This window comes from Nycticebus coucang, chromosome X, assembly GCF_027406575.1.
Source record: "Nycticebus coucang isolate mNycCou1 chromosome X, mNycCou1.pri, whole genome shotgun sequence".
NCBI lineage: Eukaryota > Metazoa > Chordata > Mammalia > Primates > Lorisidae > Nycticebus > Nycticebus coucang.
This window is the reverse complement of record NC_069804.1, coordinates 84,180,085-84,242,037: the sequence shown is the minus strand read 5'-3', so window position 1 is coordinate 84,242,037 and position 61,953 is coordinate 84,180,085. Positions and strand designations below refer to the sequence as shown.

Below are 61,953 nucleotides of genomic sequence, written 5' to 3'. Positions count from 1 at the left end.
CACTCCCTATTAAAGTTCCACTGTCATATTTTAAAGATCTTGAAAAAACATTACTTCGTTTTATATGGAATCAGAAAAAACCTCGAATAGCCAAGACATTACTCAGAAATAAAAACAAAACAGGAGGAATCACACTACCAGACCTCAGACTTTACTACAAATCGATAGTGATCAAAACAGCATAGTATTGGCAGAAAAACAGAGAAGTAGATATCTGGAACAGAATAGAGAACCAAGAGATGAATCCAGCTACTTACTGCTATTTGATTTTTGACAAGCCAATTAAAAACATTCAGTAGGGAAAAGATTCCCTATTTAACAAATGGTGCTGGGTGAACTGGCTGGCAACCTGCAGAAGACTGAAATTGGACCCACACCTTTCACCATTAACTAAGATAGACTCTCATTGGATTAAAGATTTAAACTTAAGACATGAAACTATAAAAATACTAGAGGAGAATGTAGGGAAAACCCTTGAAGAAATTGGTCTGGGTGAGTATTTCATGAGGAGAACCCCCCGGGGAATTGAAGCAGCTTCAAAAATACACTACTGGGACTTGATCAAACTAAAAAGCTTCTGCACAGCTAAGAACACTGTAAGTAAAGCTAACAAACAGCCCTCAGAATGGGAGAAGATATTTGCAGAGTATATCTCTGACAAAGGTTTAATAACCAGAATCCACAGAGAACTCAAACGCATCAGCAAGAAAAAAACAAGGGATCCCATCACAGGCTGGGCAAGGGATTTGAAGAGAAACTTCTCTGAAGAAGACAGGCGCACGGCCTTCAGACATATGAAAAAATGCTCATCATCTTTAATCATCAGAGAAATGCAAATCAAAACTACTTTGAGATATCATCTAACTCCACTGAGACTAGCCTATATCAGAAAATCTCAAGACCAGAGATGTTGGCGTGGATGTGGAGAAAAGGGAACACTTCTGCACTGCTGGTGGGAATGCAAATTAATACATTCCTTTTGGAAAGATATATGGAGAACACTCAGAGATCTAAAAATAGATCTGCCATTCAATCCTGTAATTCCTCTGCTGGGCATATACCCAGAAGACCAAAAATCACACCATAACAAAGATATTTGTACCAGAATGTTTATTGCAGCCCAATTCATAATTGCTAAGTCATGGAAAAAGCCCAAGTGCCCATCGGTCGACGAATGGATTAATAAATTGTGGTATATGTACACCATGGAATACTATGCAGCCTTAAAGAAAGATGGAGACTTTACCTCTTTCATGTTTACATGGATGGAGCTGGAACATATTCTTCTTAGTAAAGTATCTCAAGAATGGAAGAAAAAGTACCCAATGTACTCAGCCCTACTATGAAACTAATTTGGGGCTCTCACATGAAAGCTATAACCCAGTTACAACCTAAAAATAGGGGGAAGTGGGAAAGGGAGGGGTGGTGGGTAGAGGGAGGGCGATCGGTGTGATCACACCTGTGGTGCATCTTACAGGGGTATTTGCGAAACTTGGTAAATGTAGAATGTAAATGTTTTGGCACAGTAACTGAGATAACGCCGGAAAGGCTATGTTAACCATTGTGATAAAAATGTGTCAAATGGTCTATGAAGCGAGTGTATGATGCCCCATGATCATATCAATGTATACAGTTATGATTTAATAAAAAAAAAGAAGCTTTTGGGGATATAATTCTACATTCTCCTCTTAACCACCCATGCCAATAAAGTCATCCAGCATTGTGTGACATGCAACCAACACAATGCTAAATAGGGACCATCCCTGCCACCTGAAATTCAGGCCTACAGAGAAGCCCCTTTTGAAGATGTGCAAATGGACTATACTGAGTTGTCCAGATATGGAGGAAACCGGTACTTATTTTGGTCTCACGTACTCAGGATAGGTGGAAGCCTTCCCCACCAGGATAAAGGGGGCTCATGAAGTAATAAGAGTGTTGCCCAGAGAAATCATTCCATGGTTTAGGTTGCCACTCTGGATTGGATCTGACTATAGACTGGCTTTGTTTTATTTTTTATTTTTTATTGTTGGGGATTCATTGAGGGTACAAGGAACCAGGTTATACTGATTGCATTTATTAGGTAAAGTTCCTCTTATAATTGTGTCTTGCCCCCAAAAGGTGTGTTACACACAGAGACACATCCCATAACAGAGATAGTGCAAATGACAGCCAAAGCCTTGAATATCATCTGGAAACTACCTTGCCTCAAAACTCAGGCAAGGTAGAATGTATGAACAGACCATAATAGCAGGAATCAGTAAACTCTGCCAGGAAGCAAAGCTTAATTGTGTATAGGCCTTGCCCCTGTTCATTTTCAATGTTAGATGTACCCCCTTTAAGGGGTCAGGGTACTCCCCTTATGAGATAATGTACAACAGTCCTTCCCAATTTACCAGAGACTTCTGAAAGAACTGGGAGAGACTGAACAGAACAAATAATTAGAAGCCCTAAGAACAGTAGCAAGGTAAATCTCCACGTGAGCAATTAACTGGGTCCTGTGTAGTCTTTTGTGTTTGTACACCCTTTCTCTCCAGGGGCTAACGTCTAAGTCAAAGATCAGAACCTGGTCCCCCTCAAACCAAGGTAGAAGGAACCCTACACCATCATCTTGACCACACCCACAGCAGCTAAGGTGGGAGGGATCCTCTCCTGAATTCATCACAGCAGGCTAAAGGGAACTTCACTGCCACCTTGGGAAGAAAAACAGATCTGGCCAGCCCCTGCAAGTTAACTCTTGGGGCAGTCAACATGCCCTGCTCCAGCCACATACGGGGAGCTGACTGGTCAATGCATGGCTAAAGCCTGAGTAAATTCCTTACCAGACTTGTCTTAATTGGCCTTTGGCCTTTGGGGAATGGGGAGGAGGAATGTTATCTGTGCACCCACACCACTAAGATACAAAAAAAGGTGACTCCTTTATAGCTTTTGTGAATGTGAAGGCACCCAGAAGGGAGCTTGCAGTCATAATTGAATATAGTACTCAATATGTGACACAAGGAAAGGTGAAACCCCATACGTATATTACAACCCCAGGGAATCCCCCATCACAGTAAAAACTAAGGCCTGGGTAGAGGACATAAGGATTCACAGTCACTAAAATCTGAATGCTGGTCCAGAGCAGGGAAATAGGAAAGCCTAGCCAGGTGATTCTGAAGTTTGATACCTGCAGTGCTGGGAAATAGCTGGGAAAGAAGCTATAGAACAGATTAGAAATACCTCTGTGTCTTAGATTTTATAGAAAAGTGGTGTGAGGTTGAATATGAAAGTTGAAAATATATGATAGAAGGCACCTGAGACAGTAAGGACTGCAGCAAAAGTAATATGGTGCTCAAAAAATAAAAAGATAGTGGAGACAGATTGCTCCATAGGCTCAGTGTTACCCCTAAAACTAGTCTTGCAAATTAATAACTAGGTAAGTCATAGATTACATAGCAAAGAAAAACCCAGACATCAGCCCATTTCCTGGTGCATACTTAGAATGGGTAAAGCCCTCAAAACCTGTGGAGAGATTGTTTTTCAATGCTTAGAGAATTTAAAACCTTACTGGAAGGAGTACTACCCATCACCAGAGTAAGCATAATTATTCCCTGTCTCCTCCCATTAGTAGTCAGGGCTTACACTGAAATTGGAACAGATGTCAATTGGAAAAAAAAAAAAGCATCACACGTGTTCTATATGAAACACCACTAGCTCCCACGGGAGCAAGCTGATAGTGAGACCCCAAATTAAAATATATAGAGAGAGTCTCAAAGAGGAGAATGAAAGAGGATATACAGAAAAAGTAAAGTCTAAGAGAACAGAGGTCTTCTCAAGGAGCGCCTAAGGACACAGCTGCAAGGTCCTCCCTGTGGTGACTCAGCTCTTAGGAATTTGTAGAAACTTAACTTCCTAGGACCTGGAAACTAATGCTTGCTTCCTCTTCTGTAAAATCCCACTGTTCTGTGAAAGCCTAAGCTGCTTCTCCAGCTTGATTCAAACTGACCAGTGAGAAAGGTACTTGTGGGCCGGAACTTTTTGACTGGAGATAAAAAGGAGAAGACTGAGCTAGTCAGGTAGTACAGCCATTTTAGACTCTGGTCTGCTGCCCCTCTGCCAGTTGGAATAAAGCCCTTCCTCTTTTAAACATGGTGTTTGGGTGTTCTTTCTCTCCATTGAGCCTCATCTTCCTGCAACAATAGGAATAGATTAATACAAAAGAGAAGCAGCTAAGTGAATATGGTTTTGTTAGTGGCAGAAAGCAAAATAAGTCACTGATTATTAAGTCAGTGTCATCACTTTGATCTTAAGTAAGAATTGTCTATTGAAATTTCATTTCATCTTGTTTATGTCCTTTTAAGTTCTTGAAAAAATATTTAAATAGTCTCAAATGCATGAAAAATTACAAGTAAAGTACACAGAGTTTCTTTTTTCCTGAACCTGTATAAGTTGACATGATGCGCCATTGTCTGTGACTACTTTACTGTGTATTTGCTTCAAAGAAGGACATTCTCTTACATAACTACAATCCAACCATTAAAATCAGGAAATGTACATTGGCATATTACTACCATCTAATCTTCAGATCTTCATTTGGTTAATATTGACCAGATTGTCCCAATAGTGTCCTTTATAGCAAGAGAACTCAGTCAGAATTATATCTTCCCTTTAGATGTTAGCTGTCTTTAGTGTACTTCAGACTGGAAAAAGTTCTCATTTTTTTCTTTACTTAAGCAACTTAGCACTTTTGCAAATTTCAAGCCAGTTTCGTAGAACATACCTTATTTTGAGTTTTGTCTGATACTTCTTCATGGTTAGATTCAGGTTATATATCTCTGGCAGGACTTTTAGAAGTGAAGATCTGTTTTTATCGCATCCTATTATGTATTAATAATTTCAGTTTGTCCCATTTCTGATAGTGTTACTTAGATCACTGATTATGGTAGTGTGTGTAGATTTCACTGTAAAGTTACTCTTTTTATGTTTATAATTAAGTATTTTGTGAGAATGTAGCTTCAAAATACCATGTTATTTCTCATCAAACTTCAATTTATTTGTGCCTGTATAGACTCATGGTTTCCTGTTTTATTCAGTGGGTTAAAAATCTTTTATTCTTATTACTTTGCCTAAAATTGTACTTTTGGCCAGTGGGAGATGTCTAGGTGGCTTCTGTGTCCTTTTGACATATTCTCATCATTATTTGAATTATTTCTTACTCTCTGACACCACATACACTAGGTTTATTATGCTCTCCCCTTCTACCCCAAGAGTTAGCCATTTTCCAAAGAGCCTTTATTCTCTTTAGTGGGTAATGATATTTTAAAGCCACGATGTCTGTGCTAGTGTGCAGTTATTGTTGGTGTCTATATAACACACATATATATAACACATGTATTCATATATGTATTTACATTCATATTTCTATGTATTAAAAACCATGAGCTCACACTTAAACTTTTAATTCTAATCTCATGATATTCATTTTAGTTTTTTCCTTTTCCATATTTACAACTCCCTTCAATATTAGTGAGAAACCTGATTTCTATTATCCTTAATATATTTGATTCTCCATTGTAGGTTGTGTCCCCCCATGCTAATGCCTTCTTGACTGCGCTCAGTCTCCAACATCCCATGCTTATCAAGTATGTCCTCCTCACCCTCCTTAGACCTTAACATCTGACCCTGGGCTACTATATACTGCCCACTCTATGATGCTTATCTTGCTCATTTTACCCAATAATTTTAGGAATGAGTCATTGAGAAGAGAATTTTTCTTTTAATTGGCTTCTGTTTGACATTTTAAAGAAGTTAAATTTTAAATAATGCAAATTCATTTTCTAGTATATAGTTTGGCAAATTTTAACATGCATAGTACATGTAAACACCTCCAGAATCAGAACATAGAACAGTTCGATAATCACAAAAACTCTCTCATACTCTCTTTGCAATCACACTCTACTCCCAGCTCCTAAGCCTTGGAATCCACTGATCTAGTCTCTGTCTCTATAATTTTGTCTTTTCAAGAATGTCATATAAATGGAATAATGTATTATTTAAAAAACAGTTTTATTGAGATAATTCACATGCCATACATTTCACCCATTTAACCCATTCTATAGTTTTGAGTATATACACAGATATATGTGTATGTAACTATCACCATAGTAAATTTTAGAATATTTTCATCATCTCAGATAGAAACTTTAGCAATCATCCCTGTCCCTTGCACCTGATCTTCTACCCCTGCCAGGCAGGCAACCACTAATTTCTGTATTTACCTAGTCTGGACATTTCATGTGTATGAAATCATAATATGTGGTCTTTTGTTACTGTCTTCTTTCAATTAACATAATGTCTTAGAGTACATCCATATTCTAGCATATATCAATAGATTCATTTTTAGGTCTGAATAATCCAGTGTATGGCTGTACCACCCTTTTATCCATTTGTAAATTGTTGGATGTTTGAGAGTATTTCTTCCTTTTGGGGAAGCTAATACTGCTATAAAAATTTGTGAACAAGTAAAAAACACCATAAAGTAAGATTTTTATAGACCTTTCATAGTCTTCATCTTTTTTTCCAACTTTTATATTCATTTAGTTTTAGTTTTATTTTAAACTATTTCAAAACCTGTAAACTAGACAAAAATTATCTTTTTAAATAAAAACCATATTTCTTATAACCTTTTTATCAAAACATCTTATTTTTCATGCATAATTACTTTTCTTCTAATGACATTTTTTTAAGTCGAAGCATCAAATAAAATTTAACTTTTTTTTCCAAGCCCCCCCAAAATTTAACTTTTTATGAGACTTCAATTTTTGAAGTACATAACTCCTACAGAATGCACACAGTATTTACATTTCAAGTTTTTTTACAAAAGGTGTATGCCATTTTGAAAGAATACTGTTGAGATCATGATCTAAAATAACTCTGAGTTCAAAAAGGACTTGTGGAATTTGATTTCCACAGATCCACTGTATAATGACATAAACAGAATATGGGTGAATATCAGGATTTACCTATACATAAAAATACAAATTCTCAGTGATCAGCTAACAGTGATGTATGCGTCAAATCTAGATGGTAGCCTATTTCTGTAAAACTGAAAACTAAACATGGCTTTTACATTTTTTAGACAGTTACTTTTAAAAAACAACTAAGCAGCAAAACAAGAATATGTGACAGAAACACATGTGGCCTACAATTATTTACTATCTGGCCTTTGACAGAGAAAGCTTACTGGCCACAGCTCTATCAAAAATGATCTGAGAGAGCTACTACAATATATGGATGAGTATTAAACCACCATTCTAACGTACCAGTGCCATCAACACTACTTATTTCTAAAATGAGGCACTTCTGTTTGAGTATGTATATTTCTAAACAATAATTATATCTGGTATGTGGCACTGCTACTTAACACTAGCCCTTTGTAATTAGGCTTTCACATGAAATAATAGTATTTCTAGGGGCTGAAGTAAACAATCACTGAATGTTTCAGATGTCAGTCATTGAGTTGTTCAGTGGTTATTAGTGGTTTAAGACCACTTACAGTCCTAAATGTTAATAATATCCATAATTTAGATACTGCCAATAGGAAGCAATACTGCTGCATTATTTAACATCTATAAAAATAAGTTTAGATGACTTTGAGTAGTTCTAGTGACTGTCCATAACCTGTACCTGTTTGACTAAAATGAAGTGTGTCTGCAGTATAGCAAATGACACTACAAGAAGGAAGCAGGGATCCCTAAAGAGGAGGAGTACAAGCTGATGTATGGAATGCCCTTCTCTATTCGCTTGTTTGTCAGCCAGATGTCCCTGCTGGACATGAAGGATGACTTCTTGGCCTTCCACATTAGCCATTACAAACTCCATTACTATGAGACACCCACTGGCATGGGATCCATCTGAGATGTGCTGTACCTCATCTACAGTATGTTGTGCGTAGAGCTGGTGGTGATCCACCCCCCTGTGTCCTCTTTCCTCTGGGCCAAACTGTGCAAAGTGAGCTCTTCCACTCCCAACTGGACTCCTACATCTGCTCTCTGCCCTTCTCCACCTGGGCTGGCTGAAGCACCCTACCTCATGCCTGGAGAGAATTCATGTCTGTCTGGGGTCCTTCCTAATCTCTGCCGCCTGAGAGACCCCACTGTAAACCCTCAAACTGACACCCCCCCAGGACAACAGTCTAAAGGCCCGCCCTAGTGCTCTCGGAATCACCAGAATGAAAGTCACAGGAGTCCCTCCACCTCCAAATCAGGCCCTATCTCCAGTTTCATCCCCTACCTGACACTGTGAGAAGCACAGAATAAACTTTGCATTCTCATGTAAAATATATATAATCATATAAAACATATAAAAATGTATATGTTTAGACATCACAATTCATTATGTTCAGAAGCAAGAATAATTAGTTAACTTAGTAACCACTTATTTTAAAAATGGGAAATGGAAAATAAAGCACAAAGCCATAGCAGAAGTCTCTGAAATGCGAAGACTGGGGTCTCTTAGAAATCACTCCTAAGCTGGCCTAGGCTTCTCATATTAAAGTGAGTCTTCAGGGGAGAGGGGCAAGATGGCCAACTGGAGCCAGCCTTCAACAGAAGCCCCCATCCAGAGGGAAGAATAATGTCTAGAAAGTACCCAATTAAGCTGAAGACTGGGAACCAAGCCGAGAGAGAAGAGTGATAACTGTAAGTCACCTTTGCTGAGGTAAGCTGTGACTCCAAGAAAGCAAACTTCAGGTACAAAATTCATCCCAAAGGAAAAGTGTCCATCCCCTCCCCCAAGAAAAGTGTGCTTTTTTTTTTTCTTTTTGTTTGCTCCTGTAGGTTTTCTATATGCAAGTGGTGAGCTGAGGACCTCTTGTCTCATCCCACGGGTGAGAGCTGTAGGAAGTGGGGACTACTTCCCCAGAGGGACACTGTTGTGACCTTGAGCACTCTCTTGCCAGGCAGGAAAATCGAAATAATGTTTTCCCTTCCATTCTGAACTTCCAGTCCACCCTTCCCCCCTTGCCTGAAGACCTAGAAGCCTAAACCCTCCAGAGACTTTGGAGGATGCTCATGAGAAGCAACCTCCACCCTACCAGACAAAGCACCCCATGCTCCACCTGCCCTGCTAGGGCCATGTGTCCCACACCCCGCCCTACTACAGCTGAATTCCTCACATTCTGCCCTGCTGGAGCCTCTGTGCCATGCACCGCCCTGTCAGATTCTTGGGCCAAGCACTCTTCTTGCCGAAGTCACTGGGCATCCTGCACTGCCAGAACTGTGTGCAGCATCACCCGCCCTGCTGCTGGATCCATATGCCCCGTGCTCCCAGAGCTGCTCCTACAGCCAACTCCCTGGCTGTGGCAGTCACCTGGGAGCTGCTCAGGGTCACTTCCCACAACGATTCAGCAACAATAGAGCAATCCTGCCAGGGTCTAATCTTGGAATGACATCTCCCCAAATCTAACAACTGCCAGAGGAAACCAGACGTTGCTCTATAGGGATAGTGGTGCTGCAGAGTGGCAGGGGAAAAGGCGGGGTGGCTAAGGAAGAAAAGCATTTGCTAACTTGTTATCCTCAGGATTACACTGAGTTCAGGTGGAACACTTCCCAGTGGCTATTCAGTACCTGAAGCAGGCAGACCTCAGTTCCCCCAGCCGGCTGGTGGCAGAGGATAGTGGCCATGCCAAAGGGGCACTGACCCTCCTTTGACTCTGACAGGCACAAAGCCCCGGCACATCTGCTTATTGGAGGGAGCAGGACCTCAGCCATGTGGGATCACCAGTGACTGAGCGTGAAAGAGGAGCAAAGTGGAGAAAGAGACACAGCCCCTTGGTCCAACTCTGCTACTGGGTGGGCCATTCTGACTCCACAGAGCACCAGAGAGAGCCAAATTTGAGCAGCCAATAGACCTCTGCCATTTAGTTCCTGGAAACCTTTTGAACTCTCCCACTTGTGAGTTTGTACTGACTGGGTCAATTGGTTTGAAATTCCTAAGCTGAACCAATCACCCAAGGACCCTCTCGGGTGGTACCCTGGTTGTGTGGTAATGGGAAGGATTGATTTTCCTCTTTGAGTTGTTGCCTATGGTGGGAGGGGTGTCTTTATTGCTTGTATTTCTTCACAGCTAAGACTTAAAACCAGAGTCACTGATTCACTAGGATCAGAAAAGGACCAGCTGAATACAAGACAGAGCCACCTAACTCCACCATACCAAGCAGGTTTCCTCCACCTCAGACTGTAATACTGTATGGGTCCTATGCAAAGCTGTAGGAGAAAAAGCTGCAGTCACCAATCCCAGATCCTTGACAAAGGGCTGATTAACCACAACTCTAGGAGCTCCAATTCAATTTCACCATATCTCCCCATCTAACCAAGTGGTAAAAAACAATCATGAGGCAGAAGCAGCAGAAAAACGTTGGCAACATGAATAATTAGAGTACATCAACTCCCCCAAAGAAAGATGTGGCAGACACAGCACAAGATCCCATTCATAAACAAATGGCTGAGATGTCAGAAATCAAATTCAGAATTTGGATGGCAAATACGAATAACAAAATGGAGGTAAAGTTGGAATTAGAAATTCAAGGAGCATTTCAAACCTGGTCTCAAGAATTCAATCAATTCAAAGACAAAATCACCAAATATTTTGACACATTGAGGCAAGAACATGCAGCCCTCAAAGAACTGAAAAATACAGTAGAATCCTTCAGTAACAGAATGGAGCAGACACAACAAATGATCTCTGCCATTGAAGAAAAAGCTTTGAAATGCTCCCAAATGCTCAAAAGGGAAGAGAAGTGGAGAGAAAAAAGGTATCATTCTCTTAGAGAGCTCTGGGATCATTCAAAGAGATCTAATATTCAACCTTATAAGAAATCCTGAAGGTGACGAGATGGCTTCAAATGATACAGATACTCTTCTTCATGAAATAATCAAAGAGAATTTCCCAGACATTCCAAGAGATTCTGAAATTCAGACAGCAGTTTCAGAACACCAGCATGACTCAACCCGAATAAGAAATCTCATAGACACATTATAATTAGTTTGCCAAAGTTAATATGAAGGAGAAAATTCTGCAAGCAGCCAATATAAGAAAACTATAACCTACAAGGGGAAGAATATTAGAATGACTGCAGATCTCTTTGCAGAAACCATTCAAGCTACAAGAGTGTGGTCATCGACCTTTAATCTCCTTAAACAAAATAACATTCAAACAAGGATCCTATATCCAGCTAAACTGAGTTTCATTAATTTTTTGCATTCCCACCAGAAGGGAACACCTGCTTTTTTTATAAACTGAATACTTTAATGACATTCACATGTTGAATAAATTTGCCATAATTAAACCAGCTGTCCAGGATATTCTCAGACCTATCCTCCATAATGAACAGCACAATTCTCCACCACAAAAGTAAACTCGCTCAGAAACTTTTGATCAAATTCCAATTTCCACAATGGTGAAAGGATTAAATATGTCCACTGGAGTTTTGAAAAACTTGATACCCAAAATACAACCAGGATTATCAATACTCTCAATTAATCTGAATGGCTTAAATTGCCCTCTAAAGAGGCACAGGTTGGATGACTGGATACAAAAACCCAGGCCAGACATAGGCTGCATTCAAGAATCGCACCTTACCTTAAAAGATAAACATAGACTCAGGGTGAAGGGATGGTCAGTCACCTATAATTCAGGCAAATAGAAATGAGAAAAAATCAGGTGTTCCCTGCTGGTGGGAATGCAAATTAATACAGTCCTTTTGGAAAGATGTTTGGAGAACACTTAGATCTAAAAATAGATCTGCCATTCAATCCTATAATTCCTCTACTAGGTATATACTCAGAAGACCAAAAATCACATTATAACAAAGATATTTGTACCAGAATGTTTATTGCAGCCCAATTCACAATTGCTAAGCCATGGAAAAAGCCCAAGTGCCCATCAATCCACGAATGGATTAATAAATTGTGGTATATGTACACCATGGAATATTATGCAGCCTTAAAAAAGATGAAGACTTTACCTCTTTCATGCTTACATAGATGGAGCTGGAACATATTCTTCTTAGCAAAGTATCTCAAGAATGGAAGAAAAGGTATCCAGTGTACTCAGCCCTACTATGAAACTAATTTATGGCTTTCATAGGAAAGCTATAATCTAGTTATAACCCAAGAATATGGGGAAGAGGGAGAGGGAGGGGAGAGAGGGAGGAGGATGGGCAGAAGGAGGGTGATTGGGGGGATTACACCTGAGGTTCATCTTACAAGGGTACATGTGAAACTAGTGAATGCAGAATATGATTGTCTTAACACAATAACTAAGAAAATGCCAGGAATGCTATGTTAACCAATGTGATGAAAATGTGTCAAACTGTTTATAAAACCAATGTCTGGTGCCCCATGATTGCATTATTGTACACAGCTATGATCTAATAGTAATAAAAAATAAAAAAATAAAAAATAATTAAAAAAAGCAGGTGTTGCAAAGTTATTTGTAGAACAATAGGCTTTAAACCAACAAAAGTAAGGAAAGATAAAGATGGTCACTTCATATCTGTTAAGGGTAACACTGAACATGATGAGATTTCAATTATTAACATTTATGCACCCAACCGGAATGTGTTTCAATTTATAAGAGAGCCTCTAACAGACATGAGCAACTTGATTTCCTCCAGCACCATAATAGTCAGAGATTTTAGCACTTCTATGTCAGTGTTGGATAGATCAGCCAATAAGAACCTAAGCAAAAAATTTTAGACTTAAAATTAACCATTCATGCGGGGGCCTGGAAGACTTCCTTGCGATTCAGGCAGGTGCAAACCCCTGGAGTGTCTGTTCACTGCAGGCAACTGGGTTAGCCATCTGCAGAGATACCAGTGACTGGGTCCGACGGAGGGGCAAAGTGGGGAAGGAGACGTCAACCTTCCCAGACTGCTCTGTTTGCTGGGTGGCTCCTCCTGACTCCACGCTGCACTGGGGTGAGCCGTGTCAGAGGAGTCACCAGGCCCCTGTGATCCAGTTCCCAGAGACCTCTTGAACCCTTCCACCCGAGACAAGTGCCGATTGAGACAGTTGATTCGGACCTTTTGAACTGGGCTAATAGACTGAGGACTCTTCAGGCGGTGCCCTGGGTGTGCGATTGTAGGAAGGTTTGATTCTCCTTTTCCAACTGGGGCCAGAGGTGGGCAGGCGGGGTGACTTAATTGCTGATTTTTCCACACAGCTGAGACTTCAAGCCAGAGTAGAAGTGGCAATAGGATCGAACAGAAACCAGCTGAAAACAAGACAGAACCACTTTGCTCCACCACACCAGACAGGGCCCCAGTTTCTCAGGCCACAACACTGTACGGGCCCTCGATAAAACCCCAGGGGAAAAACCAAAGGGAGTAAACCATGGGGCGGAATCAGCGGAAAAACTCTGGTAACATGAATAACCAGAATAGATCAACCCCCCCAAGAAAAGATACGGCAGATGTGATTGAAGATCCCATTCATAAACAACTGGCTGAGATGTCAGAAGTCGAATTCAGAATTTGGTTTGCAGACAAGATTAATAAAATGGAATTAGGAATTCGAGGAGAAATTCAAAAATTGTCTCAAGAGTTTAACGAATTTAAAGACAAAACCACCAAAGACTTAGACACACTGAAACAAGAACTTACAGCCCTCAAAGATATGAAAAATACAGTAGAATCCCTCAGTAACAGAATGGAGCAAGCAGAAGAAAGGATTTCTGACATTGAAGATAAAGTCTTCGAACGCTCCCAATCTCTCAAAGAGGAAGAGAAATGGAGAGCAAAAACGGATCACTCACTCAGAGAGCTCTCAGATAATTCGAAAAAAAACAACATAAGGGTTATAGGAATTTCGGAGACTGATGAAGTAGCTGCCAAGGACACAGAGGCCCTTCTACATGAAATTATGAAAGAAAATTTTCCAGACATGCCTAGAGAATCTGAAATTCAGATAGCAGACAGCTTCAGAACCCCAGCACGATTCAACCCCAATAAGCCATCTCCCAGACATATCATAATTAGCTTCACTAAAGTTAACATGAAAGAGAAGATTCTCAAAGCAGCCCGGCGAAAGAAAACTATAACGTACAAAGGTAAGAATATTAGAATAACTGCAGATCTCTCTGCTGAAACTTTTCAAGCCAGAAGAGGCTGGTCATCAACTTTTAATCTCCTAAAGCAAAAAAACTTTCAACCCAGGATCTTGTATCCAGCTAAACTGAGTTTCATCTATGATGGAGAAATTAAATACTTCAATGACATTCATATGTTGAAAAAATTTGCCATAAGTAAACCAGCTCTTCAGGATGTTCTCAGACCTATCCTCCACAATGACCAACCCAATCCTATACCACAAAAGTAAACTCACTCAGAAACTTCGGATCAAACTCCAACTTCCACACTGGCGAAAGGATTAAAAATGTCCACTGGACCTTTGAAAAACTCGATACCCAAAATTCCACCAGACTTATCAATACTCTCCATCAATGTGAATGGCTTAAACTGTCCTCTAAAGAGGCATAGGTTAGCTGACTGGATACAAAAACTCAAGCCAGATATTTGTTGCATACAAGAGTCACATCTCAACTTAAAAGACAAATACAGACTCAGGGTGAAAGGATGGTCATCCATATTTCAGGCAAATGGCAATCAGAAAAAAGCAGGTGTTGCAATTTTATTTGCAGATACAGTAGGCTTTAAACCATCAAAAGTAAGGAAGGACAAGAATGGTCACTTCATATTTGTTAAGGGTAATACTCAATATGACGAGATCTCAATTATTAATATCTATGCACCCAACCAGAATGCACCTCAATTTATAAGAGAAACTCTAACAGACATGAGTAACTTGATTTCCTCCAGCTCCATAATCGTTGGAGATTTCAACACTCCCTTGGCAGTGTTGGATCGATCCTCCAGAAAGAAGCTGAGCAAAGAAATCTTAGATTTAAACCTAACCATCCAATATTTAGATTTAGCAGACATCTACAGAACATTTCATCCCAACAAAACTGAATACACATTCTTCCCATCAGCCCACGGAACTTACTCCAAAATTGATCACATTTTAGGTCACAAGTCTAACCTCAGTAAATTTAAAGGAATAGAAATTATTCCATGCATCTTCTCGGACCATCATGGAATAAAACTTGAATTGAGTAACAACAGGAATCTGCATACCCATACAAAAACATGGAAGTTAAATAACCTTATGCTGAATGATAGCTGGGTCAGAGATGAGATTAAGAAAGAAATCACCAATTTTTTGGAACAAAATGACAATGAAGACACAAGCTATCAGAACCTCTGGGACACTGCAAAGGCAGTTCTAAGAGGGAAATTTATAGCACTGCAAGCCTTCCTCAAGAGAACGGAAAGAGAGGAAGTTAACAACTTAATGGGACATCTCACGCAACTGGAAAAGGAAGAACATTCCAACCCCAAACCCAGTGGAAGAAAAGAAATAACCAAAATTAGAGCAGAATTAAATGAAATTGAAAACGAAAGAATAATACAACAGATCGATAAATCAAAAAGCTGGTTTTTTGAAAAGGTCAATAAAATAGATAAACCTCTGGCCAACCTAATCAGGAAAAAAAGAGTAAAATCTCTAATATCATCAATCAGAAACAACAAAGACGAAATAACCACAGACTCATCAGAAATCCAAAAAATCCTTAATGAATATTACAAGAAACTTTATTCTCAGAAATATGAAAATCTGAAGGAAATAGACCAATACTTGGAAGCACGCCACCTTCCAAGACTTAACCAGAATCAAGTGGAAATGTTGAACAGACCCATATAAAGTTCAGAAATAGCATCAACTATACAAAACCTCCCTAAAAAGAAAAGCCCGGGACCAGATGGTTTCACATCAGAATTCTACCAAACCTTTAAAGAGGAATTAGTACCTATATTACTCAACCTGTTCCAAAATGTAGAAAAAGAAGGAAGACTACCCAACACGTTCTATGAAGCAAACATCACCCTGATCCCCAAACCAGGAAAAGACCCAACAAGAAAAGAAAATTATAGACCAATATCACTAATGAATATAGATGCAAAAATATTCAACAAGATCCTAACAAACAGAATCCAACAACACATCAAACAAATTATACATCATGACCAAGTTGGTTTTATCCCAGGGTGTCAAGGCTGGTTCAATATACGTAAATCTATAAATGTAATTCAGCACATAAACAAATTAAAAAACAAAGACCATATGATTCTCTCAATTGATGCAGAAAAAGCTTTTGATAATATCCAGCATCCCTTCATGATCAGAACACTCAAGAAAATTGGTCTAGAAGGGACTTTTCTTAAACTGATAGAGGCTATCTACAGCAAACCCACAGCCAATATCATATTGAATGGAGTTAAATTGGAATCATTTCCACTCAGATCAGGAACCAGACAAGGCTGCCCATTGTCTCCATTGCTTTTCAACATTGTAATGGAAGTTTTAGCCACTGCAATTAGGGAAGAAAAGGCGATCAAGGATATCCATATAGGGTCAGAAGAGATCAAACTCTCGCTCTTCGCAGATGATATGATTGTGTATCTGGAAAACACTAGGGACTCTACTACAAAACTCGTAGAAGTGATCAAGGAATACAGCAGCGTCTCAGGTTACAAAATCAGCATTCATAAATCGGTAGCCTTTATATACACCAACAACAGTCAAATTGAAAAAGCAGTTAAGGACACTATCCCATTCACAGTAGTGCCAAAGAAGATGAAATATTTGGGAATTTACCTACCAAAAGACGTGAAAGATCTCTATAAAGAGAACTATGAAACTCTAAGAAAAGAAATAGCAGAAAATGTTAACAAATGGAAAAACATACCATGCTCATGGCTAGGAAGAATCAACATTATCAAAATGTCCATACTACCCAAAGCAATATATAATTTCAACGCACTCCCTATTAAAGCTCCACTGTCATATTTTAAAGATCTTGAAAAAACATTACTTCGTTTTATATGGAATCAGAAAAAACCTCGAATAGCCAAGACATTACTCAGAAATAAAAACAAAACAGGAGGAATCACACTACCAGACCTCAGACTTTACTACAAATCGATAGTGATCAAAACAGCATGGTATTGGCACAAAAACAGAGAAGTAGATATCTGGAACAGAATAGAGAACCAAGAGATGAATCCAGCTACTTACTGCTATTTGATTTTTGACAAGCCAATTAAAAACATTCAGTGGGGAAAAGACACCCTATTTAACAAATGGTGCTGGGTGAACTGGCTGGCAACCTGCAGAAGACTGAAATTGGACCCACACCTTTCACCATTAACTAAGATAGACTCTCATTGGATTAAAGATTTAAACTTAAGACATGAAACTATAAAAATACTAGAGGAGAATGCAGGGAAAACCCTTGAAGAAATTGGTCTGGGTGAGTATTTCATGAGGAGAACCCCCGGGGCAATTGAAGCAGCTTCAAAAATACACTACTGGGACTTGATCAAACTAAAAAGCTTCTGCACAGCTAAGAACACAGTAAGCAGAGCAAGCAGACAGCCCTCAGAATGGGAGAAGATATTTGCAGGGTATAACTCTGCAAAGGTTTAATAACCAGAATCCACAGAGAACTCAAACGCATCAGCAAGAAAAAAACAAGGGATCCCATCGCAGGCTGGGCAAGGGATTTGAAGAGAAACTTCTCTGAAGAAGACAGGCGCAAGGCCTTCAGACATATGAAAAAATGCTCATCATCTTTAATCATCAGAGAAATGCAAATCAAAACTACTTTGAGATATCATCTAACTCCACTGAGACTAGCCTATATCACAAAATCTCAAGACCAGAGATGCTGGCGTGGATGCGGAGAAAAGGGAACACTTCTGCACTGCTGGTGGGAATGCAAATTAATACATTCCTTTTGGAAAGATATATGGAGAACACTCAGAGATCTAAAAATAGATCTGCCATTCAATCCTGTAATTCCTCTGCTGGGCATATACCCAGAAGACCAAAAATCACAACATAACAAAGATATTTGTACCAGAATGTTTATTGCAGCCCAATTCATAATAGCTAAGTCATGGGAAAAAGCCCAAGTGCCCATCGATCCACGAATGGATTAATAAATTGTGGTATATGTATACCATGGAATACTATGCAGCCTTAAAGAAAGATGGAGACTTTACCTCTTTCATGTTTACATGGATGGAGCTGGAACATATTCTTCTTAGTAAAGTATCCCAAGAATGGAAGAAAAAATACCCAATGTACACAGCCCTACTATGAAACTAATTTGGGTCTCTCACATGAAAGCTATAACCCAGCTACAACTTAACAATAGGGGGAAGTGGGAAAGGGGGGGGTAGAGGGAGGGGCATCGGTGGGATCACACCTGTGGTGCATATTATAGGGGTATTTGCGAAACTTGGTAAATGTAGAATGTAAATGTTTTGGCACAGTAACTGAGATAACGCCGGAAAGGCTATGTTAACCACTGTGATAAAAATGTGTCAAATGGTTTATGAAGTGAGTGTATGATGCCCCATAATCATATCATTGTATACAGTTATGATTTAATAAAAAAAATTAAAAAAAAAATTAACCATTCAACATTTGCATCTAACAGACATCTACAGAACATTTCATTCTAACAAAACTGAATACACATTCTTCTCAGCAGCCCATGGACCATCCTCCAAAATTGATCACATCTTAGGTCACAAGTCTAACTTCAGCAAATTAAAAGAATAGAAATTATTCCTTGTATTTTCTCAGACCATTATGGAATAAAAGTTGAACTTAGTAACAAGAAATATCCACATATGCATACAAAAACATGGAAACTAAATAACCTCATGCTGAACAATAGCTGGGTCATAGACGAGATTAAGAAGTTAATTACTAAATTTTTGGAAAATAATGATAACGAGGACAGGAATTACCACAACCTCTGGGTTACAACAAAGGCAGTCCTAACAGGAAAAGTTTAAGCATTACAAGCCTTCCTCAAAAGAATGGACAGATAGCAAGTCAACAACTTAATGGGACATCTCAAGCAACTGGAAAAGGAAGAATTTTCCAATCAAAAACTCAGGAGAAGAAAACAAATAACTAAAATTAGACCAGAATTAAATTAAAATGAAAACAAAGAATAATACAACAGATCAATCAATCAAAAAGATGTTTTTTTGAAAAGGTCAATAAAATAGATAAACCTTTGGCTAACCTAACCAGAAGCAGAAGAGTAAAATCACTAATCTCATCAATCAAAAATGATAAAGGCCAAATAACAACAGACTCTTCAGAAATTCATCAAATCCTTAATAAATATTACACAAAACTATTCTCAGAAGTATGAAAATCTGAAGGAAATAGATCAATACTTGGAAACATGCCACCTTCCTAGACTCGGCCAGAAAGAAGTGGAAATACTGAACAAGCCTATAACAAGTTCTGAAATAACATCAACCGTAAGAAATCTCCCCCAAAAGAAAAGCCAAGGACCAGATGGCTTCACATCAGAATTCTACCAAACCTTTAAAAAGGAACTAGTACCTATATTACTTAACCTTTTCCAAAACATAGAAAAAGAAGGAATACTTCCCAACACATTCTATGAAGCAAATATCACCCTGATGTCCCAACCAGGAAAAGACCCACAAGGAAAGAAAATTATAGACCAATACCTATCATGAATATTGATGCAAAAATATTCAATAAGATCCTAACAAACAGAATCCAACAACACATTAAACAAATCATACATCACGACCAGGTGGGTTTCATCCCAGGGTCCCAAGGATGGTTAATATACGTAAATCCATAAATATAATACATCACATAAACAAATTAAAAGACAAAGACCATATGATTCTCTCAACTGATGCAGAAAAAGCTTTTGATAATATCCAGCATCCTTTCTTGATCAGAATGCTTAGGAAAATAGGTACAGAAGGAACATTTCTTAAACTGATAGAGGCCATCTATAGCAAACCCACAGACAATATCGTATTGAACAGAGTAAAATTGAAATCATTTCCACTCAGATCAGGAACCTGGCAAGGATGTCCATTGTCTCCACTGCTTTTCAACATTGTAGTGGAAGTCTTAGCCATCACAATCAGGCAAGAGAAGGCAATCAAGGGGATCCAAATAGGAGCAGAGGAGATCAAACTATCACTTTTTGTAGATGATATGATTGTATACCTGGAAAACCCTAGGGACTCAACTACAAAACTCCTAGAAGTGATCAAGTAATACAGCAACGTCTCAGGATACAAAATTAACACAAATCTGTAGCCTTTATATATACCAACAATAGTCAAGGTGAAAAAAAATCAAGGACTCCATTCCATTTATATTAGTGCCAAAGAAGATCAAATACCTGGGAGTGTATCTAACTAAGAACATCAAAGATCTCTATAAAGACAACTATGAAACTCTGAAAAAATAAATAGCTGTAGATGTTAACAAACCGAAAAACATACCATGCTCATGGTTGGGAAGAATCAACATTGTTAAAATGTCTATACTACCTAAAGCAATGTACAGATTTAATGCGATCCCTATTAAAGCACCTCTGTTGTACTTTAAAGACCTGGAAAAATTAGTATTTCATTTTATATGGAAACAGAAAAAACCTTGAATATCCAAGACATTATTCAGAAACAAAAACAAATCAGGAGGAATCACGCTTCCCGGATTTAGACTATACTATAAATTGATAGTGATCAAAACAGCATGGTACTGGCACAAAAATAGAGAGGTAGATGTATGGAGCAGAATTGAAGACCAAGAGGTGAACCCAGACACTTATCATCATTTGATCTTTGATAAACCTATCAAAAATATAAATTGGGGGAAGATTTCCTATTCAACAAATGGTGCTGGGTGAATTGGCTGGTGACCTGTAGAAGACTGAAACTGGACCCACAACTTTCTCCTTTAACAAAAATTGACTGTCACTGGTTAAAGGACTTAAACTTAAGACATGAAATTATAAAAATTCTTTTAGAGAGTGTAGGGTAAACGCTTGAAAAAAATGGCCTGGGAGCATACTTTATGAGGACGATACCCCGGGCATTTGAAGCAACATCAAAAATACATTACAGGAATCTGATCAAATTAAAAAGCTTCTGCACTGCTAAGAGCACACTAAGTAAAGCAAATAGACAGCCCTCAGAATGGGAGGGCTTTTGCAAGTTATATTTCCGACAAAGGTCTAATAAGCAGAATCCACAGAGTAGTCAAATTATTAATAATTAATAACAAGTGATCTCATTTCATTGTGGACAAGAGCCATGAGAGAAGCTTCTCTGAAGAAAACAGGCGAATGGTCTGCAGACACATGAAAAAAATGCTCATCATCTTTAATCATGAGAGAAATGCTAACCAAAACTACTCTGAGATACCATCTAACTCCAGTAAGAGTAGTAGCCCACATCACAAAATCCCAAAACTACAGATTTTGGTGTGGATTTGGAGAAAAGGGAACACTTCTGCAATGCTGGTGGGAATGCAAGCTAGTACGTTCCTTTTGGAAGGAAGTTTGGAGAACACTCAGGGATCTAAATATAGACCTGCCATATGATCCTGCAATTTCTCTACTACCCTGTTTCCCCAAAAATAAGACAGTGTCTTATTTTAAGGTGTGCTCCCAAAGATGCGCTAGGTCTTATTTTCAGGGGACATCTTATCTTTCCTGTAAGTAGGTCTTATTTTCAGAGGATGTCTTATCAGAGGGGTAGGTGTATACGAAAAAGACCAAAAATAATTTGGCAACAAATATATTTGCACCAGATTGTTATTGCAGCTCAATTCATAATTGCCAAGTCATGGAAGAAGCCCAAGTACCCATCAACCCATGAATAGATTAATAAATTATGGTTTATGTATACCATGGAATACTATGCATCATTAAAAAAAATGGAGACTTTACTTCTTTTATGTTTACGTGGATGGAGCTGGAAAATATTCTTTTTAGTAAAGTATCTCAGGAATGGAAAAATATATATCCAATAATCTCAGTACTACTATGAAACCAATTTATAATACTCACACTTTCATATGAAAGATGAATCGCAACTGTATCCCAGGATGAAGAAGGAAGGGGAGGAGAAGGGAGGAGACTGGGTGGATAGAGGGAGGGTTAATGGGGGACCACACCTATGGAGCATATTGCGAGTACAAGTTGGATCTATCAGATGTAGAACACGAATGTCTTAACACTGTAATTGGGTAAATGAGGTGAAGGCTATGTTAATTAGTAGGATGTAAGCACTCCAATTTATATAAATAATAAACACATTGAATACCATAATGGCTTAAATATATTCAAGATCTATCTACAAATGACTTAATTTAAAAAAAAAGTGAGTCTTCAATGGTTGCTCTGAGAAATTAGCAGCTGTCTCTTGCCAGTGAGCCTTTCGATAAAAAAGATGAGTGGTCCATTAACAAATGCTTTTAAAGTAAAACCAGTTCATAGCTGCTCAATACACAAGAAGTTTTCAGCATGTTAGCTAAATAATCTCTGGTCAGTACGCTATATGCATGACAGTAAACAGAATGGTACTGTATGCTTTCCTTCTTCTGGCCAACCTAGCTAATAAACATCACGTCACAAAGACATATCTGTTATGCTGAGTTTTAAAATGCTCAGTAAATGCTCAAGTATATGATTTTGAAATGAGGATCTCCCATATCCTGATTGGATTTGGACTAGCTTCTTTGTGTATTCTCCTTCTGGGAATGTCCTCTGCTTAAATGCAATTAGCTACTCAGCAAAAAGTGAGAATACAGTAAACATAATGATTGTTGCCAGTACACAATAGGTCCAAAACTTTAGTTTTTCTCAATATGCCCTTCCTTCCTGTAGCTCATACACATGAAGGAAACGGTTCCTATACTCTCTTGGCAGCTCCCAGAAAGGTATGGGGAACATGGATTCATAGAAGTCCCTGAGAACAGCCTTCACTATCTAGGCATCATTATGATTGTGGTCAATACCGTTATTCAGGCAAACAAACTTCCTGGGGGTTTTCTTATATCATCCCTGGCCAACAACATGAGAAACATTGGTACGAATCATTTTAAAAGCGATTTCATCTCCCATATTCAAACCTACATTCGATTTTGTCCTCATATACTTTGTAGATTTTGTCAGTTACTGGTTAACAGTTGGTTACAAGACTTTTAGTGACTGGTGGCAGATTGGAATCATAGTAAGCTTCCTGACTTGGTGTAATATTATTTAGCTGAGTGATGTTAGCAGGAAGTATTTGTGAGCAATTTATTAACATGTGTTCCAGACTTGTCAAATCCTGCAAACTGTTAGCTAGCATTCAGATTTCTTTGTCAGACAAGACACTAGATTGGTCTGTATCAACTTAATCAAAGGCTTGAGATATGTTCAGTGGCTGAGCAGCAGTCATGAGACAGTAAAATAAAAGAAGACAAACTACATATCTTCAGAACAGTGCACTTTGTGAAATGACATCAAATTCTTCAGGAAACATATCTTGCAGTTTTTGCATAACAACTCCATCAATCATGTGAGGTATGTGAGCAGGGACTTTCTGAGATGTGAATCCAAATTTTCTATTTAGGATTACATTTACATATTGGAGGGAATCTGCAAAAGTATTTTTTAGTTGCTTCCCGGTATGTTTGCTCTCAGTAAAGTATGCCAATTGTTTCTTCAGTGACTCTTTTCCATGAATAAGATCTTGGAAATACTTTTTTTTCCTCCTATGGCAAAAAGCCCAGGTAGGTTTCTATATAATGCTGCACCTTTCTTCCAAGTAATACTTCATTAACATTAACGTGATTTTTAGTAGTTTCCTCCATTTTGTTTTCTTCTTTCCCTCTGCTTTTTTTCTTTTGTTACATGACTTTCCAGGAGAACAATCAGAGGTGAGAGTTTTTCTTTTGACCCACTTACTACTTTATGGGTCTGACTTTCTAATATAAATCTTGCTTTGATCTCCAGTTTGGAGGTAGGTTCTGACTCTGGTGGTGACCATTCACTTTAATGGTCACTGATGGAAAGGATGACTTCTGTAATCTGTCAGATGCTCCTAATCTGTGTGGCAAACTTTTTAGGGAACAGGTAGGGCTCCCAAACTGTTATTTATTTCATCTGTTATATAGCTTGACTTATTTTTGCTTTAGCATCCTGTAGGTTCATCAAAAATGATCTTAACAAAGTGGCACCTGTAGCTCAGTGGGTAGGGCTCTGGCCACATAGTGACCCACCACTGAGGCTGGTGGGTTCAAACTTGGCCTGGGTCAGCTAAAACAACAATGACAACTGCAACAACAACAACAAAAAATAGCCAGATATTGTGGCAGGCACCTGTTCTCCCAGATACTTGGAAGGCTAAGGCAAGAGAATCACTTAAGCTCAAGAGTTTGAGGTTGCTGTGAGCTGTGACGCCATGACACTCTACCGAGGGTGATATAGTGACAAAAAAAAAAAAAAAAGATTTCAACAAGGCTAACTTGGACAAATTGTATCCTTTAAGATGATGTCTCCATGTTCCAGTTGCATATCCAAGTTATTGAGACTCAACTGGGCCTGTTTTGGAAGGAGCAAAATATTTGCCAGGTGAATTTTCACCTCTTCTTGCAATCTACTTGTTTTAATGTCGTCTCTATTGAATTTGGGGAATGTTTTCCTTCAGGAGGTTCCTCAGAAAGGATTTTTGCCTCTGGAAGAAGTGTTATGGGGATAGCTAAATTTTTATAAGCCTTATGGATCACAAAATTCAGTCACCTTCCTTGTACCACCTTTACTGTTATCTGGATTTTGAACTCCACATCATCTGTATTTTGAAATGTAAGGTCAAAGTATATTGTGGTTGCATTAACCATTGTGGTGGACGGTTTTCACTTATTGGCAAGAGAAACATGTCAAATTAATGGATTATCATTGTAGGTGTTGTTGGACCAAGGATTCCATCTGCCTGTCATTTAAGCTAATCGATGGAGAAGCAGATGAGAGATCAACAGTTTCAATTTTATTTATAGAAAAGTCAGCAATTTTGGAGTGTAATGAAGATACTTTTTAAAAGTTTTGTCTGTTTTTTGTTGCTTTTATATTTTTATAGTAAGCATTAGTAATGGTATTGTTTATTTTTGTATATGTTAAATAGATTTTATAGATTTTAAAGTTAAATCACTTTTTTGTTTTAAAGTGGTTATATTTTTAAAACATTTTTATTTTAGATTAAATTTATAGCTAGTTAATATTTTATTGGGTGCACAGAATGTCCTGGATCCCTGACTGGTACCATGGAGTTTAGTTTCTAATTTATCTATGACAGTAAGCTTTGGAAGTGAATAAATAATATTTACATATTTTTTATATTTTTTTATTTTTTTTATTGAATCATAACTGTATACATTGATATGATCATGGGGCATCATACACTCGCTTCATAGACCATTTGACACATTTTTATCACAATGGTTAACATAGCCTTTCCGGCATTATCTCAGTTACTGTGCCAAAACATTTACATTCTACATTTACCAAGTTTCGCAAATACCCCTGTAAGATGCACCACAGGTGTGATCCCACCGATACCCCTCCCTCTACCCACCACCCCCACCTTTCCCACTTCCCCCTATTGTTAGGTTGTAACTGGGTTATAGCTTTCATGTGAGAGCCCCAAATTAGTTTCATAGTAGGGCTGAGTACATTGGGTACTTTTTCTTCAATTCTTGAGATACTTTACTAAGAAGAATATGTTCCAGCTCCATCCAGGTAAACATGAAAGAGGTAAAGTCTCCATCTTTCTTTAAGGCTGCATAGTATCCCATGGTGTACATATACCACAATATATTAATCCATTCATGGATCGATGGGCACTTGGGATTTTTCCATGACTTAGCAATTATGAATTGGGCTGCAATAAACATTATGGTACAAATATCTTTGTTAAATTGTGATTTTTGGTCTTCTGGGTATATGCCCAGCAGAGGAATTACAGGATTGAATGGCAGATATATTTTTAGATCTCTGAGTGTTCTCCATATATCTTTCCAAAAGGAATGTATTAATTTGCATTCCCACCAGCAGTGCAGAAGTGTTCCCTTCTCTCCACATCCACGCCAACATCTCTGGTCTTGAGATTTTGTGATATAGGCTAGTCTCACTAGAGTTAGATGATATCTCAAAGTAGTTTTGATTTGCATTTCTCTGATGATTAAAGATGCAGAGCATTTTTTCATATGTCTGAAGGCTGTGCGCCTGTCTTCTTCAGAGAATTTTCTCTTCAAATCCCTTGCCCAGCCTGCGATGGGATCCCTTGTTTTTTTCTTTCTGATGCGTTTGAGTTCTCTGTGGATTCTGGTTATTAAACCTTTGTCAGAGATATACCCTGCAAATATCTTCTCCCATTCTGAGGGCTGTCTGCTTGCTCTGCTTACTGTGTTATTAGCTGTGCAGAAGCTTTTTAGTTTGATCAAGTCCCAGTAGTGTATTTTTGAAGCTGCTTCAATTGCCCGGGGGGTTCTCCTCATGAAATACTCACCCAGACCAATTTCTTCAAGGGTTTTCCCTGCATTCTCCTCTAGTATTTTTATAGTTTCATGTCTTAAGTTTAAATCTTTAATTCAATGAGAGTCTATCTTAGTTAATGGTGAAAGGTGTGGGTCCAATTTCAGTCTTCTCCAGGTTGCCAGCCAGTTCACCAAGCACCATTTTTTAAATAGGGAATCTTTTCCCCACTGAATGTTTTTAATTGGCTTGTCAAAAATCAAATAGCGGTAAGTAGCTGGATTCATCTCTTGGTTCTCTATTCTGTTCCAGATATCTACTTCTCTGTTTTTGTGCCAATACCATGCTGTTTTGATCACTATCGATTTGTAGTAAAGTCTGAGGTCTGGTAGTGTGATTCCTCCTGTTTCGTTTTTATTTCTGAGTAATGTCTTGGCTATTTGAGGTTTTTTCTGATTCCATATAAAATGAAGTATTGTTTTTTCAATGTCTTTACAATATGACAGTGGAACTTTAATAGGGAGTGCGTTGAAATTATATATTGCTTTGGGTAGTATGGACATTTTGATAATGTTGATTCTTCCCAGCCATGAGCATGGTATGTTTTTCCATTTGTTAACATTTTCAGCTATTTCTTTTCTTAGAGTTTCATAGTTCTCTTTATAGAGATCTTTCACGTCTTTTCGTAGGTAAATTCCCAAATATTTCATCTTTGGCACTACTGTGAATGGGATAGAGTCCTTAACTGCTTTTTCGACTTGACTGTTGTTGGTATCTATAAAGGCTACCAATTTATGGATGTTGATTTTGTAACCTGAGATGCTGCTGTATTCCTTGATCACTTCTAGGAGTTTTGTAGTAGAGTCCCTACTGTTTTCCAGATACACAATCATATCACCTGCGAAGAGCGAAAGTTTGATCTCTTCTGACCCAATATGGATACCCTTGATCGCCTTTTCTTCCCTAATTGTGGTGGCTAAAACTTCCATTACAATGTTGAAAAGCAATGGAGACAATGGGCAGCCTTGTCTGGTTCCTCATCTGAGTGGAAATGATTCCAATTTAACTCCATTCAATATGATATTGGCTGTGGGTTTGCTGTAGATAGCCTCTATCAGTTTAAGAAAAGTCCCTTCTAGACCAATTTTCTTGAGTGTTCTGATCATGAAGGGATGCTGGATATTATCAAAAGCTTTTTCTGCATCGATTGAGAGAATCATATGGTCTTTGTTTTTTTATTTGTTTATGTGCTGAATTACATTTATAGATTTACGTATATTGAACCAGCCTTGACACCCTGGGATAAAACCAACTTGGTCATGATGTATAATTTGTTTGATGTGTTGCTGGATTCTGTTTGTTAGGATCTCGTTGAATAATTTTGCATCTATATTCATTAGTGATATTGGTCTGTAATTTTTTTTTCTTGTTGGGTCTTTTCCTGGTTTGGGGATCAGAGTGATGTTTGCTTCATAGAACGTGTTGGGTAGTCTTCCTTCTTTTTCTACATTTTGGAACAGGTTGAGTAATATAGGTACTAATTCCTCTTTAAAGGTTTGGTAGAATTCTGACGTGAAACCATCTGGTCCCGGGCTTTTCTTTTTAGGGAGGTTTTGTATAGTTGATGCTATTTCTGAACTTGATATGGGTCTGTTCAATATTTCCACTTGATTCTGGTTAAGTCTTGGAAGGTGGCGTGCTTCCAAGTATCGGTCAATTTCCTTCAGATTTTCATATTTCTGAGGACAAAATTTCTTGTAATATTCATTAAGGATTTTTTGGATTTCTGATGAGTCTGTTGTTATTTCGTCTTTGTTGTTTCTGATTGATGATATTAGAGATTTTACTCTTTTTTTCCGATTAGGTTGGCCAGAGGTTTATCTATTTTATTGACCTTTTCAAAAAACCAGCTTTTTGATTTATTGATCTGTTGTATTATTCTTTTGTTTTCAATTTCATTTAATTCTGCTCTGATTTTGGTTATTTCTTTTCTTCTACTGGGTTTGGGGTTGGAATGTTTTTCCTTTTCCAGTTGCTTGAGATGTCCCATTAAGTTGTTAACTTCCTCTCTTTCCATTCTCTTGAGGAAGGCTTGCAGTGCTATAAATTTCCCTCTTAGAACTGCCTTTGTGGTTCTGATCGTTTGTGTCTTCATTGTTGTTTTGTTCCAAAAAATTGGCGATTTCTTTCTTAATCTCATCTCTGACCCAGCTATCATTCAGCATAAGGTTATTTAACTTCCATGTTTTGTATGAGTATGCAGATTCCTGTTGTTCCTCAATTCAAGTTTTATTCCATGATGGTCCGATAAGATGCATGGAATGATTTCTATTCCTTTAAATTTACTGAGGTTAGATGTTGGGAAGATGGCAGACTGAAGCCAGCTTTCCATAGAGGCTCCTGTCCTGAAGGAGAGTTAGGGGACGAAAATTTAGCAAATAACCTGATGGATTCCAGCAACACCAAGCGAGAAAGTTGAAGAATGCACATCAACCCCGCTGAGGAGAGCTGCGATCACAAGGAAGCAAACAAAAGGTACAAAACCCATCACCAAGCGGACGGGAGTCCCCCCTCCCCACCTGATCGGCTTAAGGGCCCCACAAACAAAAGGGCAGAAATCAAAGGCCATCCCACTACACTTCACGGGAAAGACCTACTACAAACTGGACCTACCTCCCTTACTAGGAGGCCTAGGCGTTATCCTGCCAGGCATAAAACTGTATAAATCTGTAAATTTCCTTTGCCGGTGACTCTAAGTACCCAGCACTTCCCTCCACTCTCTCTGAGGTCTGAAAGCCTGTCCCCCAGGAGTTCGGATTCTTGGGTGACTCCTAAAGGGGAGAGGACAGTCCCTGAGCTGTGGCTGGTCAGCGCTGATTCTGGGGCATGGGAGAGAGGTTAGGACAGTCAGCGGAGGGAGACCCTCACCAGGGTGGCACTTCCCCGAGGCGAGGTGCAGCAGCCCTCCTTGGGCAACAATACATCCAGGCATATAGCTGAGTCGAACTCGGTACCAGCTGCTCTGAGTGCCTGGCGCTCCCCCCGCCCTCACTCTGTGGTCCGGAGACCTGAATGCCTGCCGTGTGGCTGGGCAGGGAACTGGGGATAGCTGAGTCTGTTCGCTGCCCAGCGGTTCTGGGCTCCAGTCACTCCCTCCCACCCCGCCCGCACTCTGAAGCCTGAAGGCTTGAGCTGCGGCAGTACAACCAGGCGAGAGACAGGAAGAATCTGAATTTCCTTGCTGCCAAGAGCCCCGGGCTCCCGGCGTTCACCCCGCCCTCGCTCTGTGGTCCGGAGACCTGAACGCCTGCTCGGTTCTGAGCTACAGCCACTCCCTCCACCCCCGCCCCCTCTCTAAAGCCTGAAGGCTTGAGCTGCGGCGGTACAACCAGGCGAGAGACCAGGAGAATCTGAATCTGTTTGCTGTCCTAGGCACGGAGCCCCTGCTGGCTCTGAGTGCCTGGCGCTCCGCCGCCCTCACTCTGTGGTCCGGAGACCTGAACGCCTGCTGTGTGACTGGGCAGGGAACTGGGGATAGCCGAGTCTGTTCGCTGCCCAGGGATTCTGGACTCCAGCCGCTCCCTCCCACCCCGCCCCCACTCTGAAGCCTGAAGGCTTGAGCTGCAGCAGTATAACCAGGCGAGAGACCGGAAGAATCTGAATTTGCTCGCTGCTGACTGGGCTCTGGCTCCAGGCTCCCAGCATTCACCCCGCCCTCGCTCTGGGGTCCGGAGACCTGCTCGGTTTGAGCTCCAGCCACTCCCTCCACCCCGCCCCCACTCTAAAGCCTGAAGGCTTGAGCTACGGGGCGAGAGACCGGGAGAACCTGAATCTGCTCACTGTCGACCAGGCTCCCTACGGCTCGGAGCCCCTGCTGGCTCTGAGTTCCAGGCACACCCCCGCACTCACTCTGTGGTCCAGAGACCTGAACGCCTGCTGTGTGGCTGGGCAGGGAACTGGGGATAGCCGAGTCTGTCCGCTGCCCAGCGGTTCTGGGCTCCAGCCGCTCCCTCCCACCCCGCCCCCACTCTGAAGCCTGAAGTCTTGAGCTGCGGCAGTACAATCGGGTGAGAGACTGGGAGAAAATGAATCTGCTCGCTGTCGACTGGGCTCCCTAAGCTCAGAACCCCCTGCTGGCTCTGAGATTAAGGCGCTCCTCACTCTGGGGTCTGGAGACCTGAACGCTTGCCGTGTGGCTGGGCAGGTAACTGGGGGTAGCCGAGTCTGTTTGCTGCCGACTGGACTCCCTGTGGCTCGGAGCCCCTCCTGGCTCTGGGCTCCTGGAGCTCTCTCTGCCCTCGCTCTGCGCTCTGGAGACCTGAGCGTCTGCCGTGTGGCCTGGCAGGGAACTGGGTGGAGCTGACTCTTTTCGCTGCTTGGGGGTCCTGGGCTCCAGCCCCTCCCCCACCCCCCTCACTCTGAAGCCTGGAGGCTTGGGCTGCGGCGGTGCAGTGGAGCCAAAGATTGGGAGAAAAGGAGTGAGCTTGCTGCCAGTGGATCTGAGTTCCCAGCATCCCACCCCATCCACACTCTGGGATCTGGAGGCCTGTTCCCCAGGAGTCCAGATTCTTGAGGGATTTGTCGAGGCATGGACAGTGCTTGAACTGCGGCTTGTCGGTCCTGACTCTGGGACACAAGAGTGAGGCTGGGGGAGACCCATATCAGAGCGGTAGTTCCCTGAGGGGGCTAAAGCCATACCCCCTGCATCCCTGGGCAACCAGAGGAGGCCACCCCTGAGTATAGGATTTGCCTGAAGTGACTCACAGACCCCGGAAACATCCACGGTAGGCCCGACTCAGAGAACTGAGACTTCAACCCAGAGAAAGTGCTTCACTGAGGTCAAACAGAAAACAGCTGACAAGAAGTCAGAACCACTCAGCCCCACCACATCAGACAGGGCCCAGTCACTCAGGCTACAACGCTGAACGGGCCCTCAACAAAACCCTAGGGGAAAAATCAAAGGGAGTAAAACAACCATGGGGCGGAATCAGCGGAAAAACTCCGGTAACATGAATAACCAGAATAGATCAACCCCCCCAAAGAAAGAAATGGCGGATGTAATTGAAGATCCCATTCATAAACAACTGGCAGACATGTCAGAAATAGAATTCAGAATTTGGATTGCATACAAGATCGATAAAATGGAATTAGTAATCCGAGGAGAAATTCAAAAGTTGTCTCAAGAATTTAACGAATTTAAAGACAAAACCACCAAAGACTTAGACACACTGAAGCAAGAATTTGCAGCCCTTAAAGATATGAAAAATACAGTAGAATCTCTCAGCAACAGAATGGACCAAGCAGAAGAAAGGATTTCTGACATCTAAGATAAAGCCTTCGAATGCTCCCAAACTCTCAAAGAGGAAGAGAAATGGAGAGCAAAAACAGATCTTTCTCTTAGAGAGCTCTGGGATAATTCAAAGAAGGCAAACATACGAATAATAGGAGTTCCGGAAAATGACGAAGTGGCATCGATGGGCACAGAGGCCCTTCTGCATGAAATTATGAAAGAGAATTTTCCAGACATGCCTAGAGATTCTGAAATTCAGATAGCAGACAGTTTCAGAACTCCAGCACGATTCAACCCCAATAAGTCATCCCCTAGACATATCATAATCAGCTTCAACAAAGTCAAAATGAAGGAGAAAATTCTCAAGGTTATCAGGCGAAAGAAAGCCATTACCTACAAAGGTAAGAACATTAGAATGACTGCAGATCTCTCTGCTGAAACTTTTCAAGCCATAAGAGGGTGGTCATCGACTTTTAATCTCCTAAAGCAAAATAACTTTCAACCCCGGATCTTGTACCCAGCTAAACTGAGTTTCATCTATGATGGAGAAATTAAATACTTTAACGACATTCATATGTTGAAGAAATTTGCCACAACCAAACCAGCTCTTCAGGATACTCTCAGACCTATCCTCCATAATGACCAACCCAATCCTCTACTACAAATGTAAATTCACTCAGAAACTCCTGATGAAACTCCAACTTCTACAATGGCGAGAAGATTAAATTCGTCCACGGGACTTTTGAAAAACTGGATACCCAAACTTTCACCAAATTTATCAATAATCTCCATTAATGTGAATGGCTTAAACTGTCCTCTAAAGAGACGTAGGTTAGCTGACTGGATACAAAAACTCAGACCAGATATCTGTTGCTTACAAGAGTCACATCTTAACTTAAAAGACAAATACAGACTCAGGGTCAAAGGATGGTCATCCATATTTCAGGCAAATGGTAACCAGAAAAAAGCAGGTGTTGCAATTTTATTTGCAGACTCAATAGGCTTTAAACCAACAAAAGTAAGGAAGGACAAGAATGGTCATTTCATATTTGTTAAGGGTAATACTCAATATGATGAGATTTCAATTATTAATATCTATGAACCCAATCAGAATGCACCTCAATTCATAAGAGAAACTCTAACAGACATGAGAAACTTGATTTCTTCCAGCTCCATAATAGTCGGAGATTTTAACACTCCTTTGGCAGTGATGGATCGATCCTCCAACAAAGAGCTGAGTAAAGAAATTTTAGATTTAAATCTAACCATCCAGCATTTAGATCTAGCAGACATCTACAGAACATTTCACCCTAACAAAACTGAATACACATACTTCTCATCAGCCCACGGAACTTACTCCAAAATTGATCACATCTTAGGTCACAAATCTAAGCTCAGTAAATTTAAAGGAATAGAAGTTATTCCATGCATCTTCTCGGACCATCATGGAATAAAACTTGAACTGAGTAACAACAGGAATCTGCATACTCATACAAAAACATGGACGTTAAATAACCTCATGCTGAACGATAGCTGGGTCAGAGATGAGATCAAGAAGGAAATTGCCAAATTTTTGGAACTAAACGACAATGAAGACACGAACGATCAGAACCTCTGGGACACTGCAAAGGCAGTTCTAAGAGGGAAATTTATAGCGCTGCAAGCCTTCCTCAGGAGAACGGAAAGAGAGGAAGTTAGCAACTTAACGGGACATCTCAAGCAACTGGAAAAGGAAGAACACTCCAACCCCAAACCCAGTAGAAGAAAAGAAATAACCAAAATCAGAGCAGAATTAAATGAAATTGAAAACAAAAGAATAATACAACAGATCAATAAATCAAAAAGCTGGTTTTTTGAAAAGGTCAACAAAATAGATAAGCCGTTGGCCAACCTAATCAGGAAAAAAAGAGTAAAATCTCTAATCTCATCAATCAGAAATGACAAAAACGAAATAACAACAGACTCCTCAGAAATCCAAAAAATCCTTAATGAATATTACAAGAAACTTTACTCTCAGAAATATGAAAACCTGAAGGAAATGGACAGATACTTGGAAGCTTGTCACCTTCCAAGACTTAACCAGAATCAAGTGGAAATGTTGAACAGGCCCATTTCAAGTTCGGAAATAACATCAACCATACAAAACCTCCCCAAAAAGAAAAGCCCGGGACCAGATGATTTCACATCAGAATTCTACCAAACTTTTAAAGAGGAAATAATACCTATGTTACTCAAACTCTTCCAAAATGTAGAAAAAGAAGGAAGACTCCCCAACAACAGGGTGATGAAGGGTGATCAAACATCACCCTTTGCTTCAGGGTGAAGCAAACATCACCCTGATCCCAAACCAGGAAAAGACCCAACAAAAAAAGAAAATTATAGACCAATATCACTAATGAATATAGACGCAAAAATATTCAACAAGATCTTAACAAACAGAATCCAGCAACATATCAAACAAATCATACATCATGATCAAGTTGGCTTTATCCCAGGGTCTCAAGGCTGGTTCAATATACATAAATCTATAAATGTAATTCAGCACATAAACAGTGTAAAAGACAAAGACCATATGATCCTCTCAATCGATGCAGAAAAAGCTTTTGATAACATCCAACATCCCTTCATGATCAGAACACTAAAGAAAATTGGTATAGAAGGGACATTTCTTAAACTGATAGAGGCTATATACAGCAAACCAACAGCCAATATCATATTGAACGGAGTTAATTGGAAAGATTTCCACTTAGATCTGGAAACAGACAAGGCTGTCCATTGTCTCCATTGCTTTTTAACATTGTAATGGAAGTTTTAGCCACCACAATTAGGGAAGAAAAGACGATCAAGGGCATCCACATTGGGTCAGAAGAGATCAAACTTTCGCTCTTCGCAGATGATATGATTGTATATCTGGAAAACACTAGGGACTCTACTACAAAACTCTTAGAAGTGATCAAGGAATACAGCAACGTCTCAGGTTACAAAATCAACATTCATAAATCAGTAGCCTTTATATATACCAACAAAAGTCAAGTTGAAAAAACAATTAAGGACTCTATCCCATTCACAGTAGTGCCAAAGAAGATGAAATATTTGGGAGTTTATCTAACAAGGGACATGAAAGATCTATATAAAGAGAACTATGAAACTCTAATAAAAGAGATAGCCGAGAATTTTAATAAATGGAAAAACATACCATGCTCATGGCTGGGAAGAATCAACATTGTTAAAATGTCCATACTACCCAAAGCAATATATACTTTCAATGCAATCCCTATTAAAGTTCCACTGTCATACTTTAATGATCTTGAAAGAACAATACTTCGTTTTATATGGAATCAGGAAAAACCTCGAATAGCCAAGACATTACTCAAAAATAAAAACAAAGCAGGAGGAATTACGCTACCAGACCTCAGACTATACTACAAATCAATAGTGATCAAAACAGCATGGTATTGGCACAAAAACAGAGAAGTAGATGTCTGGAACAGAATAGAGAACCAAGAGATGAACACAGCTACTTACCGTTATTTAATCTTTGACAAGCCAATTAAAAACATTCAGTGGGGAAAAGATTCCCTATTTAACAAATGGTGCTGGGTGAACTGGCTGGCAACCTGTAGAAGACTGAGACTCGATCCACACCTTTCACCACTAACCAAGATAGACTCTTACTGGATTAAAGACCTAAACTTAAGACATGAAACTATAAAAATACTAGAAGAGAGTGTAGGGAAAACCCTTGAAGAAATTGGGTTGGGCGATTTTTTTATGAGAAGGATCCCCCAGGCGATTGAAGCAGCTTCAAAAATACACTTTTGGGACTTGATCAAACTAAAAAGTTTCTGCACAGCCAAGAACACAGTAAGTAAAGCCAGCAAACAGCCCACAGAATGGGAGAAGATATTTGCTGGTTATGTCTCTGACAAAGGTTTAATAACCAGAATCCACAGAGAACTCAAACGCATTAGCAAGAAAAGAACAAGGGATCCCATCACAGGCTGGGCAAGAGAATTGAAAAGAAACTTCTCCAAAGAAGAAAGGCGAGCGGCCTTCAGACATATGAAAAAATGCTCATCATCTTTAATCATCAGAGAAATGCAAATCAAAACTACTTTGAGATATCATCTAACTCCAGTAAGACTAGCCTATATCACAAAATCTCAAGACCAGAAATGTTGGCGTGGATGTGGAGAAAAGGGAACACTTTTGCACTGCTGGTGGGAATGCAAACTAATACATTCCTTTTGGAAAGATATATGGAGAACACTTAGAGATCTAAAAATAGATCTGCCATTCAATCCTGTGATCCCTCTGCTGGGCATATACCCAGAAGACCAAAAACCACATCATAACAAAGATATTTGTACCAGAATCTTTATTGCAGCCCTATTCATAATTGCTAAGTCATGGAAGAAACCGAAGAGCCCATTGATCCACGAATAGATTAATAAATTGTGGTATATGTACACCATGGAATACTATGCAGCCTTAAAAAAGATGGAGACCTCACCTCCTTCATGTTTACATGGATGGAGCTGGAACATGTTCTTCTCAGTAAAGTGTCTCAAGCATGGAAGAAAAAAATATCCAATGTATTCACCCCTACTATGAAACTAACTTAGGACCTTTACATGAAGCTATAACCAAGTTTCAACCTAAGAACAGAGGGAAGGGGGAAAGCGTGGGGAGGGAGGTGGGTAAAGGGAGGGGGATTGAAAGGATCACACATGTGGTGCATCTTACAAAGGTACATGTGAGCCTTGGCAAATGTGGAATGTAAATGTCTTGACAAAGTAACTAGCATGATGCCAGGAGGCCTGTGTCAACTAATGAGATGAAAATGTGTCAAATATTCTATGAAACAAGTGTATGATGCCCCATTATCATATTGATGTACACAGCTATGATTTAGTAAAAAAGAAAAATGAAAAAAAAACCAATAAATAAATAAATAAATAAATTTACTGAGGTTAGACTTGTGACCTAAAATGTGGTCAATTTTGGAGTAAGTTCCGTGGGCTGATGAGAAGTATGTGTATTCAGTTTTGTTGGGATGAAATGTTCTGTAGATGTCTGCTAAATCTAAACATTGGATAGTTAGGTTTAAATCTAAGATTTCTTTGCTCAGCTTCTTGCTGGAGGATCGATCCAACACTGCCAAAGGAGTGTTGAAATCTCCGACGATTATGGAGCTGAAGGAAATCAAGTTGCTCATGTCTGTTAGAGTTTCTCTTATAAACTGAGGTGCATTCTGGTTGGGTGCATAGATATTAATAATTGAGATCTCATCATATTGAGTATTACCCTTAACAAATATGAAGTGACCATTCTTGTCCTTCCTTACTTTCGATGGTTTAAAGCCTATTGTATTTGCAAATAAAATTGCAACACCTGCTTTTTTCTGATTACCATTTGCCTGAAACACGGATGACCATCCTTTCACCCTGAGTCTGTATTTGTCTTTTAAGTTAAGATCAGACTCTTGTATGCCACAAATATCTGGCTTGAGTTTTTGTATCCAGTCAGCTAACCTATGTTTTTTGGGGGACAGTTTAAGCCATTCACATTGATGGAGTGTATTGATAAGTTTGGTGGAATTTTGGGTATCGAGTTTTTCAAAGGTCCAGTGGACATTTTTAATCCTTTCGCCAGTGTGGAAGTTGGAGTTTGATCCGAAGTTTCTGAGTGAGTTTACTTTTGTGGTATAGGATTGGATTGGTCATTGTGGAGGATAAGGTCTGAGAATATCCTGAAGAGCTGGTTTACTTATTGCAAATTTTTTCAACATATGAATGTCATTGAAGTATTTAATTTCTCCATCATAGATGAAACTCAGTTTAGCTGGATACAAGATCCTGGGTTGAAAGTTATTTTGCTTTAGGATATTAAAAGTTGATGACCACCCTCTTCTAGCTTGAAAAGTTTCAGCAGAGAGATCTGCAGTTATTCTAATATTCTTTCCTTTGTACGTAATAATTTTCTTTCGCCGGGCTGCTTTGAGAATCTTCTCTTTCATGTTAACTTTAGTGAAGCTAATTATGATATGTCTGGGGGATGACTTATTGGGGTTGAATCGTGCTGGGGTTCTCAAGCTGTCTGCTATCTGAATTTCAGATTCTCTAGGCATGTCTGGAAAATATTTTTTCATAATTTCATGCAGAAGGGCCTCTGTGCCCTTCGAGGCCACTTCATCATTCTCAGAAATCCCAATAATTCATATATTGCTTTTTTTCGAATTATCGGAGAGTTCACTGAGTGAGAGATCCATTTTGCTATCCATTTCTCTTCCTCTTTGAGAGATTGGGAGCGTTCGAAGACTTTATCTTCAATGTCATAAATCCTTTCTTCTGCTTGCTCCATTCTGTTGCTGAGGGATTCTACTGTATTTTTCATATCTTTGAGGGCTGTAAATTCTTGCTTTAGTGTGTCTAAGTCTTTGGTGGTTTTGTCTTTAAATTCGTTAAATTCTTGAGACAACTTTTCAATTTCTCCTCGAATTCCTAATTCCATTTTATTAATCTTGTCTGCAATCCAAATTCTGAATTCGATTTCTGACATCTCAGCCAGTTGTTTATGAATGGCATCTTCAATCACATCTGCCGTATCTTTTCTTGGGGGGGTTGATCTATTCTGGTTATTCATGTTACCAGAGTTTTTCCCGCTGTTTCCGCCCCATGGTTATTTTACTCCCTTTGATTTTTCCCCTTGGGCTTTATCAAGGGCCCGTACAGTGTTGTAGCCTGAGAAACTGGGGCCCTGTCTTGTGTGGTGGAGTTAAGTGGTTCTGTCTTGTTTTCAGCTGGTTTCTGTTCGATCCTATTGCAACTTCTACTCTGGCTTGAAGTCTCAGCTGTGTGGAAAAATCAGCAATTAAGTCACCCCGCCTGCCCCCCTCTGGCCCCAGTTGGAAAAGGAGAATCAAACCTTCCTACAACCGCACACCCAGGGCACCGCCTGAAAAGTCCTCAGTCTATTAGCCCAGTTCAAAAGGTCCAAATCAACTGTCTCAATCGGCACCTGTCTCAGGTGGGAGAGTTCAAGAGGTCTCTGGGAACTGGATCACAGGGGCCTGGTGACTCCTCTGACACGGCTTACCCCAGTGCAGCGTGGAGTCAGGAGGAGCCACCCAGCAAACAGAGCAGTCTGGGAAGATTGACGTCTCCTTCCCCACTTTGCCCCTCCGTCGGACCCAGTCACTGGTATCTCTGCAGATGGCTAACCCAGTTGCCTGCAGTGAACAGACACTCCAGGGGTTTGCACCTGCCTGAATCTCAAGGAAGTCTGCCAGGCCCCCGCAGACTGCCGCTATTTAGCAGGAGGAGATGGGGCCTGACATCTTTGAGTGTTTGATGCAGGTGATGGGAAGGAGGTGTTCACTCAGGCTTAGCCCCATCCCTGATGGGTGCTGTTAACAGAACAGAACAGACAACCTTGCGGGGTTCTGTCTCTGTTCCTGCGAAAATCGCTTACAGAAGACGGGCTGTTCTGAGTTCAAACGTCTTTGCTGCTGGAGGTTTGTGTCCTCTTTGCTGCTGAAGGCTTGCGTCCGATCACCTCTCTAGGTCAGCCCTGCCCTGGAAGCTTCCTGGGTTTGTGAGCAGTGTCAGGAAATCCCCCGCTCACCGGTGGCCTCTTCTGCTTGCCCAGGGAGACAGGGGGTGTGGCCTCAGAATATCCAGAAGTGAGCCGTTCTGACGTTAAAGAAAAAACAGCTGTTGCTCTGCCTCCAGTGAACTGCCGCTCTGGTGTGGGCACTCAGCCGACCCTTTTCTCCTCTGTCTCGTGCCCCAGAGTCAGCACTGGGCAGCCGCAGTTTATGCTGGGTCCACACCCCTCAAGAGATTCCCCAGGAATCCGAACTCTTCAGGGACAGGCCCCCAGACCCCTAGTGGGAGTAGGGGGGAAGCTAGAGTTTCATTTGGTTTTATGCCTGGCGGTACTGTTGCCCTCCCAGGGAGGGCTGCTGCACCGCACCGCAGGGAAGTGCCACCAAGGCTTGATTTCCCCTCAGCAGAGTGCCCTCTCCTCGCTCACGTGTCTGAGTCAGCGGTGACCTGACGCAGCTCTGGCACTGTGCACTCCCTTCGAGAAATCACCCAAGGATCCGAACTCCTGGGGGATAGGCCTCCAGACCCCGAGTGAGAGTGGGAGGAAGTGCTGGGCTCTCAGCGGGGAAGCTAGAGTTTTGTTCAATTTTGTGCCTGGCCGTATTGTTGCCCTGGGAGTTCTGCTGCACCCCACCGCAGGGAAGTGCCACCAAGGCTTGACTCCCCCTCAGCAGAGTGCCCTCTCCTCGCTCGTGTGTCTCAGAGTCGACGCTGACCTGATGCAGCTCGGGCACTGTGCACTCCCCTTGAGAAATCACCCAAGGATCCGAACTCCTGGGGGACAGGCCTCCAGACCCTGAGTGAGAGTGGTGGGGAGTGCTGGGCGCTCAGTGGGGAAGCTAGAGTTTTGTTCAGTTTTGTGCCCGGCCGTATTGTTGCCCTGGGAGGGCTGCTGCACCCCACCGCAGGGAAGTGCCGCCAAGGCTTGACTCCCCCTCAGCAGAGTGCCCTCTCCTCGCTCACGTGTCTCAGAGTTGGCGCTGACCTGACGCAGCTCAGGCACTGTGCACTCCCCTCGAGAAATCACCCAAGGATCCGAACTCCTGGAGGACAGGCCTCCAGAACCTGAGTGAGAATGGTGGGGAGTGCTGGGCACTCAGCGGGGAAGCTAGAGTTTTATTCAGTTTTATGCCCGGCAGGAGAATGCCACGGCACCCCAGTAGGGGAGGTAGGTCCAGTTTTTAGAAAGTCTCTCCCGTGGAGTGTAGTGGGAGGGCCTTTAATTTCTGCCTGTTTGTTTAATTGTGGGGCTCTTGAGCCGGTCTCATGGGGGAGGGGTCTCCCGTCCGCTTGGTGGTGGATTTTGTACCTTTTGTTTGCGTCCTTGTGATCACAGTTGCCTCAGCGGTGTTGATGCACGTTCTTCAACCTTGTCTCTTGGTGTGGCTCAAGTCCACCAGGATACTTACTAAATTCCTGTCCCTTAACTCTCCTTCTGGACGGGAGCCTCTGTTGAAAGCTGGCTTCAGTCTGCCATCTTGTCTCTCCCCCCTGGCCCTTTAAAATGAGGAGACTATCTTGTTGGAACTTCACCCCTCTCCCACTGTGACTCACTGAGAGGTCACTGAGCAGGCAAAGCTCGACCAGGTGGGGCTGGCCTTTCAGAGAGAGTGAATGCTTTTGAGGAGTTAGGGAATGCAGAACATCTGAACCTCATTAACAGAGAAAAAGTCACTCAGGACAAGATAAAGAGAAAAATACCTCCTTTATTCTGTCACCTTGGTATGCTCAGAAGCACCAGTCCGTCTGAGCACAAGGTTTCTTGAGTGTTAATTGCCACTCCTGTAATTTGTGTGAGTGGTCTAATTGGGGTCTGTTTAGACATCCTGCCCCTGGACTGTGTTCCCTGTCCCATGCTCTGTGTTAAAATTATAAATAAACTTAGAGCAATAATAGTAAGAGGTAAATCAGTCTGACTAACGTAGTTAGCTAAAGAAATAATTTGGTTAGAAAATGAAAGCCTTTGGCTTGGCACCTGTAGCTCAGTGGCTTGGGTGCCAGCCACATGCACCGGGGTTGGCAGGTTCAAACCTGGCCCAAGCCTACCAAACAACAATGAAAACTACAACAATAACAGCAAAATAGCTGTGCATGGTGGTGGGTGCCTATACTCCCAGCTACTTGGGAGGCTGAGGCAAGAGAATCTCTTAAATCCCAGAGCATGAAGTTGCTGTGAGCAGTGACAACATGGTACTCGACCAGGGGCAACATAGTGAGACTCTGTAGAAAAGAAAAGAAAAGAGGACGGTGCCTGTGGCTCAAGGAGTAGGGCGCTGGTCCCATATGCTGGAGGTGGCAGGTTCAAACCCAGCCCTGGCCAAATAAAAAAAAAAAAGAAAGAAAAGAAAATGGAAAAGAGAAATGCAAGAACCATGATGTAAGAGTCTAGCCTTCTCCACTTAAATTGATGATTAAGACAATGATGCATGTAATAAAATGGAGCTATCCTGGAGCAAGAGGCTGTTCTGTGGACCTCATGCATTGAAAGTGACCAGACCCCCGACCCAGCTGCTCTTCAAAAACTTTCTCTTTGTGTCTTGACTATTCATTTTCCCCTCATCCTCTCTTCTCTGCTGGCCACTAGGAGGAAACTCACGGTATAGTTTGGGGCTGGTCCCCAACATTGGGAACCAAATAAATTTATATAATTTTATTTTAATGGAAATGTAGAATCATTTTTTTTCTTTTTTTTTTTTTTTTGTAGATACAGAGTCTCACTTTATGGTCCTCGGTAGAGTGCCATGGCATCACACAGCTCACAGCAACCTCCAACTCCTGGGCTTAAGTGATTCTCTTGTCTCAGCCTCCCGAGTAGCTGGGACTACAGGCACCCATCACAACGCCCAGCTATTTTTTGGTTGCAGTACAGCCAGGGCTGGGTTTGAACCTGCCGCCCTCAGTATATGGGGCCGGCACCTTACCAACTGAGCCACAGGTGCTGCCCGGAAATGTAGAATCTTTATATTTTGAAAAGTTATTAGGGGTAGTGGGAGGAGACAAGATGGCTGACTGAAGCCAGCTTTCCACAGAGGCTCCCATCCAGTAGGAGAGTTAAAGGACAAAAATTCAGCAAGTAACCTGGTGGATTTGAGCTGCACTAAGAGAGAAGGTTGAAGAATACACGTCAACCCCGCTGAGGCAAGCTGTGACCACAAGGATACAAACAAAAGGTACAAAATCCATCACCAAGCGGACAGGAGTCCCCTCCCCCATGAGAACGGCTCAGAGTGCCCCACAAACAACCGGGCAGAGTTCAAAGGTCCTCCCACTACACTCCATGGGAGAGACCCTCTAAAAAATGGATGTACCTCCCCTAATAGGGTGCCACGGTGTCCTCCTGCCAGGCATAAAACTGTATAAACTGTATATAGTCTCTACCTGGAATTCTGAACTCCCAGCACTCCCCTTCACTCACACTGAGGTCTGGAGGCCAGTCCCGGTCGGCAGAGAGGGGACAGCACAGGAGTGGCAGTTCCCTGAGGCACAGTGTGACAGCTGTCTTTTGGTGACAACACGGCCAGGCATAAAACTGTGTAAAGCTGTGTGTGTTCTCTGCCTGCAACCCCAGGCTCCCAGTGCTCCCCATGCTCCCCTCTGCTCTCGCTCCAAGGTCTGGAGGCCTGTTCCCCAGGGGTCCAAACTCTTGGGCGATTGCTCAAGGGGTGTAGACAGTGCTAAGCTGCAGCCAGTCGGTGCAGACTCTGGGGTATGGGAGCAGAGAGAGGACGGTTGGCCGGAAGGGAGCTACACTGGAGCAGCAGTTGCCTGAGCCATAAAACAGAAGCCCTCTTTTGCTAGCAATTCGGCTCACTACCGAATATTCTGAAGCCACAACCCCTGTCTCCCTGGGCAACCAGAGACTCTGAGTATAGGATTTGCCTGAGGCAACTACAACTTGCAAACCGGGGAAACTCCCAGGGCAGGGCTGACCCAGAGGTCCGCTTTACTGAACTTAAGATGCACCTGGCCCTCAGGGGATCATCAGCCTATAGAAAACACAAGAGCAAAGACAAGCTGATTTGGAACTCAATTCAGCTTCTCTTCTGCAGGGGAACCGCAGAGTTGTTCTGTTCTGTTCTGTCAGTAACATTAATCAGGGGTGAGACTGAACCTCAGTGAAAACCACCCAACCTTCACCAAGCGCCTGAGGTTGTCAGGCCTCACCTCCTCCTGTTAAAGAGAGGCAGAGCGCAGCGGCCTGGCAGACTTCCTTGTGATTCAGGCAGGTGCAAACTCCTGGAGTACCGATTCACTACAGGCAACTGGGTCAGCCAACTTCAGGGCTATCAGTGACTGGGTGTGACAGTGGTGCAAGGTGGGGAAGGAGGCAGCAACCTACCCAGACTTATCTATTGGCTGGATGGCTCCTCCTGACTCCACACAGCACTGGAGCAAGCCACACCAGAGTAGTCGCCAGACCCCTGTGATCCAGTTCCCAGAGACCTCTTAAACTCTCTCACCCAAGACAGGTGCAGACTGAGACAATAGAGTTGGACATTTTGAACTGAACCAATCGCCTGAGGACAAATCAAGTGGTGCCCTGGGTGCACAGTGGTAGGAAGGTTTGATTTTTCTTTTCCAATTGTTTGCCGGTGGGGGGTGAGGTGACATAATTGCTGATACTTCTCCACAGCTGAGACTTCAATCCAGAGTATCTGTTTCACTAGGGTGGAACAGAAACCAGCTGAAAACAAGACAGAACCACTTAGCCCCACCACACCAGACAGGGCCCCAGTTTCTCAGGCCACAACACTGTACGGGCCCTTGAGAAAGCCCCAGGGGAAAAAATCAAAGGGAGTAAAACAACCATGGGGTGGAATCAGCGGAAAAACTCTGGTAACATGAATAACCAGAATAGATCAACCCCCCCCCAAGAAAACATATGGCACATGTAATTGAAGATGGTATTTATAAACAACTGCCCGAGATAACAGAAATTGAATTAAGAATTTGGTTTGCAGACAAGATTAAAAAAGTGGAATTAGGAATTCGAGGATAAATTCAAAAGTCGTCTCAAGAATTAAACGAATTTAAACACAAAACCACCAAAGAATTAGACACACTGAAGCAAGAATTTTCAGCCCTTAAAGATATGAAAAATACAGTAGAATCCCTCAGTAACAGAATGGAGCAAGCAGAAGAAAGCATTTCTGACATTGAAGATAAAGTCTTTGAACACTCCCAAACTCTCAAAGAGGAAGAGAAATGGAGAGCAAAAACGGATCATTCTCTCAGAGAGCTCTGGGATAATTCAAACAAGGCAAATACCCGAATCATTGGAGTTCCAGAAACAGATGAAGTGGCCCCGCTGGGCACAGAGGCCCTTCTGCATGAAATTAGGAAAGAGAATTTTCCAGACATGCCTAGGGATTCTGAAATTCAGATAGCAGACAGCTTCATAACCCCAGCATGACTCAACCCCAATAAGACATCCCCCAGGCATATCATAATTAACTTCACTGAAGTTAATATGAAGGAGAAAATCCTCAAAGCTGCCAGGAGAAAGAAAACCATTACCGTTAAAGGGAAGAATATTAGAAAGAGTGCAGATCTCTCGGCTAAAACTATTCAAGCCAGAAGAGGGTGGTCACTGACTTTTAATCTCCTAAAGCAAAATAACATTCACCCCCCGACCTTGTATCCAGCTAAACTGAGTTTCATTTATTATGGAGAAATTAAATCCTTTAATGACATTCATATGTTGAAGAAATTTGCCATAACCAAACCAGCTGTTCAGGATATTCTCAGACCTATCCTCCATAATGACCAACCCAATCCTATACCACAAAAGCAACCTCACTCAGAAACTTCGGATCAAACTCCAATTTCCACACTGGCGAAAGGATTAAAAATGCCCATTGGACTTTTGAAAAACTTGATACCCAAAACTTCACCAGACTTATCAATACTCTCCATTAATGTAAATGGCTTAAACTGTCCTCTAAAGAGGCATAGGTTAGGTGACTGGATAAAAAAACTCAGGCCTGATATTTGTTGCATATAAGAGTCACATCTTAACTTAAAAAACAAATACAGACTCAGGGTGAAAGGATGGTCATCCATATTTCACGCAAATGGTAATCAGAAAAAAGCAGGTGTCTCTATTTTATTTGCAGATACAATAGGCTTTAAACCAACAAAAGTAAGGAAGGACAAGAATGGTCACTTCATATTTGTTAAGGGTAATACTCAATATGATGAGATCTCAATTATTAATATCTATGCACCCAACCAGAATGCACCTCAATTTATAAGAGAAACTCTAACAGACATGAGCAACTTGATTTCCTCCGGCTCCATAATAATTGGAGATTTCAACACTCCTTTGGCAGTGTTGGATTGATCCTCCAACAAGAAGCTGAGCAAAGAAATCTTAGATTTAAACCTACCCATCCAACATTTGGATTTAGCAGACATCTACAGAACATTTCATTCCAACAAAACTGAGTGCACATACTTCTCATCGCCCATGGAACTTACTCCAAAATCGATCACATCTTAGGTCACAAATCTAACCTCAGTAAATTTAAAGGAATAGAAATTAGTCCATGCATCTTCTTGGACTATGATGGAATAAAACTTGAGCTGAGTGAGAACAGGAATCTGCATACTCATACAAAAACATGGAAGTTAAATAACCTTATGCTGAATTATAGCAGGGTCAGAGATGAGATTAAGAAAGAAATCACCAATTTTTTGGAACAAAATGAGAATGAGGAAACGAACTATCAGAACTTCTGGGACACCGCAAAGGCAGTTCTTAGAGGGAAATTTATAGCACTGCAAGCCTTCCGCAAGAGAATGGAAAGAGAGGAAGTTAACAACTTAATGGGACATCTCAAGAAACTGGAAAAGGAAGAACATTCCAACCCCAAACACAGTAGAAGAAAAGAAATAACCAAAATTAGAGCAGAATTAAATGAAATTGAAAACAAAAGAATGATACAACAGATCAATAAATCAAAAAGCTGGTTTTCTAAAAGGTCAATAAAATAGATAAACCTTTGGCTAACCTAATCAGGAAAAAAAAGAGTAAAATCTCTAATCTCATCACTCAGAAACGACAAAGACAAAATAACAACAGACTCCTCAGAAATCCAAAAAATCCTTAATGAATATTACAATAAACTGTATTCTCAGAAGTATGAAGATCTGAAGGAAATTGACCGATACTTGGAAGACTTCCAAGACATAGCCAGAATCAACTGAAAATTTGAACAGGCCCATATCAAGTTCGGAAATAGCATCAACCATACAAAACCTCCCTAAAAAGAAAAGCCCGGGACCAGATGGTTTCAAATCACAATTCTACCAAACTTTTAAGGAGGAATTAGTACCTATATTACTCAACCTGTTCCAAAAGGTAGAAAAAGAAGGGAGACTACCTAACACGTTCTATGAAGCAAACATCACCCTGATCCCCAAATCAGGAAAAGACCAAACAAGAAAAGAAAATTATAGACCGATATCACTAATGAATATAGATGCAAAAATATTCAACAAGATCATAACAAACAGAATCCAGCAACACATCAAACAAATTATACATCATGACCAAGTCGGTTATATCCCAGGGTCTCAAGGCTGGTTCAATATACGTAAATCTATAAATGTAATCCAGTACATAAACAAATAAAAAAACAAAGACCACATGATTCTCTCAATCGATGCAGAAAAAGCTTTTGATAATATCCAGCATCCCTTCATGATCAGAACACTTAAGAAAATCGGTATAGAAGGGACATTTCTTAAATGGATAGAGGACATCTAGAGCAAACCCACAGCCAATATCATATTGAATGGAGTTAAATTGGAATCATTTCCACCCAGATCAGGAACCAGACAAGGCTGCCCATTGTCTCCATTGCCTTTAAACATTGTAATGGGAGTTTTAGCCACCGCAATTAGGGAAGAAAAGGCGATCAAGGGTATCCATATAGGGTCAGAAGAGATCAAACTTTCGCTCTTCGCAGATGACATGATAGTATATCTGGAAAACACTAGGGACTCAACTACAAAACTCTTAGAGGTGATCAAGGAATACAGCAGCATCTCAGGTTGCAAAATCAACATTCATAAATCGGTAGCCTTTATATATACCAACAATAGTCAAGTAGAAAAAACAGTTAAGGACTCTATCCCATTCACAGTAGTGCCAAAGAAGATGAAATATTTGGGAATTTATCTAACAAAGGACGTGAAAGATCTCTATAAAGAGAACTATGAAACTCTAAGAAAAGTAATAGCTGAAAATATTAACAAATGGGAAAACATACCATGCTCATGGCTGGGAAGAATCAACATTGTTAAAATGTCCATACTACCCAAAGCAAGATATAATTTCAATGCAATCCCTATTAAAGCTCCACTGTCATACTTTAAAGATCTTGAAAAAACAATACTTCTTTTTATACGGAATCAGAAAAAACTTCGAATAGCCAAGACATTACTCAGAAATAAAAACAAAGCAGGAGGAATTACACTACCAGACCTCAGACTATACTACAAATCAATAGTGATCAAAATAGCATGTATTGGCACAAAAACAGAGAAGTAGATGTCTGGAACAGAATAGAGAACCATGAGATGAATCCAGCTACTTACCGTTATTGAATCTTTGACAAGCCAATTAAAAACATTCAGTGGGGAAAAGATTCCCTATTTAACAAATGGTGCTGGGTGAACAGGCGGGCAACCTGCAGAAGACTGAAACTGGACCCACACCTTTCACCATTAACTAAGATAGACTCTCACTGGATCAGAGATTTAAACTTAAGACATGAAACTCTAAAAATACGAGAGGAGAGTTCAGGGAAAACCCTTGAAGAAATCGGTCTGGGCAAGTATTTTATGAGGAGGACCCCCCTGGCAATTGAAGCAGCTTCAAAAATACACTACTGGGACTTGATCAAACTAAAAAGCTTCTGCACAGCCAAGAACACAGTAAGTAAAGCAAGCAAACAGTCCTCAGAATGGAAGAAGATATTTGCAGGTTATGTCTCTGACAAACGTTTAATAACCAGAATCCACAGAGAACTGAAACGCATTAGCAAGAATAGAACAAGGGATCCCATCGCAGACTGGGCAAGGGATTTGAAGAGAAACTTCTCTGAAGAAGACAGGCGCGTGGCCTTCAGACATACGAAGAAATGCTCATCAAATCAAAACTACTTTGAGATACCATCTAACTCCAGTGAGACTAGCCTATATCACAAAATCCCAAGACCAGAGGTGTTGGCGTGGATGTGGAGAAAAGGGAACACTTCTGCACTGCTGGTGGGAATGCAAAATAATACATTCCTTTTGCAAAGAGATATGGCGTTCACTTAGAGATCTAAAAATAGATCTGCCGTTCAATCCTGTAATCCCTCTACTGGGCATATACCCAGAAGACCAAAAATCACATCATAACAAAGATATTTGTACCAGAATGTTTATTGCAGCCCTATTCATAATTGCTAAGTCATGGAAGAAGCCCAAGTGCCCATCGATCCACGAATGGATTAATAAATTGTGGTATATGTACACCATGGAATATTATGCAGCCTTAAAGAAAGATGTAGACTTTACCTCTTTCATGTTTACATGGATGGAGCTGGAACATATTCTTCTTAGAAAAGTATCTCAAGAATGGAAGAAAAAGTACCCAATGTACTTAGCCCTACTATGAAACTAATTTAGGGTTTTCACATGAAAGCTATAACCCAGTTACAACCTAAGAATAGGGAAAAGGGGGAAAGGGAGGGGAGGGCGGGGGGAGGTGGGTAGAGGGAACGGGATTGGTGGGATTACACCAGCGGTGCATCTTACAAGGGTATATGTGGAACTTGGTAAACAGTCTGTGAAGCTAGTGAATGATGCCCCATGATTATATCAATGTACACAGCTATGATTTAATAAAAATATAAATAAATAAATAAAATAAAAAGAATATTTTCCAGCTCCATCCATGTAAACATAAAAGAGGTAAAGTCTCCATCTTTTTGAATGCTGCATACTATTTCATGTTGTATATATATATCTACGTATATAGATATATAAATATTATAATTTACTAATCCATTCATGGGTCGATGGGCACTTGGGTTTCTTCCATGACTTGGCAATTATAAATTGAGCTGCAATGAACAATCTGGTGCATATCTCTTTGTTGCTAAGTGATTGTTGGTCTTTTGGATATACACCTAGTAAAGGAACTGTAGAATCAAACAGCAAGTCTACATTTAGATCCCCTCCTTCCAAAAGAAACATAGTAGCTTGCATTCCCACAAGCAGTGTAGAAGTGTTCCCTTTTCTCCACATCCATGCCAACATCTGTAGTTTTGGGATTTTGTGATGTGGGCTACTCTTACTGGAGTTAGATGTTATCTCAGAGTGGTTTTGGCTTGCATTTCTATGATGATTGAAGGTGATGAGCATTTTTTCATGTATCTGTAGACCCTGTGCCTGTCCTCTTCAAAGAAGCTTCCATTCATGTCTCTTGCCCATAATGAAATGGGATCACTTGTTTTTTCTTATTAATAAGTTTAAGTTCTCTGTGGATTCTGGTTATTAGACCTTTGTTGGAAATATAACCTTCAAAAATCCTCTCCCATTGTGAGGGCTGTATACTTGCTTTGCTTACTGTGTTCTTTTTTCACTATTAAAAATCTTTAAAAAACATTCAGTGGGGAAAAGATTCCCTATTTAACAAATGGTGCTGGGTGAACTGGCTGGCAACCTGCAGAAGACTGAAATTAGACCCACACCTTTCACCATTAACTAAGATAGACTCTCATTGGATTAAAGATTTAAACTTAAGACATGAAACTATAAAAATACTAGAGGAGAATGCAGGGAAAACCCTTGAAGAAATTGGTCTGGGTGAGTATTTCATGAGGAGAACCCCCCGGGCAATTGAAGCAGCTTCAAAAATACACTACTGGGACTTGATCAAACTAAAAAGCTTCTGCACAGCTAAGAACACAGTAAGCAGAGCAAGCAGACAGCCCTCAGAATGGGAGAAGATATTTGCAGGGTATAACTCTGACAAAGGTTTAATAACCAGAATCCACAGAGAACTCAAACGCATCAGCAAGAAAAAAACAAGGGATCCCATCGCAGGCTGGGCAAGGGATTTGAAGAGAAACTTCTCTGAAGAAGACAGGCGCACGGCCTTCAGACATATGAAAAAATGCTCATCATCTTTAATCATCAGAGAAATGCAAATCAAAACTACTTTGAGATATCATCTAACTCCAATGAGACTAGCCTATATCACAAAATCTCAAGAGCAGAGATGTTGGCGTGGATGCGGAGAAAAGGGAACACTTCTGCACTGCTGGTGGGAATGCAAATTAATACATTCCTTTTGGAGGGATATATGGAGAACACTCAGAGATCTAAAAATAGATCTGCCATTCAATCCTGTAATTCCTCTGCTGGGCATATACCCAGAAGACCAAAAATCACAACATAACAAAGATATTTGTACCAGAATGTTTATTGCAGCCCAATTCATAATTGCTAAGTCATGGAAAAAGCCGAAGTGCCCATCGATCCACGAATGGATTAATAAATTGTGGTATATGTATACCATGGAATACTATGCAGCCTTAAAGAAAGATGGAGACTTTACCTCTTTCATGTTTACATGGATGGAGCTGGAACATATTCTTCTTAGTAAAGTATCCCAAGAATGGAAGAAAAAATATCCAATGTACACAGCCCTACTATGAAACTAATTTGGGACTCTCACATGAAAGCTATAACCCAACTACAACTTAACAATAGGGGGAAGTGGGAAAGGGGGGGGTGGGTAGAGGGAGGGGAATCTGTGGGATCACACCTGTGGTGCATATTACAGGGGTATATGCGAAACTTGGTAAATGTAGAATATAAATGTTTTGGCACAGTAACTGAGATAACGCCGGAAAGGCTATGTTAACCACTGGGATAAAAATGTGTCAAATGGTTTATGAAGTGAATGTATGATGCCCCATAATCATATCATTGTATACACTTATGATTTAATAAAAAAATTAAAAAAAAAATAAAATAAAAGTATCCCTAACCAATAAAAAAAAAAAAAAATCTTTAATGGTAAACTGTCCACTTAAATTTCTTCTAAACTTGCTTTACGCTATCCCATCTCCTCCTCCTCTTTCAACAAATAAATGCTGCTTTTTCTTCTGTCTTGTAGTTAAACAGTGTGTAACACCCAGTGCCCCTCCCTTTAAAAATCGAACAAAATTGTCTCCAACCAAAGGACCCAATGCAAAAAGGTTGGCTTCTTTAACACACTCATAGGTATATGTATCTATTTCCACAGGATTACCCTTACATGTGATTGGCTGACTTGATTTATGGCCTAGGTAACATCCTTGTTCCTTCAGAAAAGACAGATTAGGATGAGAACCTATCAACACTACCACAGCAGAAAGTTTAAATATTTTCTTCAATCCAGAGATGCTTTGAAGAACGCATTTCATGTCCGACTTAAAGGAAAGCACATGGTGCTCAGGAAAACTGGTATAATCAGATGAAAGATTTGAGTTTACAGAATATGACCGAGTACACATCATATGATAGACTTTATGGTATTCTGGATAAAGCTTTTTGGGAAGCTGCTTGAAAATTAAGCTTGGATCGGTTACTCGTCTGCGAAATACATGTATCACAGGGATATTATTGTTGTAAGCACAGAGTACTGCATCAGCCGCAGTGAGCCCAGAACCTACAATTAACACTGGGTCCAATTTGCCACGCAACTTTCCTTTGCTTATAGCAGCTCCAAATTCAGGCATTGAATGAAACACAAATGGAAAACCTTCCCCTTCAATTTCCAGATGAGCAGGAGAATCCAATGTTCCAGTTGCCAGAGCTACATTCTCAGCAAAGAGACAGAAGGGAACATGAGAACCATCTGCTACTCGCTGATAACCCCTGATTTCCCAGTTTCTCTTGATAAATTTTGTCTCCTCTATCTGTAAATGATTTGTTGAAATATCTCTGTCTTGACTGTCATCGTCGTCTTGATCTCTGTAAAGTCTTGATACAGAGGTTATATAAGTATTATCTCTGAAATTCTTCTGAAGACCCATGACTTTCACATAATGTTTATAGTAGCGAGCTATTTCTTCTGGCATAACTCCATCCCCTTTCAGGTTCCTTCGTTTGCTTGACATCCAATCTTTAAATTTAAGACCAGGTAACTCCATCCAATTTCCAAAGCTGATCGTCAACATGGAGCCTTCCATATTATGCCAAGCCCCACCAGGTGGACCTTTACCAAGAACTAAGTGAGGGATATAATGATGTTGTTCTAATTTCCAGTGCAGAACAGATGGATAATCATACCCAAAGTCAGCATCTGGATGAAGAAGTGTATCAAAAAGTACTGCAACTGGGTTGGATGATCGGCCCTCAAGGCCCTCAGACAAGTATTCTAAATCCTGATCAACAATGGAAAGATGTCTTGCTTCTTCTAATTTGTTATGTAAGAATATATTTGGGTGTATTGCTTCTGATGATAAATATGGTCTGTAGCCTGATAACATATAAGAAAGGCATATTCGGGCGGCACCTGTGGCTCAAAGGGGTAGGGCGCCGGTTCCATATGCCGAGGTGGTGGGTTCAAACCCAGCCCCGGCCAAATAAATAAATAAATAAATAAAACTCTTCTTGGGTGGCGCCTGTGGCTCAGTGAGTAGGGCGCCGGCCCCATATGCTGAGGGTGGCGGGTTCAAACCCAGCCCCGGCCAAACTGCAACAAAAAAAAATAGCTGGGCGTTGTGGCGGGCGCCTGTAGTCCCAGCTACTCGGGAGGCTGAGGCAAGAGAATTGTGTAAACCCAAGAGTTAGAAGTTGCTGTGAGCCGTGTGATGCCAGGGCACTCTACCCGAGGGCGGTACAGTGAGACTCTGTCTCTACAAAAAAAAAAAAAAAGTAAGGCATATTCCTGAGGGTCCATTTCCTATTATTACCACAGGCAAAGTCACTGATGAATCTTCAAGTAAAGACATTTCTTCAACTAATGGCATAGCTTTAACTTTTTGCCCCAAATTATCACCAAAATATTGCACTAAGGAATTAAAAATCTCTTCTTGAGTTTCACTGTCACTGTAGTTTCTGAAATGACCAGCCAGAGAGCACCGGCAACACAACACCGGCATGGAGCTCTACCCAGCATGGAGCTCTACCCCAGCCCAGCCGGGTCGGCCGCCACTGCTTCCCCTGGCCGGGCTGCCCGCTCCGGGCAACCGCTCGTTCGGGATAGCGGGGTCCTCCAAGCGCTCCCTCCCTGCGCCTTGCCGTTGCCGGGGCTGGCCGGGCTCTGTGGCACCCGGAGTCCGCCCGCCGAAAGCGGCTTCCGCTCCTAGCCTGCGGGGAGCCTGGCGCCAGCGGCGGGTGATCTCCGGGCCCCTGCTTACCGTGTTCTTGGCAGTGCAGAAGCTTTTTAGTTTGATCAGATCCCCGTAATGTATTTTTGATGTTGCTTCAATTGCCCAGGGTGTCCTCCTCATAAAGTATTCTCCCAGGCCAATTTCTTCAAGTGTTTCCCCTGCACTCTCTCCAAAAATTTTTATAGTTTCATGTCTTAAGTTTAAATCCTTTAACCAGTGAGAGTCAATTTTTTGTTAGAGGAGAAAGGTGTGGGTCAAGTTTCATTCTACAAGTCACCAGCCCATTCACCCAACACCATTTGTTAAATAAGAAATTTTTTCCCCAATTTATTTTTTTGATAGGCTTATCAAAGATCACATGATGATAAGTGTCTGAGTTTATCTCTTGGTTTTCAATTATGTTCCATACATCTATCTCTCTATTTTTGTGCCAGTACCATGCTATTTTGATCATTACAGATTTATAGTAAAGTGTGAACTCTAGCAGCGTGATACCTCCTGATTTGTTTTTATTTCTGAATAATGTCTTGGCTACTTGAGGTTTTTTCTGTTTCCATATAAAATGAAGTACTAATTTTTACACATCATTAAAGAATGACAAAGGTGCTTTAACAGGAACTGCATTAAATCTGTAGATTGCTTTTGGTAGTATGGACATTTTAACAATGTTGATTCTTCCCAGCCATGCGCATAGTATGTTTTTCCATTTGTTAACATCTTCAGCTATTTCTTTTCTCAGAGTTTCATAGTTCTCTTTATAGAGATCTTTTATGTCCTTTGTTAGGTATACTCCCAGATATTTCATCTTTTTTGGCACTATTGTAAAAGGAATAGGATCTTTGATTGTTTTTTCAGCTTGACTGTTGTTGGTATATGTAAAGGCAACAAATTTGTGAGTATTTATTTTGTATCCTGAGATGCTGCTTTATTCCTTGATCACTTCTAAGAGTTTTGTAATTGAGTCCCTGGGGTTTTCCAGTTATGCAATCATACCATCTGCGAAGAGTGACAGTTTTATCTCCTCTGATCCTATTTGGATACCCTTGATTGCCTTCTCTTGCCTGATTGTGATGGCTAAGACTTCCATTACAATGTTGAAAAGCAGTGGAGACAATGGGCAACCTTTCCTGGTTCCTGATCTAAGTTGAAATGATTTCAATTTTACTCCATTCAGTAACAATATTGGCTGCGGGTTTGCTGTAGATGGCCTCTATCAGTTTAAGAAATGTCCCTTCTATACCTATCTTCTTAAGTGTTCTGATCACGAAACAATGTTGGATATAATCAAAAGCTTTTTCTGCATCAATTGAAAGAAACATATAGTCTTTATTTTTTATTTTTATGTGATGTATTATATTTATAGATTTACATATATTGAACCAGCCTAGGGACCCTGGGATAAAACCCACTTGGTCATGATGTATAATTTGTTTGATGTTTTGTTGGATTCTGTTTGCTAGGATCTTATTGAATATTTTTGCATCAATATTCATTACAGATATTGGTCTATAATTTTCTTTTCTAGTTGGGTCTTTTTCTGGTTTGGGGATCAAGGTGATATTTGCTTTGTAGAATATGTTGGGAAGTATTCCCTCTTTTTCTATGTTTTGGAAAAAGTTAAGTAATATAGGTACCAGTTCCTCTTTAAAGGTTTTGTAGAATTCTGATGAGAAGGCATCTGGTTCTGGACTCTTCTTTCTGGGAGATTTTGTATAGTTTATTCTATTTCAATATTTGATATAGGTCTGTTCAGCATTTCCACTTCTTTTCCTTTAAGACTAGGAAGCTGGAGTGCTTCCATGTATTGGTCAATTTCCTTCAGATTTTCATATTTCTGAGAATAGAGTTTTTTGTAATATTCATTAAGGATTTTTTGAATTTATGAGGAGTCTGTTGTTATTTGGTCTTTATCATTTCTGATTGATGAAATTAGGGATTTTACTCTTTTATTTCTGGTTAGGTTAACCAAAGGTTTATCTATTTTATGGAGTTTTTCAAAAAAACAACTATTTGATTTATTGATCTGTTGTATAATTCTTTTGTTTTCAATTTCCTTTAATTCTGCTATAATTTTAGTTATTTTTCTTCTGCCGGGTTTGTGATTGGAATGTTCTTCCTTTTCTTGTTGCTTGAGATGTCCCTTTAAGTTGTTGACTTCCTCTCTTTCCGTTCTTTTGAGGAAGGCTTTCAACACTGTAAATTTCCCTCTTAGGACTGCCTTTTCAGTATTCCAGAGGTTCTGATAATTCATGTCTTCATTTTCATTTTGTTCCAAAAATTTGGTAATTTCCTTCTTTTCTTTTTTTTTTTCCATTTCGCTTTGTTTATTATTTGAGTTTGGATAATTATCACAGATTCAAATGGCAGCAGATGGACAAGATCTCATATTGAATTTTAGCTATAAAATTAACAATTTCTCAATGTCCTCAAAGGGACAGTGCATCCATTAACATTCTTCAGTGCTCAGAATACTCCAGCATTTAGTTCCCTTTTGCACTCATAGCTTACTGGGCTAGCCTGGGGAGCCCATTCAGGATGTGTGTAGGTATTTGGTATTCCCTCCTCTGCGCTCACTTATGAATGATGTTTTGTTATTGCATATTGTTATTACATATGTTCCTTCAAGGGACCTTTATAACACGCCTCCAATCTAGCACAGCGCTCCAGGAATTATAGTTGTTATTCTTTCTCTACCTCTGCGAATACACACTCATTAAGTCTCTACCTGGGGGATGGGTAGCAGGGGTTAAACATTGATTAAGTAAAGAATAGGAAAGGACTTGTTAGTCTTCCTCTACCTCCAATGGGTCTAACTATTCTTTTTTTTTTTACTGTTGGGGATTCATTGAGGGTACAATAAGCCAGGTTACACTGATTGCAATTGTTAGGTAAAGTCCCTCTTGCAATCATGTCTTGCCCCCATAAAGTGTGACACACACCAAGGCCCCACCCCCTCCCTCCTTCCCTCTTTCTGTTTCCCCCCATAACCATGATTGTCATTAATTGTCCTCATATCAAAATTGAGTGCATAGGATTCATGCTTCTCCATTCTTGTGATGCTTTACTAAGAATAATGTCTTCCACGTCAATCCACATTAATACAAAGGATGTAAAGTCTCCATTTTTTTTAATGGCTGAATAGTATTCCATGGTATACATATACCACAGCTTGTTAATCCATTCCTGGGTTGGTGGGCATTTAGGCTGTTTCCACATTTTGGCGATTGTAAATTGAGCTGCAATAAACAGTCTAGTACAAGTGTCCTTATGATAAAAGGATTTTTTTCCTTCTGGGTACATGCCCAGTAATGGTATTGCAGGATCAAATGGGAGGTCTAGATTGAGTGCTTTGAGGTTTCCCCATACTTCCTTCTAGAAAGATTGTACTAGTTTGCAGTCCCACCAGCAGTGTAAAAGTGTGCCCTACTCTCCACATCCACGCCAGCATCTGCAGTTTTGAGATTTTGTGATGTGGGCCATTCTCACTGGGGTTAGATGATATCTCAGGGTTGTTTTGATTTGCATTTCTCTAATATATAGAGATGATGAACATTTTTTCATGTATTTGTTAGCCATTCGTCTGTCGTCTTTAGAGAAAGTTCTATTCATGTCTCTTGCCCATTGATATATGGGATTGTTGGCTTTTTTCATGTGGATTAATTTGAGTTCTCTATAGATCCTAGTTATCAAGATTTTGTCTGATTAAAAATATGCAAATATCCTTTCCCATTGTTTAGGTTGTCTCTTTGCTTTGGTTATTGTCTCATTAGCTGTACAGAAACTTTTCAGTTTAATGAAGTCCCATTTGTTTATTTTTGTTGCTGTTGCAATTGCCATGGCAGTCTTCTTCATGAAGTCTTTCCCCAGGCCAATATCTTCCAGTGTTTTCCCTATGCTTTCTTGGAGGATTTTTATTGTTTCATGCTGTAAATTTAAGTCCTTTATCCATCTTGAATCAATTTTTGTGAGTGGGGAAAGGTGTGGGTCCAGTTTCAGTCTTTTACATGTAGACATCGAGTTCTCCCAACACCATTTATTGAATAGGGATTCTTTCCCCCAAGGTATGTTCTTGTTTGGTTTATCAAAGATTAGGTGGTCATAAAATGTTAGTTTCATTTCTTGCTTAACAATTCGATACCAAGGGTCCATGTCTCTGTTTTTATGCCAGTACCATACTGTCTTGAGCACTATGGCTTTGTAGTACAGATTAAAATCTGGTATGCTGATGCCCCCAGCTTTATTTTTGTTACAGAGAACTGCCTTAGCTATACGGGTTTTTTTCCAAATCCATACAAAATGCAGAATCATTTTTTACAATCTTGAAAGTACGATGTTGGTATTTTGATAGGAATGGCATTGAATAGCTAGATTGCTTTGGGAAGTATAGACATTTTAACAATGTTGATTCTTCCCATCCATGAGCATGGTATGTTCTTCCATTTGTTAATATCCTCTGCTATTTCCTTTCTGAGGATTTCATAGTTTTCTTTATAGAGGTCCTTCACCTCCTTCGTTAGGTATATTCCTAGGTATTTCATTTTCTTTGAAACTATGGTGAAGGGAGTTGTGTCCTTAATTAGCTTCTCATCTTGACTGCTATTGGTGTACACAAAGGCTACTGACTTGTGGACATTGATTTTATATCCTGAAACTTTACTGTATTTTTTGATGACTTCTAGAAGTCTCGTGGTTGAGTCTTTGGGGTTCTCTAAGTATAAGATCCTGTCGTCAGCAAAGAGGGAGAGTTTGACCTCCTCTGCTCCCATTTGGATTCCCTTTATTTCCTTGTCTTGCCTAATTGTATTGGCCAGAACTTCCAGCACTACGTTGAATAGTAAAGGTGACAGAGGACAACCTTGTCTGGTTCCAGTTCTAAGAGGAAAAGCTTTCAGTTTTACTCCATTCAGTAAAATATTGGCTGTGGGTTTGTCATAGATAGCTTCAATAAGTTTTAGAAATGTGCCACCTATGCCTATACTCTTCAGTGTTCTAATTAGAAAAGGATGCTGGATTTTATCAAATGCTTTTTCTGCATCTATTGAGAGGGTCATGTGATCTTTATTTTTGCCTGTTAATATGGTGGATAACGTTTATAGACTTGCGTATGTTAAACCAGCCTTGCATCCCTGGGATGAAGCCTACTTGATCATGATGAATGACTTTTTTGACGATAAGCTGTAATCTATTGGCTAGGATTTTGTTGAGAATTTTTGCATCTATATTCATGAGTGAGATTGGTCTGAAATTCTCCATTTTGTTTGGGTCTTTTCCTGGTTTTGGTATCAGGGTGAGGTTTGCTTCATAGAATGTGTTGGGGAAGATTCCTTCTTCCTCAATTTTTTGGAATAATTTCTGCAGTACAGGAATAAGCTCTTCCTTGAAGGTTTGATAGATTTCTGGAGTGAAGCCATCTGGACCAGGGCATTTTTTGGTTGGAAGATATTTTATTTTTTCTTTGATCTCAGTGCTTGAAATTGGTCTGTTCAGGAGCTCTATTTCTTCCTGGCTGAGTCTAGGGAGAGGGTGTGATTCCAAATATTGATCCATTTCTTTCACATTGTCAAATTTCTGGGCATAGAGTTTCTGGGAGTATTCAGAGATGATCTCTTGTATCTCTGTGGGATCAGTTGTAATTTCCCCTTCATCATTTCTGATTGAGCTTACTAGAGATTTTACTTTTCTATTCCTCGTTAGTCTGGCCAATGGTTTATCTATTTTATTTCTTTTTTCAAAAAACCAACTCCTTGTTTCATTAATTTTCTGAATGATTCTTTTGTTTTCAATTTCATTGATCTCTGATTTGATTTTGGATATTTCTTTTCTTCTACTGAGTTTAGGCTTAGATTATTCTTCTTTTTCCAATTCCATAAGATCTCTTCTGAGATTGTTGATGTGCTCTCTTTCTGTTTTTCGAATGTAGGTATCTAAAGTGATGAATTTTCCTCTCAAAACTGCTTTTGCAGTATCCCACAGGTTTTGGTGCTTGTGTCTTCATTGTTGTTATGCTCAAGGAAGTTAATGATTTCCTGTTTTATTTCTTCCTGCACCCATCTGTTATTCAACAGAAGATTGTTTAATTTCCATGCCTTTGAGTGGGGTCGAGCATTTTTGTTAGAGTTGAGTTCCACCTTTAGTGCCTTATGGTCTGAGAAGCTACAATGTAAAATTTCAATTCTTTTGATTCTGTTGATATTTGTTTTGTGTCCCAGGATATGATCAATTTTGGAGAATGTTCCATGGGGTGATGAGAAGAATGTATATTCTTTATCTTTGGGATGGAGTGTTCTATATGCATCTATCAAGCACAGTTGTTATAAGGTCTCATTTAAATCTCTTATATCCATGTTTAATTTCTGTTTAGAGGATCTGTCCAGCTCTGTAAGAGGAGTGTTAAGGTCCCCTGTTATTATGGTGTTATCAGATATCATATTGCTCAGACTGAGTAAGGTCTGTTTCAAGAATCTGGGAGCATTTAAATTTTGTGCATAAATAGTTAGAATTGAAATGTCTTCTTGTTGTAGTTTTCCCTTGACCAATATAAAGTGACCATCTTTGTCTTTTTTGACTTTAGTTGCTTTAAATCCACATGTATCTGAAAAAAAAATTGCAACTCCTCTTTTCTTCTGAATTCCATTTGCCTGAAAAATTGTCTTCTAACCCTTGACTCGGAGCTTTAATTTGTCTTTTGAAGCCAGGTGTGTTTCTTGCAGACAGCAAATGGATGGCTTGTGTTTTTTAATCCAGTCAACCAATCTATGTCTCTTCAGTGGGGAATTCAAGCCATTAACATTTATTGAGATAATTGATAAGTGTGGTAGTATTCTATTCGTCTTGTTTTGTGAAAGTCCATTGCCTAGTTTTATCTTTTGCATCAGTGTGTAGGTTAAGTTCTGTCCTTTAATTTCTGAGTTCTTACTTTGCTGCTGATCCATTGTGGTGGTCAGTGTGCAGAACAGGTTGAAGTATTTCCTGTGGAGCTGGTCTTGTTGTGGCGAATTTCCTCAATGTTTGTATGTCCGTAAATGATTTGATTTCTCCGTCAATTTTTAAGCTTAGCTTAGCAGGGTACAGAATTCTGGGCTGAAAATTGTTCTGTTTAAGTAGATTAAAGGTAGATGACCATTGTCTTCTTTCTTGGAAAGTTTCATTAGAGAAGTCTGCGGTCACTCTGATGGATTTGCCCCTGTAGGTCAACTGGCGCTTACTCCTGGCAGCTTGCAGAATCTTTTCTTTTGTCTTGACTTTGGACAGGTTCATCACAATGTGTCTTGGAGAAGCTCGGTTAGAGTTGAGGCGACCTGGGGTCCGATATCCCTCTGAAAGCAGTGTGTCAGAATCTTTGGTGATATTTGGGAAATTTTCTTTTATAATATTCTATAGTATGGCTTCCATTCCTCTGGGGCATTCTTCTTCCCCTTCTGGAATTCCTATATCTCGTATGTTGGAACGCTTCATAAAGTCCCATAATTCTGACAGTGAACATTCTCCTTTCTCTCTCTTCTTTTCTGCCTCTTTTACTATCTGAGTTATCTCAAAAACTTTGTCTTCTACCTCTGAAATTCTTTCTTCTGCATGGTCTAACCTGTTGCTGATACTTTCCATTGCATCTTTAAGTTCCCTAATTGACTCTTTCATTTCCTTCAGCTCTGCTATATCCTTTTTATATTCTTCATATCGTTCATCTCTTATTTGATTCTGTTTTTTGATTTCCTTTTGGTTATTTTCCACTTTATCAGCAGTTTCCTTCATTGTTTCCATTTCTTTCATTGTTTTCAACATGTGTATTCTTAATTCCCTTTCTGTCATTCCTAACATTTCTTTATAGGTGGAATCCTCTGCAGTAGCTACCTCATGGTCCCTTGGCAGGGTTGTTCTGGACTGGTTCTTCATGTTGCTTGTATTTTTCTGCTGATTCTTCCTCATGAGTGATTCCTTTTATCTGTTTCCTTGCCCTAGTTTTCCTTTCACTTCCTCTTGCTTTCGTGCCTGTGGACCACGGGTTACAGGACCAGAAAGGTGAGAAGTTTGAAGAGCAAAAATGGGATGAAAGAAAGGAGGTCCGTGTGATAAGAAAAAAAAAGAAAAATAGAGAAAGGAGAGGCGGGTGGGTAAAAGGAATATTGATAAAAAGAAGAGAGGCACAGAAAGAGGGAGACAGAGCAATTTAGGTGTACAGTAGGTGGTACTT

General features: G+C 40.3%; 1 protein-coding gene and 2 pseudogenes across 1 annotated transcript; 1 reads left to right on the top strand and 2 right to left on the bottom strand.

Moving 5' to 3' along the window:
• The first annotated feature begins 1,839 nt into the window (after nt 1-1,839).
• Nucleotides 1,840-12,145, top strand: LOC128576884 (trafficking protein particle complex subunit 1-like; annotated as a pseudogene).
• Nucleotides 12,146-22,645: 10,500 nt separating this feature from the next.
• On the bottom strand, nt 22,646-24,950 carry LOC128576882 (N-acetylglucosamine-1-phosphotransferase subunits alpha/beta-like; annotated as a pseudogene).
• Nucleotides 24,951-51,481: 26,531 nt separating this feature from the next.
• On the bottom strand, nt 51,482-53,534 carry LOC128577278 (oxidative stress-induced growth inhibitor 2-like). The gene is made up of 2 exons (XM_053579448.1): nt 53,321-53,534; nt 51,482-52,936 (listed from the first exon to the last, which is right to left on the bottom strand). Exons 1-2 carry the CDS (start codon nt 53,532-53,534, stop codon nt 51,498-51,500), a joined length of 1,653 nt encoding a protein of 550 aa, XP_053435423.1. The 3' UTR covers nt 51,482-51,497.
• Between the last annotated feature and the right edge of the window lie 8,419 nt (nt 53,535-61,953).

Bases quoted from the DNA above. Each gene is read 5' to 3' on its own strand.
- LOC128577278 (XM_053579448.1), bottom strand. From the start codon at position 53,534: ATGCCGGTGTTGTGTTGCCGGTGCTCTCTGGCTGGTCATTTCAGAAAC. The intron at 52,937-53,320 runs GAATATGCCTTA...CAGGTGCCGCCC, and splicing joins AATAGGAAATGGACCCTCAG to GAATATGCCTTTCTTATATG.